General features: G+C 46.2%; 10 protein-coding genes across 15 annotated transcripts; 3 read left to right on the forward strand and 7 right to left on the reverse strand.

The window, feature by feature from the left end:
• Positions 1 to 554: 554 nt before the first annotated feature.
• On the reverse strand, positions 555 to 1420 carry LOC4340079 (early nodulin-93). Its single transcript, XM_026026011.2, has 3 exons — positions 1221 to 1420; positions 1050 to 1111; positions 555 to 948 (listed from the first exon to the last, which is right to left on the reverse strand). Exons 1-3 carry the CDS (start codon positions 1282 to 1284, stop codon positions 727 to 729), a joined length of 348 nt encoding a protein of 115 aa, XP_025881796.1. The 5' UTR covers positions 1285 to 1420; the 3' UTR covers positions 555 to 726.
• Positions 1421 to 8663: 7243 nt separating this feature from the next.
• Positions 8664 to 15042, forward strand: LOC4340081 (uncharacterized). Its single transcript, XM_015787710.3, is given in 18 exon segments — positions 8664 to 8818; positions 10208 to 10303; positions 10402 to 10503; positions 10596 to 10720; positions 10801 to 11067; positions 11220 to 11392; positions 11544 to 11587; positions 11929 to 12009; positions 12093 to 12221; positions 12304 to 12428; positions 12502 to 12762; positions 13062 to 13195; positions 13279 to 13359; positions 13441 to 13622; positions 13946 to 14060; positions 14187 to 14370; positions 14458 to 14568; positions 14681 to 15042. Coding segments are annotated over 17 exon segments (2325 nt in total). The 5' UTR covers positions 8664 to 8818; positions 10208 to 10218; the 3' UTR covers positions 14807 to 15042.
• Positions 15043 to 15426: 384 nt separating this feature from the next.
• LOC4340082 (uncharacterized) lies at positions 15427 to 18743 on the forward strand. 2 transcript variants are annotated; one of them, XM_066311648.1, is made up of 6 exons: positions 15427 to 15513; positions 15601 to 15728; positions 16542 to 16642; positions 17132 to 17971; positions 18057 to 18203; positions 18299 to 18743. In XM_066311648.1, the coding sequence occupies exons 2-6, from the start codon at positions 15659 to 15661 to the stop codon at positions 18677 to 18679; spliced, it is 1539 nt and encodes a 512-aa protein (XP_066167745.1). In that variant the 5' UTR covers positions 15427 to 15513; positions 15601 to 15658; the 3' UTR covers positions 18680 to 18743. The 2 variants fall into 2 exon arrangements, with proteins under 2 accessions (XP_066167745.1, XP_015643201.1); XM_015787715.3 differs by having other exon boundaries at positions 15479 to 15728.
• A 922-nt stretch (positions 18744 to 19665) lies between these two features.
• LOC4340083 (early nodulin-93) lies at positions 19666 to 20772 on the reverse strand. The gene is made up of 3 exons (XM_015787717.3): positions 20545 to 20772; positions 20360 to 20421; positions 19666 to 20185 (listed from the first exon to the last, which is right to left on the reverse strand). Exons 1-3 carry the CDS (start codon positions 20606 to 20608, stop codon positions 19964 to 19966), a joined length of 348 nt encoding a protein of 115 aa, XP_015643203.1. The 5' UTR covers positions 20609 to 20772; the 3' UTR covers positions 19666 to 19963.
• A 5386-nt stretch (positions 20773 to 26158) lies between these two features.
• LOC4340084 (early nodulin-93) lies at positions 26159 to 26955 on the reverse strand. Its single transcript, XM_015787718.3, has 3 exons — positions 26779 to 26955; positions 26631 to 26692; positions 26159 to 26536 (listed from the first exon to the last, which is right to left on the reverse strand). The coding sequence occupies exons 1-3, from the start codon at positions 26840 to 26842 to the stop codon at positions 26315 to 26317; spliced, it is 348 nt and encodes a 115-aa protein (XP_015643204.1). The 5' UTR covers positions 26843 to 26955; the 3' UTR covers positions 26159 to 26314.
• A 2218-nt stretch (positions 26956 to 29173) lies between these two features.
• LOC9271477 (early nodulin-93) lies at positions 29174 to 30007 on the reverse strand. Its single transcript, XM_015787716.3, has 3 exons — positions 29826 to 30007; positions 29654 to 29715; positions 29174 to 29539 (listed from the first exon to the last, which is right to left on the reverse strand). Exons 1-3 carry the CDS (start codon positions 29890 to 29892, stop codon positions 29318 to 29320), a joined length of 351 nt encoding a protein of 116 aa, XP_015643202.1. The 5' UTR covers positions 29893 to 30007; the 3' UTR covers positions 29174 to 29317.
• Positions 30008 to 33078: 3071 nt separating this feature from the next.
• On the reverse strand, positions 33079 to 33928 carry LOC4340085 (early nodulin-93). The gene is made up of 3 exons (XM_015787720.2): positions 33753 to 33928; positions 33586 to 33647; positions 33079 to 33458 (listed from the first exon to the last, which is right to left on the reverse strand). Exons 1-3 carry the CDS (start codon positions 33814 to 33816, stop codon positions 33237 to 33239), a joined length of 348 nt encoding a protein of 115 aa, XP_015643206.1. The 5' UTR covers positions 33817 to 33928; the 3' UTR covers positions 33079 to 33236.
• A 2342-nt stretch (positions 33929 to 36270) lies between these two features.
• Positions 36271 to 54160, forward strand: LOC4340086 (wall-associated receptor kinase 5). 2 transcript variants are annotated; one of them, XM_015789051.3, is made up of 5 exons: positions 36271 to 36412; positions 50471 to 50714; positions 50902 to 51599; positions 51846 to 51998; positions 52269 to 54160. In XM_015789051.3, the coding sequence occupies exons 1-5, from the start codon at positions 36391 to 36393 to the stop codon at positions 53444 to 53446; spliced, it is 2295 nt and encodes a 764-aa protein (XP_015644537.1). In that variant the 5' UTR covers positions 36271 to 36390; the 3' UTR covers positions 53447 to 54160. The 2 variants fall into 2 exon arrangements, with proteins under 2 accessions (XP_015644537.1, XP_015644538.1); XM_015789052.3 differs by lacking the exon at positions 36271 to 36412 and adding an exon at positions 50049 to 50175.
• LOC136356953 (uncharacterized) lies at positions 41640 to 54177 on the reverse strand. Of its 4 annotated transcripts, none has more exons than XM_066311652.1 (3): positions 54022 to 54177; positions 52805 to 52984; positions 41640 to 52720 (listed from the first exon to the last, which is right to left on the reverse strand). In XM_066311652.1, the coding sequence occupies exon 3, from the start codon at positions 45596 to 45598 to the stop codon at positions 42707 to 42709; it is 2892 nt and encodes a 963-aa protein (XP_066167749.1). In that variant the 5' UTR covers positions 45599 to 52720; positions 52805 to 52984; positions 54022 to 54177; the 3' UTR covers positions 41640 to 42706. The 4 variants fall into 4 exon arrangements, with proteins under 4 accessions (XP_066167749.1, XP_066167746.1, XP_066167747.1 ...); XM_066311649.1 differs by having other exon boundaries at positions 52805 to 53422; XM_066311650.1 differs by having other exon boundaries at positions 52805 to 53490.
• A 424-nt stretch (positions 54178 to 54601) lies between these two features.
• LOC4340087 (protein HEADING DATE 3B-like) lies at positions 54602 to 59586 on the reverse strand. Its single transcript, NM_001421069.1, has 4 exons — positions 59244 to 59586; positions 56860 to 57845; positions 56124 to 56175; positions 54602 to 56010 (listed from the first exon to the last, which is right to left on the reverse strand). Exons 1-4 carry the CDS (start codon positions 59502 to 59504, stop codon positions 55027 to 55029), a joined length of 2283 nt encoding a protein of 760 aa, NP_001407998.1. The 5' UTR covers positions 59505 to 59586; the 3' UTR covers positions 54602 to 55026.
• Between the last annotated feature and the right edge of the window lie 1565 nt (positions 59587 to 61151).

Consider the following 61151-nt stretch of genomic DNA (forward strand, 5'->3'; position numbering starts at 1 on the left):
CGGATGAAACGCTGGCTAAAATTAAGCTATAGATGTCTCATGAGAAACCAAACCAGCAGCAGTTAGCAGCTTGATTTGGGAAAACAGAACTTCCATTCGTACATCAATGATCAATCAATTTGTTCTCTTTTGGCCGTATTGAGCTGCGATGATAAGGCAATAAGCTGTACCGTCGAGGTGATGTGACGCGTATCATATTGTTATACCGTTTTTCTGTACGTAGATACTACTACCAGCACTACATTTTCTGAAGGTTCACATCACCTTTGCTCTGCATTAGTGCACAATTGCACATAATGCATAAGTATGTGCTGTATTTACAAATCTTTATAGCTTTGGCCTTCAAAGTTCACACCAACTAGCTAGGGGATGCATCATGCATGCATACAGTCATTAGTAATTTGTAATGCGCTAACACATGTTGTCAGCGTTCATACATAGCATTATGCTGTTTTTATCTTTTTCACTTTTTTCCCTTTGTCCCGGCAAGAAAATGTTCTGAATAAAGGGCAGACAAGACAGCAAGGAAATTTCAGAGGAAGTTCAGAACGGAGTGAAAAAAAAAACAAGGTACTAGTTCTCACTGATTTCATCATCATCATCTTCATCATCAAAACTAATTAATTACATTACAACTTATAGAACCATTACACAGCAAGCACAGCCATATTGTAGTAGTAGCGGTTTATCCAGGCTTCCATCAGTCACTGTGAAGTTCAGTGTTCCTCATGGCCTGAAGAAGGCAGGGTGAGGGTGGCCGGTGCCCTGGAAGGAGGTGTTCTTGAGGTGTTCAGGTGCGTTCTCGAAGGAGTGCCTCCTCGCCAGCGAGAGGATCTTCTTGTCGGCGGCGACGAAGTATGCCATCCCGGCCGCCGTGCAGATGATCAGCGCCTGTCCCGTCGGGTTGATGTTGGCCTTCGCCCACGGCAGCATCCTCACGCTCGCCAGCTGATCGATGAAACAACACACAGTTCATCGCAAGATCAGTTTGGTGAGATGCAATGTCAGGCGAAACTGCGAATGTTTCGTTGTCGGTTTAATTAGCTCACCGTCGGGACGGCGGATGCCACCGTCGCCACCGCCGCCGCCTTGGCTCCGGCGAGCGTCGCCTCTGCAACAATTTCAACCACCAATGTATGAGAACCAAGATACACTATACATTGATCAAACTGACAGTTAATTAGCATACTTAGCTCGCAACAAGGAGCAGGAATTCTCACCTCTGGAGCAGCGTTTTGCGAGGGCGAGCTTCTGGTCGAGGTAGGCACGAGTCACCGTCGACATCAGCTTCTTCTTCTACAACAACAACGACAAGCAGAGAGAGGATCTAGCTACCAACACTTGCAGTAGCAGTCTAGCAGAAACACCAGTCTGAATCTGTATCTGTTCTTGAGAGTGGGTTCAGTTGGCTTGCATCGCCGAGAGAGCAAGAAGCCGTGTATGATTTTATAGGCGTACGAGGAGAGGAGTGGATGAGATGAACCTGGTGGCGCACGGCCACGGTTTTGGGCAGAAACCCACGAGACGGGTAGGTTCAATGGACCTCTTCTTCCGGAGTTTTGGGTGTGTTTAATTCATACCAAAATTTAAAGTTTGGTTGAAATTGGAACGATGTGATGAAAAAGTTAAAAGTTTATGTTTAAGAAAGTTTTGATGTGATAGAAAAAGTAAAAGTTTGAAGAAAAATTTTTGAATCTAAACTCGACCTTTACTTCTTTTGGAAGTTGGTGGCCAACCTGCGCCCGCTTCACACTCCACTCATTCAGATGGTAGCACTGGAGTACGCTTTTACGGGACCAACGGGTTTGAGAGCCTGAAACTGTGGTGCCACCCACTGACCCATATGCCATGTCCTGTTTGGCTAATGGGATATGAAAATGATCTCCAACCCACCAAAAGACATCTTTAAATTCTAATCATTCATTCTTCCTCTCTCATTTAATCTTAATCTTTCATTTATTTCTCAATCATAATCCCATCCCTCATTTCCCATTATCCAAACACACCCACACAGGATTTGGGGATTCGATTTAACTGAATATTTTGGTTGGTTCCTTTTCTACCCAAATCCCATCTTCTTTATCAGGATGGGAGATCTGGTTAGGTAGAATAAGTCTATTTAACTGATCATCCACTATAATGTACTGAAAGAAAAATGCTACTAGTTAGTACTAAATTTTTCGTTGTTACGTAGCAACAGTATTATGAGAGGGATGAATAACTAATACTCGGTCATATGGTTGCCGGCAGTAGTAACTAATTCTTTTCTCGTAGGAAGAAGACACGGTAGTTGAGGATTGGTGAGTAATTTTTTAGTGGCCCCACGTTATACCCTACTCTTTCTATTTCATATTATAAATCGTTTGATTTTTCTTTTACTTAAACTTTATTATGTTTATTATGTTTGATTAAGTTTATAGGAAAGGAAAAAGTATGAATTACCCGATACCATCGATGCCCGCATGACTACTTGCAAAAAAAACCTTACCTGCTACTTCCTCCGTTTCAAAATATAAGTCATTCTAGCATTTTCCATATTCATATTGATGTTAATGAATCTAGACATATATATCTATTTAGATTTATTAACATCACTATGAATGTGAGAAATACTAAAATGACTTATATTATGAAACGGAGAAAGTAATAGCTAGTTTCTTCTGGTGTGGAGTTTAACTGTTTATAGAGTGTCCTCGACGTATTCTGATAGCTCCACCTGTCGGCTTGAAATTTCTTGAGGAAACTAGCTTAGGTGTCACCTGTTGCTGCTTCCTGCTAACATGAAGTCTCTAGACCAAAAGAAAAAACAAGGAAAAAGAGTGGAGTACTATACTAGTCAATTTGCTCTATCAATTCTACTAGTTACGTGATCACGTAGGCTCTCCACATAAACTAGCACGGTGATCCGTATAATTACGCGGCTAGTACTGAACTAAAGTTATATTACGATATAGAATTATCTACATTTATTCAATTTGAAATCTTTTTTAAGAAACAGAATAATCGACCCGCTAGATTTTACAACTTTTACAGGGTGGCCCGCGCAATTGCACGGCTAGCATTGAAATAAAATTATATTACGATGTAGAATTATCTATATTTGTTTAACTTGAAATCTTTTTTAAGAAACAGAATAATTGATCTGCTAGATTTTATAGCTTTCTTCACTTTGTTACAAACTCTTTTGTGCGCGCGAGTGTGTTTTGGCTGTGTGCATCCTAGTTATGCAGAGGACGGGAGCATTATTTTATAGCTTTCTTCACTTTGTTACAAACTCTTTTGCGTACGTGTGTGTGTTTTAGCTGTGTACATCGTAGTTATGTAGCAGCCAGGAGTATTCTTAGTATGGTTGTATCAATTTGATGTAATTGTCTGAGATTAATAAAAGCTTTCTTTATTTAAAGAATTGCACATATATAGGCATATCTATATGAGAGAGATATTATATTGCTTTAACCATATACTCTCTAAGGGAACTAATTAATAAAGTGACAATAACAATTTTCCTGCTTCAAGTTCAAAATATGATTGAGCATCTCCGATGTACTCCCTATCACGCGCCATTAAATTATATTTTTATAAAAAAAATGTTCCTTCATTTTTATAGTTTTTAGACCATACCAATTTTCCCTCTTTGACTTCAAAATATTATCATGTATCTCCGATAAACTCCCTATACTACACCATTAAATCTATGATTTATAAACAAATGTTTCTCTGCTACCATCCCTCTGCTCGTCTACATTATGTCCCTTCTTTTCATTTCTATTGCTTGTTGCTCTTCATATTGTCTTTTAGCACCCGCTGCCACTTCGCTACTCCGTTGTTGTCCCTCCAATCGACTCTTTGCCACTACTTTTCTTAATCAGGCACAATACAAAATTGAACCTCACCATTTTTTATAGTTTTTAATTAGAAGCTGTCACCACCAACTTACTCCTCCGCAGCTTCTCAAATTGCTCCCCTTGGCAAGTGATGCCTCCATACTCCTTTACGCCCCTCCGCACCTCTCTACATTAAGCACCTTACAAATCACGCTGAGGTTCTGTTTTTATAGTTTGTAGAAGTCACCGCCGACGCCACCCTCTTCATTTACCACCCTCTCAGCTTGCTCTCCATGGCAACCGCCATCTCGTTGCTTATTTTGCCGCACACTCACTTGTATGCCTATTCTGTCATCTTTCATCTTTGTTATCATCGATACTTTGTAAAATCGAACATCATTATCATTAGGGTTTATTTTTAGAAGCCGTCACTTCCACTTTACTAATTTATTGCCTCTTGGCTCGCTCTTCATTGGCAACCACCATCTCCCTGCTCTTTTGTCGCCTATCCACTCATTAGCCCACGTAGTCTCGCTTCCGTTTTGTCATCAATGCCTAGCGAAATCGAAATTTATTCGCCGCGATTATGTTATAAGTTTTTATTATATTTGTGATTGTAATTTTAATGATTTCATCTTTATCTGGAATTCATATGTAAATCCAGTTTTGAACTTATTTTATTTTTATTTCAAAAGTTAGTTAATCCTGTGTTGTGTACTATATGGACTGTTCTTTGATATTTCTTATTTTAATCGCAAATTTTAGTAATTTCAAAATTATTTTCCTACTTTATTCAGAATTTTCATGATCTTTTAAAGTTTATTTGGAATTAGTGTTGAAAAGCAATTTCAGAAATATTTTTTTTCTGAGTTTCAATTACTCTTACTTTTGTATATTTATAGAATGTGCTTTGCTAGGTTGTTCAACTTTTATTATTATTTTGAATTTTAATGACCTTTTTATGGAATTCGTATTAAAAATTCAATTTTAAAATTTATTTTATCTTTTACCCAAATTTTAAACAAAATCCGGCGGCTTGGCTCTGTTATTTTGTGATTGCCAGCCCTTGTGTGCAGTAGTACGTTGATTGCAAGTGGCTTGATTTATTGTTTGATTGCCCGTGCTATTGGTTTGCTTGGTATTTATTTGGATGTACTGAATCGTGACCAGCATAGGAATCGGTGAAAGCCTAAGTGGATAGGGCTATAGGAGCATGCAAAAGCTTCTACACTAGAAAAGCTATAGAAATCTAAAGGCATCTCTCTACCCCCATCCCCATGGGCTATTCCTTGCCTAACCGACACATAAAGGCATGAACGAATGGTGGCGACAGGTGATGGTGGCGGCAACGGTACCTCTCGCCACCACCTCGTCCCCATCCCCCGCCACTGCCACCTTCCTACCAACACCTTCAACCACCGCCACCGCCATTACTGTCCCTGTTGGCTGCTTGGCTCTGTCGATCTAGAGAAGGGAAGGGGTGAGGTGAGGAGAGGGAGCGGCAGCATGGTGGAGATGAAGAGTACGACGCCGGCCAGCGTCCTCATAGATGGTGGTGCGGCCAATGGCAATGACGGCTAGGGAAGGACGAAGAGGTGGTGGCAGCACATGAAGAGCAGCAGCAAAGGCGAAGGCGGAAGAGGATAGAGCAGTGGAAGATACGAGGCTCGGGGATCTCTCCGACGAAGGAATCCACTCCACCGGCAGCCGCGCCGATGAAATCGCCATCCGACCAAATCGCCTCCTCTCTCGTGCATCAGTGGAAATCACATGTATGACCGAGGAGCGCGCGCAACCTGAGCCTAGCGCCGGGATAGCCGGAACGATGACCACAGACAGATGGAGCTCGTCGCCGGCGAGCTCCTCCTTCACGCGCAGCGCGCTGGTGAACGCCACAATCAAGAGGGTGGTCGTCGTGGTGCCGTACAACATCTCTGTGCTCCAGATCAGCAACTTTGTCGTGCCATCGGGCGTCCTTACGAGGCCACAACCGCTGCTCCCGACCGCCGTCGCTGCCGCTCCCCAACCGCCACCGCCGCCACCGTTCCCCTCCGCCTCGTCCCCACCGCCACCGCCACCGTTCCTGAGAGAGAGAGATAAGGGAGAGAGGGGGAGGAAGAAGGGAGAGGGAGGATGACATGTGGGTCCCACAATACTTTTTTTATGAATGACATATGGGTCCCACATATTTGTTTTATTTTTGTTTTTATCCTAATGCCATGTATCTACATCAGAGATTAGCCTAGACAAACCCAATCCGGTACCTACGGAGGCCGGCAAGAGAGATCTAGTGCTATCTCTGATCTCATCGAGTTCATATTCGAGGAGAAAGGCTACCTCGTCGTCGAGTACGAGTTAGTGTTCATGCCGCCAAGTCGACGATGGCTAGATAGGTTATCCCAATCGTCTCAATTGTTGTATTCTGTGATTTTCTATATCAATTCCATATAAACAGGATGTAGGGTTATTGCCTGTCAGATAAGGGGCCTGAACCTATATAAAAGTCCTTGTCTTCATATCTTTTACCTCAATCTTGCATATACCCTTGTCGGTAATATGGGCCCGGGGGTACCCACACTAAGAGAGAAGGGTCCTTTCCTCTAGCCACGTGGCCGCGTAGCTTGTCCCCCCCATCGGGGGGGGGGGGGGGGGGGGGGGGCGCACGGGTAATGAGCAGCCAAGAGGCGCCCATAGCTGCATAGGGGCCTCGGGGTATCCTGTCGCGCCCCTCGGGCCTGAGGGGCTGCGTCGCCCCGAGGCCCTCACTCGGCTGCCACGTTGCTGCTGAGTGGGCAGAGAAAGAGGCGCTGCCAGGCGCATTGATGGGCGACGCCCCAACCACCACCGCCGCATTTAATGTGGCATGGCTAGTCGTGCGACGTTCGATTGATTGATGTGCGTCAATCGCCCTTGACCAGGCTGAGACTAGTCGCAGGCGGATGAGACGGGTGGCAGCGCACCCATGCTAGGGCTATCAACGAGCCGAGCTCGAGCGAGCTCGTCTGCCTAGGCTCGAGCTCGATATAAGCTCGAGCCGAGCCTATAAAATGTTCGAGCTTTTTGACAGGCTCGGCTCAAGCTCGATCCAGCTCGAGCTTGATTTTTAAGTAACACAATATATATTTCAAAGATAATCTTATAATTAATTTCTAGTTCATCGTATTAATAGAAGAGGAAAAAAGAACAAAATAAATATATGATGTCAATATAAGACATACAAATAACATATTTGATCTCCTAATTTATTAAATAACAACAAAAATCATATATTACTAGACTCGTTAGAAGCTCGAGCTCGGCTCGACAAAGCTCGCGAGCTTAGGGATAGGCTCGGGCTCGGCTCGTCTGGAGCTCGAGCCGAACTCGAATCGAGCCTAGGACGAGCCGAGCTCGAGTAGTTCGCGAGCCTCAAGCTTTTTTGACAACCCTAACCCATGCCCCACCCTGTGTCAGGTGGCGTGGGGGCAGGTATGCCCCGTCTCATCGACGCCCGGAGACCGATGTCCGACCGGTGCATCCCCTATGCATGAACCCACAAAGTCTCTAAGAATTTATGAGGGAATGACAGGGGATGTCCCCCCGTGTCAGACAAAAGACTGCGCTGGGGATCACCTGAGGACGGGTGGCCACCTTACTTCCGATCTAAGGCATGGGTGGCGGCTCGACCAGAGTTGATGTGGGCCCCCCTCCAATGACAAGATGTGTAGAGGCGGTGCATGTGGTAACCCCTTAAACTATAAAAGGAGGACCTTGCCTACCGAGTAAGGGGGATTCGGAAGATCTTGAACTCTGGGGGAACGCTTGCAGATTGCACTCCCGGATTCAAGATCCCTTGTAACAACCTAAACATAAACCCACACACAGGAGTAGGGTATTACGCTTCCAAGCGGCCCGAACCTAGATAATCTCTGGTCTCACTCCCCGTTCACCATCCACCTCGCTAGCCGAGTCCACGGCGATGACACACTCTTGATCATCGCGCCCTATCCCCTAGCCGAACTCACAAAGGGGGGGGGGGGGTCTCACGTCCTCCCGCTAGAGAGGTTTACACTTCGATAACCCTGGTACCGACGATACCCATACAATCTAAATATCCTAGTTGTGACTATCAAACGTCGACACTTCTTCTCTCCACAGAATCACCATGTTTGCATCGACCATCGTTGAAGGATCGACGCCTCAGAGTAGAATTCCAAGTGGTTCTTTATAGCATTGTCGGTTCTCCCATCCAAAAGCTTTGCAATACATGCCCGCTTGTTCCCATGGATAGCATGAGCGGCGATTATAATCCGGTCCTCCTCTTCTGCACCAAAGATCACATGTTTAACACGCAATGTAAAATATTCTTGCTAGACTGACACGTTGGTCCCACTTGCCAATCTTCTCTCCCTCATGCATAATCTCTCCGTCCCTAAATATTTGACACCGTTAATTTTTTGACACACGTTTAACCGTTCGTCTATTCAAAAGCTTTTTTGAAATATGTAAAACTCTACGAATGCATAAAAGTATATTTAACAATGAATCAAATGATAGAAAAATAATTAACATAAATTTTTTTTAATAGGTCAAACATGTGTAAAAAAAAATCAATAGTACGGAGGGACGCGGCCGCAAATAAGCACGTGTATGGGCTATTTCTTTGGTAAGCCGTACCTGTCTCGTGGGCTTCAAAATCGATGGGGGGCGATTTGGCCCGCGTAGCCGATTTCCACGCGGGCTTCCTGCACAGATCCTGTCCGTCCATCCAGTACTGATCCGGTGGCCGTGATTTGCTCATAGCATGGTAGGATTCCTGCCCTGCATCACCCTCCCCCATCCCTTCCCGGAGTCCCTCTCGTGGCATGCCTTGTAAAGATTCTTGCGGTACTGGTGTTTTTTTTTTTTTTTAATCTCTTCCCATCGCCATCGTTGTTCCAGTCCGTCCGAGGCAGCGGAGCGGCTACCCTCCGGTGCGGGCTCCGGCGAGCACGCTCCTCCTCCCTCGGTAACAGGTTAGCTCTTTTCTCCACCGCCACCGTGCCGGCGCCGAAAGGCGTCAACGTGCCGGCGCGGCCCCACCCCGCCGGCCTCCTCCCCCTCCCCTTTGCCTCGCTTTGCCCCCGCCACCATCACCGGCCCACCGCCCGCCCTCCCAGCGCCACCTTCCCCCACCCCACCCGGCAACCCTAACCCTAACCCTAGTTGTCGTGACGCGGTCGGAAAACGCGCGTGACTTCTTTTGCTAGCGCGTGCCCGCTAATTAGTATTCCTGGTTTTTTCTTGGTCCGATTACATGCGTCATCTTATTGGAACTTTACTTCAGCGGGTCGACTTCTTTCAACGAGATCGCTTGATTGGGTGGTACAATATTGCTGTTATATATATATATATAATTCAAAAGATCAATATCTTCAAGCATACAGTGTTTCTTTAGAAACCCCCTTAATGAATCTAGTACCAGAGTAACAGCAGCACATGGAATTCTGAAAAAAAATATCACCAACTTATCTTACATGGAATATTGTGCAGTTTCAGATTAGTTCCATAATGTTCCTTTTTTTAATTATGAAGAGCTTGACTGCTTCTTTGGTGCTTTTTGTATGCCCGGTCTTCACTAAGTGGTAGAAGAGAACATGTTACATACTCCCTCCGTTTCATATTATAAGACTTTCTAGCATTGCCCACATTCATACAGACGTTAATGAATTTAAACACATATATATGTCTAGATTCATTAACATATATATGAATGTGGATAATGCTAGAAAGTCTTATAATATGAAACCGAGGAAGTACCTTCCAATTGGAAGGTGAAGCTAGGTTTGATTAGTGACTACCTTAACCTGCACCCCGAAAAAAATACGGAGGCTTAAGTGAGCTCTTTTCTTTCTGTTGTGTTTGTGGGAACAGCCTTTGCTCCAAGATGATACCATAAATGTATGTTTGGGGAACATACTTGGCACTCGAAATACAGTTGGACACAACCTAAGGAATAGGCTTGTACATCAGGTGTGACGTTGCACTGTCCTTGTCACGTCAGCACTCCATGCTATAGCTGATAGTTGAACTAACAGTGGCAGAACTTCATGTCACGCATGGTTTTTGCAAACTCCGTAAGACATGTACAATAACAACTAGCTAATATTTACGAACAATCAATATATCTACTTGTTGGCCATGCACAATTTAGATGCAAGCTCTGCGACTGCCAAGAAATTATGCTTTTTGGCTACCTTCTTGGTGTTTCAGGCAACCAAGGAAGGATCAGCAACCCTGACATAATTTACATACTTCGCATTCCTGATTAGTTGCTCGGTTATAGTTTTATATTGTCGCTTCACTGCTTATGACCCCACATTTTGCCCCTTTGTTTTTATTTCTAAAAGAAAGTTCTGCTTCAGTCTTGAAAAATATGTGGAAAGCTAAGAGGGGCGGTGGTGATCTCCCTAGAAGCTTTCATAAGAATAGTAGAGCCTTCAAGAATGAGTGGATCTCAGGTCTGCTAGATCTTTTCCTCTTTTCTGCTACACCCCTGGCGTTTTCACAGTTTATGTGATTATTCACAGCTGCTTTATGTTTTATTTTCTTCAACTAGGTGACCTCCTTCGGAACTCTAAGCAAGATGTTTGGACTGGTCTCAGTGATGGGCTTAAATCATATTTGTCTAAAAGTGTCGCTTCTATTATTTTGTTCAATGGTGATTATATACGCTTAGTCTTCTCAGTTTTCTAACAAGTATATATTGAAATGCCACCAGTTATAAATGATTCAACTTGCGATCTTCTGTAGGAGACAAAATCTTATTTTCATGCTCAGGCATAGCTATAGAACACCAGTTTTTTACAAAGTTTTTGACTACTGCAACTCTGGTTAGAGCTCTTAATGCTACGACCAAACACCATGATGACTTAAAGGTTGGTGCTGACAGTCATCCTTTACTAATCTGTTTACTTCTGATCATTGTGTGCTCATTTCTCGCTTTTTCATTTTTTAGATTCAAGTGCGCCTTGACGGCACCAGACTGTATGATGGGTATATGGCTGAATATGATTTGGATAATGACTTTTCTGTTGTCGAAGTCTATAGTGTCCGTGATGTTCAGGTTGGACCTTTCCAAAGTGCACTTGAAAGTCTGCCCCATGGTGAGGTATTAGCTGTAGGGCATGACACCTCCGGCGAAATAATGGTCGAGACTGTGGAGTTGAATGGCGATTCAAAGGTATCCGAGGATGATAGAGATCTTCATTGTAAAATCTCAAAGGTACACTTGCATGATGATATGAGCATTTCATTTTTATTTCTGTTAGGCATGGAGGCAACAGAAATATTTGATTTCTTGTTTGTATTTAACTCTTGTTCTGTACAACTTTATTTTGTTCAAATGTAACCCGTGTTGCTTGTTTTATTTCTTAGCCTTGGGAAGGTGGGCCGCTTCTTTCTGTTGATGGGGATATGGTTGGCATGAACCTTTTTTTTACCAATAGAAGAGCCATTTTTCTACCATGGGGCACAACTCTCAATCATTACTTGACATTCGTGCAAAAGAAGACTGGCCTTGTACAATAAAAAAAAATGAAGGTTCACAGGTATGTCTATTTAATCCTCGCTTCTCTGTCTTGTTCCTTGCCTATGATTCTACCCACATAGTGTTTGGCACCATTTTTCGTATAAGTGCACTGGTTTGATCCATTTTACTTTTTGATTAGTAGTCAACTAGTCATTTTTTATGATCTGCAGGCCTGAAGCATCCATAGGTGAGAAATCTAACAGCCATCCAGAAGGTGAGCACACAGGCACTCCTCACAAGTGCTTAACATCATATTGTTATGCAAATTATTGAGTTCGTAATGGTACCTATTTAGAAGCTGTGCAAGCGTTTACATTTGTACATCAATTATTCCGGCCCTTTCAGTAGTACTCTTGTATTGTTGGATCTTATTAGTTAACATATGTACAATAGGTATGTTCATGCACGCTGACTTCTAATGCTAATTGTTGCTCAGGCTGTTATAATGATATAACTCATGTTACATGCTATGTATGCGCAGAGTTTATGTGAATTTACTTTTTGTGTATAGTATTAGTATATGTCAGTGCTGATCACTTCACCTTGTTGCACCAGTACATGGAGATTTTCTCAACCAGGAACAGTTAGATCTTGACTCCATGGGTTATCCTAAGTTACCATCCTCCATGTTAGGAGGTGAGTCAGTGCTTCTAAAATTTGCTGATCTTTTACAGCTCTCATGTACCACTAACAACTTATTCTACAATGTATTTATCCAGCTGGCATGATCTTGGTTAATTCTTTTGAAGACCCTTTTGGCGACATATATGGTGAAGGTGTCTGGAGAAAATTCAGCAGAAGAGCTTCTATCCTAAATCGCAATGTTGTCGCACTGGCTTCATTCAATGGTGAGTTTACAACGGTGTGACATTTACTATTTCATCTCTGTTTCGATTACAACTAGCTGGTAACCAGAATCATGGCATGCAGGAGAAAAAAGGTTTTTTGCATGCACAGGTTTTTTTATTGAATGGAGTGGATCTAAGATGATTTTGACATCAGCGAGCTTGGTTAGAGATTCTGGTGATGAGAACAAGATTGATGAAAACTTGAGGGTTGGTGTTCATTGTTTTGTGTCTGATGTTCTTCTAAGGTGCTGTTTAAATCTGATCACTGTATTATTTGCAGATTAAAGTGTTTCTTAACAACCAATGCAAAGAAGGGAAGTTAGAGCATTGCAATCTACATTACAACATTGCTCTAGTCAGTGTCAAGTACCGTGCTCTTCGTCCATTAAATACGAGCTTTGATTGCAAGTCTTCTAGAGTAGTGGCTGTAGGGCGTTGCTTCAATTCTGGCACGTTAATGGCTACTAGTGGTCGTCTAGTTCCTTGGACAGGCACACTTGACTGCCAGTTCCTCGCATGTTCCACATGTAAAATTACTAAGGTAATAACTCTCTTTTTTCTATTAGGTGTAATTTGACTGTCTAAAAGAGAGCTTTGACTGTAAATTCCTGTCATTAATTTGCTTACAGTTAAAATATGGTCATGGTAAAGTACTTTGGAATATGAATCGAACGGTATCTTTTGATGAAACCTAGATAATATTACAATTGTGAAAGCTTGACATTGGACAGACTCTGCTTTGTGTTTCTGACAAAGTATATAGTTGCATTGGAATGAATTAGCTAGCAATGTTTTCAATAGAAAACAGTAAATCACAACTTATTTATGTTAACTTGCTAGGCTGGGATTGGAAGCCCTCTTGTTAATCTTGATGGCAATGTTATTGGCATGAACTTCTATGACACAAGAATTGGAACTCCTTTCTTATTATGGGAAGAGATCTGCAAGATTCTAGCATCGTTTGAGACAAAAAGGTATTAGCATTGTTCATGTCAGTATTCTAGCATTGTTCTTTTTTGGAGCATTTTAAGAAGCTTGCTGAAGCATAATCTGACAGTGAATCTAGTGGTGATATTGGCAATGCCTCTGGTGCGTGTTTCTGGAAAATGCCAAGAGATGTCAAAAATAAGGTTAACAGGTTGGTATTCCGATCCATGTTGCTATTTATTAGGTTGAAGTTAAGTTTTGGATATATAAGTTATTTCGTTGAAATGAACAGGTGGTCTGTGCCCAAGCCACGCTGGTGCCGTCCTGAAGATGCTGAATCTGATGATGATGATAAGTTAGCTTTTGATGATACTGGCCAGCTTCAATACAGTTATATTTTGGGACGGAAAGTCAAGCTCCTTCGTCTCACAATCCCCATATCGGTTCCGATTGTTGAAGCTAAATCCACTGATGGTTAGTAATTTGTCTTCATGAACCTTTTGCCAACAATCCTGTTGACTGTTGTGCTGACTGGTCTCTCTCCCTGATACAGTATTGCAGCTCTCATATTCATCTGCTTTTGTTAGTCGACTCCGTCCAGCAAATTTTCCAGCATTTTTCATATGCAGTGCTTTACCCCCATTTATTTTTTTATATGCAGTCATTTCATAGTTTAGGACCTAAATCTGACAAACATTTTCTTACTATTAATGATTCTTTTTCTAGATGTGCATGTATCCTAAACCTGGTTGGTCAACCTGATATACCCTTTTAATCGACAATTTCATTTGTTACAGAGCCTGGAGTTGATCCTTTCGCACAAAGGAAGCAAAAGAAGAAGCGGGTAGAAAAGCAAGGAAAAAACAGACTAGAGAACTTAAAGAAAGCTGCAAAAGTTGGTGCTTTGCCAAGGTTGTAATCCTTTACTCACCTACTGCTTACCCCTCCCTCCTATGAATTCCTTTTCGTACCAGTAAGGAACATTGAGAATTATGCAGTATAGTCATCTAACAGCTCTCCAATATATTTTGTGTGCAGTCATATACAACTTGCTGCAACGTCCTTGCCCATCACAGGAACTAAAGCTGATCTTCCGAAAAAATCTAGAAAAGAGGATCTTGAGAATGTTGCTGGCATGGGATCTGCAACAGCAAGTGGTGGGAAGTTTGATGAGAAGTTGCCTGGCGAGAAACCTCCAAAGCATCCTGGCAAACATAAAAAGGTTTTTATATCTTAATGGCTTTGATTTATGAGTCTGCCTTTGTAGGCTGAATTTGTGAACTATAGCTGAATCATGTTGTTTCTGCAGTTTATCCCAGTTGCTGAAGGGGAGGGAATGGGCAACCTGGGGAAACAGCAGAATGACAAAATTCTGATGTCTCTACTTGCCAGAAACTCTGAACAGCTTGATGTTTGCAAGGCAAGTTCCAGGATTCAATGGAGTATATTAAATTGTGTTTTGCCCACCATCATTGGCACTGCTTGTTCTGTTTGAATGAACTAACCGCATCTGTAAACATTTTTGTAAGCAGGCAAACACAATGTACAAGGTGAAGAAGGAAAAGCGAAGAAGGAAAGACAGAGAGATGTCCTCGAGATCTGATAAGCTCAAGCCCCAGAAGAAACCTTTCAAGAAATCATCTAAGAAAAAAGCTTAGGTCAACATCTTTCTTGTGACTTGTTTTTGGAGGTGACCATAGTTTTGAATGCTCAAGGAGACCTGTTGCATCTTCCTATGTTTGAATCTATGGGAGAATTACTGTTGTTCCTTTATAACTGGTTAAGAGTTATGACATAGGCCTGAATGATGATATAACAAGATCACAAATCTCTGTTATGCCCTGCTATGTGCGTATTATATTTTCAAATTTTGTTTGATGTGGTTTGCAAGTCATCTGTATTGATTCCTGAAACCCATTCCAAAGGATGTCCTGACAAACTGGTTTGTGTGATTGGTTATCCAGTGACAATCTGATGCTTGGTTCTCAAGTGCCAATCTGAATCATTGGATAACCTGATATCCATGCATGTGTCATCGTTTGCAGTTGTATTGATATGGTTTGCTTACCCAGCAGCATTAGTGTTGTTGAAATTCGAATGCCTTGGCAAATGGCAACCATATATATCAGCCTCTACGTGAACTGTCTGAAGTGGATCAATCTATGATCTCTAATTTTGGTAGCCTGGCTTGGATCTAACCGACCAGGCTAGGCCAATCTTAGCTTATATGGTGTGATGATGTTGTCATTGCTCCGGTGCGCTCTTTGTGTGTGATCTCTTTGGTCGCCGGCGGTCCAGAAAACCGCATGCCGTCGACGACCACTGCCGGTGTAGATGTGGATGCCTCGGACGCGTCGCTTGCAATGTCTTCTCTTTCCTTCCTAAAAGGAAAATCTCTCGTTTAATTTGCCTCTCCAATCCCCCTAATTTCAGTGCGATTCTCTCACCACAGTGGCCATCGCCGGAGAGAGATCCCCTGAGACAGATAGGAGTCATCCACCACCATCTCCATGGGGATGCTGAATCTGATGCGCCTCATGTCCGTCAAGCGCCGCCGCCGCCAAGTCCAAGTTCCCCATGGTAAAAGAACACCATCTCCTTCCTTATTTTTTCGATTATTTGAATCTGTATATATCTATAGTATGTACACAAACAAACAGAACCAAAAAACAAAAGATTTTACTGTTGTTAAGTGGTACCAATTTTTTTTTAACTACCTTCATCCCAAAAATATAAAAAATTAGTAATGGATGAGACACATTTTTTTTTCCAGATTAATACGTTTTTATATTTTGGGACAGATAGAATAGTACAAATTTTCATACCTCAGAGTATCAGATATACCATCTTATTAAAAACTTGAGCATCATAAAAAGACATGTTTTTATTGAGTGCAAGGTAGGAGATCAAAAGAGGTGGTTTATCTATGATCACAATGGCTGGTGGCCTCCACCTTCTTGTTCCTTTTGCTATTTAACTAGATTGACCCGACGTACATGGGTAGAGACCATACTATTTATTATGCTATGTAAAATATGAAAAAAAAAACTATATACATGCTGAACTTCAGGTTTTCCCCTTAAGTTGATAACAAGTTGGTTTCTTTTACAAAACTGTTAGTATTGTTGCACAAAAGGGGACAACAGAAGAAAACAAAGATAACGGATTGCCATGTGTGCGATGGTGTGCTTGCTTGAGTTTTCTGTTTTATTACTCAAATGTATGTAAACCAATGTTTTCAAAATCGCTAATGTGGCATAATCAGATGCTTATATGGTATAATCGGCCACTTATATGACTTGAGTAGTATAAGGTTGGCGCATCCGTTCCTTGTACACGGCCTTGTAAAGCTTTTTTAAAACACTGATGTAAACCATGCATCTTGTGCTGCAGATGGATTGATTGCCTTACGGGCTAAAAGAAAGTGTTCACCCTGCCAACAAGATGGCGATTCTCAGGGCGCTGCTGACATAGAGATACCAGACCTTCCAGAGGTACACCATAAATAAAATGTTGATGATGAAACATCTTACTAGTAGTAGTGTAGTGCAAGTAAATTATGACGATTACTGCTTCAATTGCACAAATTGGTCCACCAACGCTATTAAAGTTTATGAACGGAGCACTTTGATGCTGTAACCTCCTACAGCCCTGCTGCATTGGAATCTTCTTTGTTTTGCTGCCATTGAATAGCAACATGCTATTAGACAATTAAACATCATTCCATCCATTCTTTCTGGCACAAATGCAAAGAAACAAATATGTGCTGAGCACTTAACACCTCATTTGGGTAAAGACCATATTTGCCTAGAAGAATTCAACTATACAATTCATAGTACAATAGTACATAATCAGGCAGGTAGCATTGGACCGGTTAAGGTGTTACTCCATAAGTTATCCTTTCTTTCTTCCATCTAATTCAACCATTTGTCTTCACAATTAGTACAATGTTTAACTTCTCTCCCATATGCTTGTGCAAGCAGGACATCTGGCGTCTTATACATTCCTTGATGCCAATGCGAGCTGCTGCCCGAGCTGCCTGTGTGTCTCGTTCCTTTCTAAGTTCCTGGAGATGCCATCCCAACCTCAATTTCAGTAGTGAAGCATTTGGGTTGAATAGAAATGCATGTGGAAAGGAAGAATTGGCTGGACTTTTCTACAGCAAAGTCGACCACATTCTCAAAAGGCACTCAGGCATCGGCGTGAAAAAACTTACGATTAAGGTATATTCAGATTATAGTGGGAAGGGCTCTTCATATCTCAACAATTGGCTTCAGATTGGTGTTAAACCAGGGATTGAAGAACTCATAATTTCACTGACCCAGTTCCAGGCAAAGTACAATTTCCCATGCTCTCTTCTGTCGAATGGGAGTGGAGACTCAATCCAATATCTTCACCTTTCTAACTGTTCCTTCCACCCAACAGTCACACTTGGTGGCTTAAGAAGTCTGACGAGATTGTATCTCTGTTGTGTGCGTATTACGGAGAACGAGTTAAGCTGCTTTCTTTCCCATTCTCTTGCATTGGAGCAGTTGGAAATCAGGTACTGCGATAGGATTGTTTGCCTGAAGGTACCTTGCCTACTGCAGCGGCTCATCTCCCTGAAGGTGTTTGGGTGCGACAATCTGAAACTGATAGAAAATGAAGCTCCTAATGTCTCCATTTTTGCATTTCAAGGGGACAAAACGCAACTGAAACTTGGAGAAACTTTGCAAATGAAGAGCCTATGCATGGTTCGCTCTGGTTATGTTTATCATGCTCGTGCTGAACTTCCATCCATCATGCCAAATCTTGAATCTCTTGCCATGAAGTCATTCAAAGAGGTATGAGAAATTTTGCCTGACACATGAATGAGACTAGATTCTGTCTTATGGGTTGTAGCATAATTAATTTGACCTCTTTATGCAGACGGCCTTTGCACCGAAGCTGTGTAGCAAATTCCTCTGCCTCAGGCACTTGAGCATTGCCCTTATTGGATATTTCCCAGCCTATGACTATTTGTCCCTGGCTTCTTATATTCATGCTGCACCTTCTCTGGAGACTTTCTACCTGACTGTGAGTTGCCATTCATATATTATTACTGCTATGAATGAAAATTAGTAGTTGTGTGGTGGAAATGTCACTTAAAATTTCTCCCTTTCACATCCTAGGTAATGCAGCGGTACGTGCAGAATGTTTCAATTTTTGCACATCCTGCAGATCTGAGATCAATACGAGAAGAGCAGCATCACAGCCTTAAGAGTGTGAGGGTCACATCATTCATCTCTGTAAAGAGCTTGGTTGAGCTGACATGCCATATCCTTGAGAGTACAACTTCCCTTGAGTGCTTGACATTGGATGCTTCTCAGACTGGTTTTAGGTGTGATACTCCTGGCAGCAAAATTGGCAAATGCCCCCCACTAGATAGGGACATTATCATGGAAGGTCACAGAGGGGTCTTGGCTATCAGAAGATACATCCAGCCTAGGGTACCTTCCACAGTGAAGCTGAATGTTTTGGAGCCCTGCAGCTGCCATTGTACTGAACTTTAGATGTCATGTAAAATTACCCTTATCTTAATTATTCGATGTTTAATCGTGCTGCTGTTGATGATGATTCAGCTGAATGTTTAGATGGGTCATGGTTTCTATAGTTTGCTATTAATGAGTAATTGATATCATCACCAAATGCACACGATATCCACCAGTAACTCCAGTTTCCACCTAGCAGCAGTGGTGTATGCACATTAAAAAGTTCTTACTAGCAAATGTTCTCGAACGTCTGATTTACCTAGTTCAGGGTGGTTATAAAAAGCTAAACAACTAGAGTTTGTAACAAATTTTAGTGTGTAGACTTTAATTTGAAAATTTCACCTATATATGCATGGTTTTCTTAATCTTTTAATTCATCTATGTACGTATACATAACATCAGGGCTAAACCTTTCGGTTTAGCTACCAAAATTTACGAAAAAGTTTAAAATTTTTGGCCGAAATAATATCGTATCGGAGGGGGTCCGAAATAACCGAAATTTCGTTCCGGAATTTCCAACCCTGCATAACATACGTACGCGAATGGTAGGGCAACTTTTTGCATGCATGAATGCCACAGTTGGAATTAAGAATGCCCGTAATCGTTTTCATGCATGATTGATGGAATAAGAATCAAACAAAAACATACAGTATTCAATTGTTCATCTGTTGAAGAAAAAGCAACAGACAATATACATATAAAACTATAGCCTGTCAAAACCGTCAGCAAGTGCAGACTAAACCGCCACCTTTTTTTTAATCTTGATTGTTCAGTTTGAGACTTTTTTAGAGACCTGTCCATATAGGAGGATCGATATATTTGAACCAAGTTAAAAAAAAATGACCCATCATCTGCAGAAAGGTGGTACACAGAACACAGTGCTCATGTTGCTGAAGCTACAAGCCTCATATATATAAACCCATTTTATCTCCAGTTATTTAACCACTGCAGTAATCAACTTGATTAGTATTTCGCACAAACCTCTCTGTTTACCGACAATCAATACATAGTGGTCGGAATATATAGTAGTACCACTTGTGATTTCTGAACATTATGAGGAGTGCATGCACTCTGCAGTAGTGTTACATGCAGTGAGCCCCAGTGCAAGATAGCAGTACATGTATTTAATTAGGTGGCTAATGGCAGATACGACAGAGATGAGTACTAACACCACTGCTCTACAGAAGCAGCTCTAAATGGTTCTGCAGGGGCGTACATCGATTATTATATGACACAGGGATCGATCGAGAGCTAGATACTGTGATCAAGTTTCAGATTCATGCATGCATATGCTGTTCTAATTGTTCAGGGCCTGAAGAAGGCAGGGTGAGGGCGGCCGGTGCCCTGGAAGGAGGTGTTCTTGAGGTGTTCAGGTGCGTTCTCGAAGGAGTGCCTCCTCGCCAGCGAGAGGATCTTCTTGTCGGCGGCGACGAAGTATGCCATCCCGGCCGCCGTGCAGATGATCAGCGCCTGCCCCGTCGGGTTGATGTTGGCCTTCGCCCATGGCAGCATCCTCACGCTCGCCAGCTGAAATAAACCACACACATATGCAGATAATAAGTTAGTACATGTACCTGATGAGCTCTGCTGATGAATGAAGACTGAAGAAATCACACAAAAGCTAGCAGCAAGAACTGAAGAAGACGCATTTGTGTGTGTGTGTGAGAGAGAGATATATATATATAAAGAGAGTTTACTCACGGTGGGAACTGCAGAAGCGATGGTCGCAACGGCAGCCGCCTTAACCCCTGCAATGTTTGCCTCTGCAGATTCACAAAGCACGCACGTATATATGCATCAGTCGATATATATTCAGTTAATAAGTGCCATGGAATTCAATTAACGCAAAGACGAAGAACATTGTAGTTCATGACTACTACACGTACCACGCGAGCAGCGCTTGGCGAGGGCGAGCCTCTGCTCCAGGTGTGCACGGGTCACCGTTGCCATGTAAATTAGTTTCAGTCACTTAGTTTTTGCTGAACTGCACTAGAGCAGTTTGAGAGAGCTAGGCAAGCCAATCGACTAGCGAGAGAGAGAGAGAGAGATCAGAGGAGTGTGTGAGAGAGTAGATCGAGTGTAGCGGCAAGCAAGGGAGATGGATGGATTGGATTGGGGAGAGGCATGGGGGCCTGCGAATTTATAGGCAGGCAAGCCAAGACCCAAGAGATCGATGTAGCGGAATGAAGAAGGAATCAGTGGACGATGGAGGCAGATAGCGGCGGGCGGGGGACGTGGTTTTGGGGCGAAACCATGTGTGCGCGTGTGGCCGTTGCCGGCAACCGCCTCCGGCCTCGATCTGCTTCACGATGATACCATATATTCCGCCACGCACGTACACTACCTCGCCTCGCCTCGCTCGATCTGTTCCTATCCGTCCACGCGTCCAGCCATGGTTTGCTGATGCAACTACAGGTCGGTGCCTGGGGCTCTGCCAAAGCTGGATTAGTTTTTTCTTTTTCTTTTTTGAAGCCCCCAAAGCTGGATTACTTAAGAGTATGGACCCTCTGAATTGTAGGTTTGCAAAAAAAAAAAGAAGATAAATACGAGAAAAACATGTTTCTGACATGAATACGAGCGTAAAATAATGATTGCAAAACACATGAATGGCTGATTGATTATACTGCATGAAAAAAGCAGAAATTAGAGATAGGCTTTAAAGAAAATTTTTCGATAGGTTGGAGCTCTTACTAAGTTCATTCCAAAATCTACATGCAATGAGTCATTATATAGAAATTTCATAGGATTCGGAAACTTCATCCCTTTGAATCAAATGATCATAGAAAAAATTCCTATAGGATTTGAATCCTATACGAGCTCCTTCGACTTGTAGGAAAATAATTAAATTTTGAAGGATTTCAGTTCTATGAGAAAATATTTTCTAAAGATTTTTAAAATAAAATATTGAATAATATCCTATCTTTTAAAATTCCTATGGAATGATAAATCCAGTAGAGATTTTGAAGATAATTTAGCAAGAGCTCTAACCGCCTCTTGGAAAATTTTCCTTTGAGTTTATCTTTCTTATTTAATTCCTACGTTTTTCCTACGATCCAATCAAACGATCATTCCTGTGTTTTTTTTACGTTTTATAGTTCTCTGTTTTGCACTTATATTCTTATCAAAATTCTACATGTTTTTTTTTTCATTTTTCTCCGTTTTTCCATTCATGCTATTCAAAGCGGTCCTAAAATTCATAAATGAATCATTTGATTCAAAGGGTTCTTAAGTTAATAGTATAGCCAATTTATAAAGCTAATCTAACATTATATTCATAAAATAGTTACATGTAAATATATATATATATATATATATATATATATATATATATATATATATATATATATATATATATATATATATATATATATATATATATATATATATATATATATATATATATATATATATATATATATATATATATATATATATATATATATATATATATATATATATATATATATATATATATATATATATATATATATATATATATATATATATATGACACTCATATGGGGCACCATGGTGCCCGGGCACCATGGTATCTAATGCACAAAATTACTCAAATTTTTCAAAATTTTCAAATTGTGAGTATATACCTAGTTATAATAATTTGATTCATACCTATACTTATCAACAAAACAACTCAAATTTAACTTTATTTCACAATCCATGATTACATACCTAACTAATTATATGTATGGATGCTATATACCTAGAATCAAAATCTAACAAAAATAAGTTCAAATTCAGTTCAAACTTGCTTTAAACTAGTTAGTAAAGTTTGTGATATATATATATATATCACACCATTAATATCTGGTCTCACCTCTCATACATAGCGTCTAAAAGTTCGTGCTAGAGCTACTTGAAAAATCTGCACTTCACTTTTTTTACTTTATAGTTGGTTTATAGTCTATTATTGCAATTGCTCTTGGGCCATCCCCAACCCAGAAACTATGCAGTAGTTTCCATACTTACCATGTCATATAGACATCATGTGTAAAAACCATATATCCAATATGGTTGGTGTCTTTAAATTAAATTCTCATGCAATAATCTCTTCTCTCTCTCCTTTTATCTATCTATCCCATTGTTTTTATTCATGGTACTTGTGTAGATATGGTTTCTTGCATGAGAAATAGCTTCTTCATCTTTTTATCCATCTCCTCATTAACTCTCTTGCCACATCATATTTGCCACATTATATTTTTGTTTATGTGACAATATATTTAATGCTATGTACACTAGATACATGGAGTGATGGAGGGTTGGGGATGGCCTTATTTTAATCCACTGCTACTAATATTCACTATTGATTCATGGAATCCATAACATCTCACTAGATGTAGACATGAACCAAGATCGATGTAATTTTGAGCTCTCTTTGGGGACTAATTAATCCTATAACTACTGCGTGCACATAGATTCCCGACTAATGCAGTTAGTGGGGGCGTGTGGTGAGCAGTTAATTAATTAGGAGTGAGCATTTTGTTAATACTACCTCTCCTATCTACGAACTGCCCTGTTTACTGGTTAGTCAAACTGGCTGAACCTAATCATGTGGGCGGTCAGGTTCAACGTTCCTGTGGTAGATGCTGCTACCAAATGGCCACAGAGACGCATGTCAACAAGTCAAGCCTCACTCTGTTGCCGCTTCTTCCAGAATGCATGTGCAACGGACACACAAGTCATCTTCTTCAACTCTTAAACACTTGCAAATGACATATAGTAAGTACTGTAAATACTAGTGCTGTTAATGACTAGCATCAATTAATAATTTAGCAGTTAACCCATGTGGAGATCGAGGGCAATTAGCAACTAGCCTTTTTTTTTTACTTTTTTCCTCTGATGAAACTGAAATGCACCGTGATCTGTGATGATCGATCCATGGTTGGTGGCCGGCCATGGCGAATCTGCCGTCAGTTTTGGGCATTTTTTGTGGGGCGGCGGAAAACTGTGTGGCGCTCCCAGTTTTCGGCTGGTTTTTAGCCTCGCCGACGTCACTCATGCTCATGCCTGTCTTGCACTCTCACTCTGTGGGCTACCACCCGGCCTTGTCTGCTCACTAGCAATGCATTGCTGCCCCACTCAAAGTACGGATCGCTTATCCATTTCTGATGCGATCTGCTCCATTTCAGTCTCTCCCATCTCACCTTATCATCTCCTGCTAGATCCAACCAACTTTGCTTTACTGCTATTCTACTGAAAAATACTCCATCCGCTCTATTTATAAGTGCAATTGTTATAACGCAGTTGTGGTTGTTTGTGTCTAATGTTTTACCGTTTATCTTATTTTTAAAAAATATAAAAAATAATCGCATAAAGTACTATTTATTTTTTATGTAATAACAATAAAAATACTAATCATAAAACATTTAAATAAGATGGACAATCAAATTTTGAGCACAGAAACCTACAACTTTAATTAAATGTTTAGAATCGTTATATTAGAATGTGTCATTTAATTTAATTTGGTTTTTTTTAACGGAAAGTGAGTAGTATGAAGGGTTCGGTACTGTGCGTTAGTTGTCCATCCAGTTGGGTTTGTGGTGATCATCAGCAGGCAACTGGTTGATTAGATCAATCAATCACTGCCCACGGTATAGATCAGATCACCATCCTCCTCCATGTTTTTCACTGTATCCGTGGCCGCTGCCGTTAAACTTTTTCGAACGGTCGCTGCCGTTAAACTTGAACAGTTGATATGCATTTACTCTCTCCTCTCTCTCTCTCTCTCTGCATATATTTATAGACGGCAAAATGAAAGGGGACTAAGGCCGTCTTTAGTTCTTCCAAAAAAATTTTATGTATACAGACGCATATTTAAAATATTAAACATAGATTAATAACAAAACAAATTACAGATTCCGCCTGTAAATCGTAAGACGAATTTATTAAGTCTAATTAATCCATCATTAGCAAATGTTTACTGTAGCTCCACATTATCATATCAAGGCGTAATTAGGCTCAAGAGATCCGTCTCGCAATTTACATGCAAACTGTGTAATTGATTTTTTTCGTCCACATTTAATGCTCCATGCATATGTGTCAGGGTTATAGATACCACATATTTAATAGTAGTTGACTAAATCTCGGCAGGACCCACCACATACTATGTCTTATATGGAAATATCCTTCAGATATAAGAGGAGTTCCGCGTAAGGAAGGAAGAATAGAGTTTTATATGGAAACGACAAAAACTACTCGAATTGTATCCATATTGGTTTCCCTAGTTCTACATGAAAAATGGAACACCTATGGATATAAATACAAGACACCTTAGGAGGAGAGGGGAGAGGGAACAACAGATCAAGATACATATCAACATACAAGCCAATATACGCCAAGACGTGCCGCCGGATATCGACATCAGAGATATGCCTGGACTGACCCTATCCGGTACCTACAGAGGCCGGTTGTAGAGATCTAGCGATGCCTCTGATCTCGCCGAGCACGGATTCGAGGAGAAAAACTACCCTGTTGTCGATACTTCAATCCACTATGTCGACAACAGTTAGATAAGTTACCCCAAATATTGTACTGGTGTGATCATAGTGAATAAGAGCAACGACCGGCTTCAGCCAACAGGAGTAGGGTTATTATCTGATAATTCAGGGGCCCGAAACTGTATAAAAATCCTCCTCTCCGTCTCTTTTACCTAAGTCTCGCATATATCCTAGTACCAACGATCCCCATACTATGCAAATACCGGAATCGCGACATCAAACGTTGACAATATGTCCAAATATTTTATGTGACGAAATTTTTAAAAGTTTGAATGGAACTAAACACAAACACAGCCTAACTTTTAGGAAATGCACTTGGTAGCGTTAATTGTAAGGGATATGCCAATTTAATTTCAACTCTAAGATACTATTTTCAATTCCTAAACAATTTTTTTAAGAAAAGCATCTGGAGAAACATTTCTTTCTACAAATCTCTTTTTTTTCGAAGTTAAGCTATAAAAGAATTCATTCTCTATAAAACCAGCAGCAGTTTAGCTGGTTGATTTGGGAAAACAGAACTTCGTTCGTACATCAATCTTGGTTACTTTGGCCATATATTGAGCTGGCGATATGCTATACCGGCGAGGTGACGTGGCGTCGTCATGTATCCGTACCAGTCTACCAGATCACTGTACCGTTGCTCTGTTACTGTATATACTAGCAGTACTACATTTTCTGAAGGTTCACATCACCTTTGCTTTGCATTAGTGCACTCTGAAAAACTTGACACTGCTTATCCAATATCCACTACATTATTCAATACTAGTATAAAAGTACTCCCTTGTGAAAAAGAAAAGATTCATGTATGAAAGTTGTCTCTTTTTTTTTTGACTATCGGAGAGTATGTGCTATCTGAAAATCTTTTTAATTATAGCTTTTGGCTTCAAATTTCACACCAACTAACTAGCTAGGGGATAAGTGTTCATCAACTGTTTTGAAGAAGGTGAAGACATCAACGAGTTTTCAGATGAAGTTCAGAACAGGGTAAAAAAACAAAGTACTAGTTCTCATTGATTTCATTTTCATCATCAACAACAACAAAACTAATTACATCACAACTTATAGAACCATTACGCATGAACTCAGCAGCAGTAGCAGTTTATCCAGGCTTCCATCAGTCACTGTGAAAGTTCAGTGTTCCTCATGGCCTGAAGAAGGCTGGGTGAGGGCGGCCGGTGCCCTGGAAGGAGGTGTTCTTGAGGTGCTCCGGTGCGCCCTCGAACGAGTGCTTCCTCGCCAGCGAGAGGATCTTCTTGTCGGCGGCGACGAAGTATGCCATCCCAGCCGCCGTGCAGATGATCAGCGCCTGACCCGTCGGGTTGATGTTGGCCTTCGCCCATGGCAGCATCCTCACGCTCGCCAACTGAATTTTTTTACAGCAGCAGATTTCATCGCAAGATCAGTACACAAGGAAAAAACTCTGAAAATCTGAATGTTTCGTTGTCAGTTTAGCTCACCGTTGGGACGGCGGATGCCACCGTCGCCACCGCCGCAGCCTTGGCTCCGGCGAGCGTCGCCTCTGCAACAATTCAACCACCAATGTAAGAACCAAGCTACAGTGACTGACCGTCAGGTAAATCACTTATAAGCAGCATAAATGTTCACCTCTGGAGCAGCGCTTGGCGAGTGCGAGCTTCTGATCCAAGTAGGCACGAGTCACCGTCGACATCTTCTTCTTCTTCTTCTTCTACAACAACAACCAACCAAGAACAACGAGAAGCAGAGAGGAATCAGCTACAATTGTTTGAATCTGTTCTTGAGTTCGTTCAGTTGGCTTGCATTGCCAAGAGAGCAAGAAGCCGTATGATTTTATAGGCGTACGAGGAGATCGAGGAGTGGATGGGATGAACTTGGTGGCGCGCGGCCACGGTTTTGTGCAGAAACCCACGAGCCGGGTAGGTTCAATGGACCTCTGCTTCCGGAGTTTTACTCGTTTGGAAGTTGGTGGCCAACCTGCACACTGCATAGTGCACTCCACTCATTCAGAAAGCAGCAGCTAGCACTGTACATTTGTACAACGCTTTACAGGGACCAACGGATTTGAGCCTGAAACTGTGGTGCACCCACAGGGTTTGGGGATTCGATTTAACTAAATATTTTGGTTGCTTGGTTCCTTTTCTACCCAAAATCTTGAATTTTTCTTCAGGATGATATGGTCTGAGAGATCTGGTTAGGTAGAAGAATAACTCTAGTTAATTAGCTACTCCTACTTGTAGTAGTCTAGGTAGAACGTAGCTAGCATGGATGCATGATATTCTGGAGAGAAATTATAATGTTCTCAAGCTTTGCCTAATGGAGTGCAAGAAACACAATTTGCAGGATTCAAAGCGCTGAAAAAATTATTCGATTGTGCTGAGATACTAGTGATGGAGTCAAAACGGTGACCGAATTGGGAGAATCGATTCAACACGCGAATACGGATGCATTAGGTTTGGAGTTTTTGACAAAACGAATTTTTTTGCTTGTGTTTACTCTATCTGGTTCATAGATTCTAAGGAGATTTGGAGAAACCGGCACGTTTGTTCTCTGAAGAAGAACAAGGTAGGTGAAGCCAGCCAGCCACAGTAAACAGCTGAATATTTTTAGCATTTGAACCCATCCGTGAACAACCATGATTTGCATACGAATGCGACGACCAGAGTGACGCGTTGTGTTGTGATTTTGCCATCAGTTTTGCTCTGAATCCGTGGATGTGTTGCCGGCAGTTTTTGCTCTGACGGATGACGCTCCTAGTTTTCGGGCGAAACCGGCTCAGTCAGCAGCAGTAGCAACGTCTCTCTCTCTCAAAGTTGCAAAGGCATAATTCTGTGAGCTGAAACGCGTGTGTGCATAGGCTGTTTGGTAATGCTTCCAATGAACTTCTAGACTTTTTGCAGGTTTGCTCTGGGCCCACCTGTCAGGCCGGCACCGTACGTACGCAGGAATACTCCATCCACTGTAGTATACGTTTTTCGAACCGTTAAATGATATTTTTAAGAAAAAAAGTTATATGTGAAAATTGTTTTATTTTAATTCATTTTCTTAAAAAAACTAATAATTAATTAATTATGTGCTAATGAATTGTTCTGTTTTACATGCGCACAAAGGATTAATTTCCAACAAAGACATCCGAATATAGCCTATATGTAGCTCTACTAGTGAAAATTACAGTTAGTCACTGTAGACTTCAAAACTGACGGAAAATTGATACTAGCACTAAATCTGCTTGATCAGAAAAAAATTACTGTAATTCTGGAGTCACTAAACAACGAACATGAGATTTGGCCTCTGCATTTTCTGAAAGAGCAAGATCGATCGCCGGCCGGTCTGAAAAACCGTAGGCCGCCGGTCGGCTGAACGTCATCGATGGCCGCTCCTGTTTTGTGGGCGTCGCCATCGGCACCCACCAGCAGCACCCCTTCCTGTCCATTTCTTACCATGTCTGCAGATGATCTCCATCTGTGTGGGCTCTCTCTGCATCTCTGTCGTTTTCTATAGCACACAAAATTAAAGCAGGATAAGAAAAAGCTGTTCGCTCTTTTGCGTTGCCTGATGGGGCCGACGTCGCATGATTGCAGTATGGCGCCGTCGTGCGCCGCAATTCGATTTTCTGATCCGCAGCTGATATTAATCGGTTGTTTTTCTGCTTCGATCGACCAAGCGTCGTCATCTTCATCTGATAGCTTTCTGTACGTTTTGGGACTGAATGCTACTGCTGCTAGCTACTCCAGGTGGGTGAGAATTGTCTGTAACTTGCTCGAATGTGCTAGCTAATTTACTCTCAAGTGCAGATATCTGAAAGGAGATTCAGATCAGTGGATTTGTCTTTCTTCAGTCTAGATACTCGTGTGACATTTTCTCTGAAGATCTGGAGCTTCCATTTCGCTTTCTTGTGCAGATACAAATGAGAGTTCTTTTTACTTTTAGACGTCTTATATACGAGTGTTCTAGGGGACGTTTACAAAATGTATAGGCAGTTCAAATTCGTTCGAGTTCAAGGAACAAGAAACATGTACTACAGTGCACATGAACCACCGCATCCATTCTTGAGTTCATCAAATTAAGATTGTTTATTAATACAAGCTGGAGCATACAGTATATTACATCCAAGTACACAACACTAGCTACTTTCTGCAGCAGATTGCAAGCAGCACTAGCTTGCTGATCATGGCCTGAAGAAGGCAGGGTGAGGGCGGCCGGTGCCCTGGAAGGAGGTGTTCTTGAGGTGTTCAGGTGCGTTCTCGAAGGAGTGCCTCCTGGCCAGCGAGAGGATCTTCTTGTCGGCGGCGACGAAGTATGCCATCCCGGCCGCCGTGCAGATGATCAGCGCCTGCCCCGTCGGGTTGATGTTGGCCTTCGCCCATGGCAGCATCCTCACGCTCGCCAGCTGATCGATGAAACAACACACATATGCAGCTAATAAGTTAGTACACCTACTCTCTGCTGAAGAATCAACACAAGGAGGAATTAGAAGAAGCTAGTAGCATCTGAGCACACTCACGGTTGGAACGGCAGAGGCGATGGTCGCGACAGCAGCCGCCTTAACCCCTGCAAGGTTCGCCTCTGCAGATCGACGAAGCATACATCAGTTTGTATATATTCAGTTATTAGCGCCATGGAATGCAAGACAAAGCGAGATTAAACATGGTGGTTTAGTGTGCGTGCGTACGTACCCCGGGAGCAGCGCTTGGCGAGGGCGAGCCTCTGCTCCAGGTGAGCACGGGTCACCGTCGTCGACATTGTCGAGCAAGATCGATGGAGCTGAGAAGAAACTAGTCCTGAAGTGAAGTAGCTGGGAGGTGGAGAGAATCGCCTACTGGTTGGATCAGTAGTGCTGAGCGAGATGAGATGAGATGAGATTGAAGAGGAGGGGGTCTGGATTTATAGGCGAGAGAATGCGATCATCGGATGATGCGAAGGCAGCAAGGTGGGGGAGCACGCACGCACCAAGGAGAGGAGACGACCATGGTTTTGAGGTGAAAACCACGAGTGGTTGCATATGCTGGAGTGGTCGGTGGCACTGTGCTCGATCTGCCCCCTGTTGAGGATGGATTCTAATCTAATCTCTCGGGTGGACGTTCACCCGTTTCTTACATGTCACCTAAATAATTATGAAAAAATTCTAAAAAAATTCACAAGATAGGTTAATATGTAATATATCTCTTCACAAACATGCAAGTTCAAATTCGACTTCTACAAGTTGTAACAAAAATAACAAATCAAACTCTAACTAGTATACGTATATTCACAGTCAAATTTGTTATTTTTGTTATAATTTTTAGAAGTCTTGTTATTTTTGTTATAATTTTTAGAAGTCGAATTTGAACTTACATATTTGTGAAGTGATATATTATATATTAACCTATCATGTCAATTTTTTTTAAAATTTTTCATAACTATTTAAATGACATGCAAGAAACGGATGTACGTTCACCCAAGTATTTAAAAGAGTTTCCCGCACCCTGTTTTCTCTGACGTACTTCTCCACTCCACGTACGTATGTATGTGCTCCGTACATGCCTTCTTTTCAGTAGATCCTGAACATTTTCAGAGTTAAAAAGAAAAGAGTATTATCGGTTTTACTGCCAAAAGAAAAACTTTTCAGAGTCGAAATGAATCTGAGCGGCACGTGGCAGGTGACATTGGCCGGTTTGTCAGCCTGCCTGATTATCTTTAAGAGCAAATTTAATGGTATAGCTAACTTATTATTTATTAGCTTATACTACTTGAGCTAATATGTATAATAAGTTAACCATGTCTAACTAACTTATTTGACAATGCAGTGCTAAAATAAATATTAAATTAAATATGTGTTAATTATAGATTAATTAGGATTAATAGATTTATCTCATAAATTAGCCTCTATCTGTGTAATTAGTCTATATTTAATACTTTAAATTAGTGTCTAAACATCCGATGTGATAGAGACTAAAGTTTAGTCTTTGTATTCAAACACCCCCTCAAGATGATGCATGCGTGTGCACTATGCTAGCGTGCCCTCGGTTTTGGGTCGATCGATGAGCTGCATTTTCCTTAAAAAAAAAAGCTATCCTATAAATATATCTAAAAAAATTATTATTCTTTTCGTGGCGCTAACATAATTGACATCATGATCCAACATGACGGTGGTCACGGCGCTAACAACATTGGCACTATCTCCCTTCACATTAGTGATTTAGATTTCACTGAGGGGCTATGGGGATAGCGTCAACGTCATTAACGTCTTCACGTTGGACCACGGCGCCAATAACATTGGCGCCACAAAAACAACCATTTTTAAAATAAGTTTTCTTAGGGGTATATTTGTAGAATAAGTTTTCTAAATGGTAGGAAGGTTTGATAATCAGCTTTCGAGAATTTACAGAAATTGGGTTTCCCAGCTTCTATTTCTAGTTTATTTTCTGAATTTTTTAACTACAGCTTTTGAGAATATGGATGAAAAGCTAACTATATATATGAGGGAGTTTTTGATTTTAGCAGAAGCTGGACTGTTTGTGCTGATATGCTAGTGATAGGAATTGGTGACGGAATTAGTCAAATCGATTCAACACTCGCATACGCATGCATTAGGGTTCGAGTTGGACACCGCCGAATTTTTACTCATGTTTTACTTGATCCGATTCATAGATTTTTCGGAGATATGGAGACCCGGCCGTCATGTGTACGTACTGAACCGGCACTTTTTGTTCTCTGAAGAAGAACAAGGTAGGGTGAAGCCAGCCAGCCACAGTAAACAGCTGAATTTTGTATAGTAGCATTTGAACGGCACCCGTGAACAACCATGCATGATTCATGCACACGAATGCGACGACCATCGTGACGCGTTGTGTTGTGATTTTGCCGTCAGTTTTGGTCTGAATCCGTGGATGTGTGCCGCTCGGTTGCCGGCAGTTTTCGCTCTGACGAACGCGACGCGACCGCGAAAACGCTCCTAGTTTTCGGGCGAAACCGGTTCAGTCAGCAGCAGCAGCAGCAGCAACGTCGATTCTGTGAGCTGCGTGTATGGCCACCAGCATATTTTATAGGCTGTCAGGTTGCCGTGGGCCCACCTGTCAGGCCGGCACTGTATGTATATACGTACATTGTGCAAGTACTATACGTAGCTCTAGTACACGTATTGCCAGTAGAGAAAACTACAGTTATACTCTCACCTTGCCTCAAAACTGACTGTAAAATTTCTTAACTTTTCTCCCCCAAAAAGATAACCGTAAATTAAATCTGAAGGGCAACTAAACATCTTGGCCCTTGTGTTTTCTGAAACAGGATAGATCGATCAGTCGATGGCATGAGCGCCGCCGGTTTGTGGGCGATCGGCACCATCACACCAGCAGCTAGCATTACCGTCCTGTCCACTTCTTGTATCATGTCTGAAGATAATCTCTCCATCTGTGTGGGGGCTCTCTGCATCTATCTGTGTCTTTTTTTAGCGCACAAAAGTCGAAAGCAGGATAAGAAAAGCTGTTCGCTCTCTGCGTTGCTTGATGGGGCCGACGTCGCATGATTGCAGTATGGCGTTGTGCGCCGCAATCTAAATTTCTCCGCAGCTGATATTAATCACCTGTTTGTGCTTCGACCAAGAGTCATCTTCATCTAATAGCTTTCTGTTCGGTAGATGGGTGAAGATTGTCTGTAATTAACTTGCTCAAATGTGCTGGCTAGCTAATTACTCTGAAATGCCCATGTAGGGCTAATTCCTATGATATTCTCTCTGTAACAAGTATCTGCAACTTCCATATCATTTTTCTTGTATAGATACATATGAGAGTTAGTAGTAGTTCTTTTTTTTTTACACAGTTACTTCTTATACTTGAGAGTAGTTCACAGGCTGACAGACAGTTTCTAATTTGTTGGCGTCGTTGGAAGAGCAAGAAACTTGTAGAATGCACATGAACCACAAAACCACCACATCAATGTAATTCGTTCTCAAGTTCAAAAGATTTGTTTATTAGTACTACAAACTGGAGATACAGACATACAGTATACTACATCGATCCAAGTACACAGCAAACACTTTCTGAAGCAGCAGCTAGCCTAGCAATGCAAGCAGCATTTTTTTTTTCTATAGCTAGTTGATTAGGAGAAATTCATGGCCTGAAGAAGGCAGGGTGAGGGCGGCCGGCGCCCTGGAAGGAGGTGTTCTTGAGGTGCTCCGGTGCGTTCTCGAAGGAGTGCCTCCTCGCCAGCGAGAGGATCTTCTTGTCGGCGGCCACGAAGTATGCCATCCCGGCCGCCGTGCAGATGATCAGCGCCTGCCCCGTCGGGTTGATGTTCGCCTTCGCCCATGGCAGCATCCTCACGCTCGCCAGCTGATCGATGAAACAACACATAAAATGTGCTCTAAGTTAGTACTCCTACTCTGCTAATGAAGAACTGACACGAGAAAAAGGGCTAATTAATCCTAGCGTAGCATGATCTGAGATAGTAGACACTTACGGTTGGAACGGCGGAGGCGATGGTCGCAACGGCAGCCGCCTTAACCCCTGCAATGTTCGCCTCTGCAGGTATTATGCATCAGTTTATATTCAGTTAGGTGCCATGGAATTCAATTAACGCAAAGACGAAGAACATTGTAGGAGTAGTTGATGACTTCGTATACGTACCACGCGAGCAGCGCTTGGCCAGGGCGAGCCTCTGCTCCAGGTGAGCACGGGTCACCGTTGCCATCGCGATCAAGACGATGATGGGATGGGAGCTGAAGAGAAAGTCTGAAGCGAAGGAGGTGATTAACCCAAGGAGATCGAGGAGTACTGGCTACTAGTTTGATCGAGAGTGAGTTGAGATGGTGCTTGAAGGGGAGCTCTGGATTTATAGGCAGCAGCAAGCAACGCAATGCAAGGGAGGAGGATGCGAAGGCAGCAAGGCGGGAAGCATGAAGGAGACCATGGTTTTGAGGTGAAACCACGAGTGGGAGTGGGAGGGACGAATCGGGAGGCGGTTGCATGCTGGATTGGTCGGTGGCACTATGCTCTCTCTGAAACCGGGGGCATTTAACTGTTCTCTCTCTGAAACCGGGGGCTTTTAACTGTTTGCCACTTGAAATAACTATTTGCCATCAATGACATGTGGCGCTTATTATACTCCCTTCGTTTTAAAATGTTTGACACCATTCGTCTTATTAAAAAAATTTATGAAATATGTAAAACTATATGTGTATATGAAAGTATATTTAACAATGAATCAAATAATATGAAAATAATAAATAATTACTTAAATTTGTTGAATAAGATAAATAGTCAAATACGTACTAAAAAGTCAACGGTGTCAAACATTTTGAAACGGATGGAGCATGTTGTACCCGACTCTTTTCAGTACATCTAGTCAATTTTCAGAGTTAAAAGGTACTGCGAAAAAGAATTTTGAGTTTTCAGAGGCGAGATGAATCTGACCGTCCAGAACAGAACGGCGACACGTGGGAGGTGACACGTACTGGCCGGTTTGTCAGTCTGCCTGGCTAATTTTTTTTTTTACATCTGATTAGTATAAGCAATTAAGCATACGCGGAAGTGAGAAAAAACGAGTTATAAACTTGTTCTACCAGCTGTGCTCCAAGATATGATGGGCCAAATATAATGATGTAGTGTATATTTACATGAAAAATATTTTTTATACGCTAGTAAATTGGCTATGGATGATATGACGATGTTTTAATTTTTAGAACTAGCATATGCTTACGCTATTAAATTTGCTCTGATGACTTTAAGTAATCCATAGTACTCTATCCGTACTCGCAAAGGAAGTCGTTTAGGATCAAACCCTTGGGAATATAAATCATGAATAACTCTTAATTTGTTGAGTTTGAAAATATAAAAATTATATGAATAGATTTGTTTTAAAAATACTTTTATAAAAGTATACATATATCACTTTTCAATAAATATTTTTATAGAAACAATAAGTCAAAGTTGTGTTTTGGAGACCGTTTCGCTGTCCAAAACATCTTTCTTTACGAGTACGAGAAGAGAATATAATCGAATGCATGAATGAGCAGTGGATAAGATTGTCTACTACTGCAATGGACGGAAGCTGCATGGATAGCTGGAGAAGATGAAGCATATGTGTGTGCACTGTGAAGCGTGCCCTCCAGCCCTCGGTTTTGGGGGCAGCCGTCGTCTCGTCTCGTCTCCCACGAAACAAGGAAATCCGCCGCGGTTTCAGCTTGGCCGTTGCAGACTGGCGGTTTGCCGACCCAACCGACCATCTGTGACTGACACGTGGGCCCCACATGTCAGCTGCCGTACTGCTGAACAGTCAGATAATACTGTACGATGGAGAAACTGTAGTACGGTTTGTTGGGCCAAAACTACGGCCAGTGTTCCTTCCCGTATATCGTGGTGAACATACGGCCCAAACAAAGTTGGGCCGTAAAGATTCCGAGGTTTAACGTGGGCCGTCGTTGTTGGGCCAATTTACTGCGGGCCTAATGGAAGCCCATATATCAGTTGGGCCTAGAACGGGGATCGCTGTTAGACGTGTGGCCCATGCTATTACTGTCAGATGTCTATTTCCTTGAGCCGTTCAAAGGCCGATAGACAGACAGCGATAGAAGCTACTCCGACAATCGGCCGGCTATCGGGCAGGCTGGCAAAGATGCCGGCCGTACTTGAGCCTTCAGCTTCAGCTCCAACTCGTGGTTGCAATTCAAGGCGTGTAAATAATCCGTGGTAATAATTCGACCAGTCAGTCACAAATATCTAGATTTTACCTCGTTTTCCCGTTAATACGTTTTTTAAACTAATAAACGGTGCGTTCCGTCGTCTGTGCGAAAACATTCTATATAAAAGTTGCTTTAAAATATCACATATATCCATTTGTCAAGTTTGTAATAATTATAATTTATTTAATCATACATATGCTAATAGCTTTCTTATTTCACATACTCTAACTTAATCTTTATTTTCATCAGTTTCAGACACCACCTACTTAGTGCTCTCTCTATTCTAAAATAAGTGCAGCCTTTAGTTTAAATTTGAATATCTGTATTTATTTTGAAAAGAATGTACGACTATAAAGCGATGTTTTTGTTCAGACTAATTATTACTCCAGTTCGATACAAAGACGATGACCCGCACTAGTCAAGTCTTTTCTGATGCAGAAACTTTCAGGACGATATTGTTGTTGCTTGGTGCAAACGAATAAAAAGGCAGCTTATCAGCATGTTCGATGTCTCTATGTATAGGAGGTATTCATCGTATGGTCACAGGAGTATCTGAGGGACAGGGAAAGTACGTAGCATAATACATGGCTTGCTCTTTACTTTCAGGTCAGAAGCTCTCATACCTTACTATACAGGCTCATAGTTAATTCTTGCATGCTCAAGTATTTTGTAAAGTTGAGATGTTTAGAGGTTCAAATATATAGGAATGTTACGTGCATATGGTAGAAGAATTAACTCAAAAAGTCTTTTTTTTGGACGTTGTATCCGTTCCTTTGACATGCAAATTTACTTTGCGAGGATAGTATATACTCCCTCTGACCATAAATATTTGACGCCGTTGACTTTTTAAAACATGTTTGACCGTTCATCTTATTCAAAAAATTTAAATAATTATTAATTTTTTTTCTATCATTTGATTCATTGTTGAATATACTTATATATATATATATATATATATATATAGTTTTATATATTTCACAAAAGTTTTTGAATAAAACGAACGGTCAAACATGTTTTAAAAAGTCAACGACGTTAAATATTTAGGGACGGAGGTAGTATGTTTTTGGTGTTTAACGAAGAACAAAGAGAATCCATAAAATTGAAGGTCCGGCCCTGGTGTATGATAATTTGCCGTTATTTTGGATTGGTGTTGTTTTATCTTGTCTGTCAACGAAATGAGGCAAATCTTTTGCCTTGGAACGATTTCAAGCATTATCGATAGAATATTGGTAATGAAGGGTTTTCCTTAAAGTTCTGGTAGGAGTTTATCGCTACCCGGCGATAACCACACGGTTACCAAGAAAAACACGAGGTTTCAGAAACTAATATTGACGGAGCGTGGGGCTCCTCACCGGGAGACCGCGCAGGCCCCCCTTTACCGGTTCGGCCGGGGACTCAGGGAGAGATTCTAAGCTCTCTGTATGTGGAAGGCTCGCGAGACAGGAAACACACAAGACACGGGCGATGTATACAGGTTCGGGCCGCTGAGAAGCGTAATACCCTACTCCTGTGTTTTGGGAGATCTGTGTATGAAGGAGCTACAAAGTATCAGCCAGCCTCTCCCTTGTTCTGGGTTTCTAATCTGGAAAAGTCCAGTCCCCCCTCTCAGTGGGCAAGGTCCTCCTTTTATATCTTAAGGGGATACCACATGCACCATTTCTCTCTTTTTTGTGGGGACTTACCCCCCCCCCCTTTTTCATAAATGGACGGAGATTTGTATAATTGCCGTCCGAGTCACCTTCTGATGAGACGGCCCACAACTACCTCCACTTTCGCCGGGAGCAGGTGCGACGTGGAATCGTGGCTGTCTACTGACGACATGACCGGTATCAGACCAGTCACGTCGGTCATTCTTGTCCACCACGTGTCAGCTTAGCAATCTACATGCTCGCCCTTCTTCACACAACATCTTGCCTGTAATGGTTAGGATGAAGCCTGGCATATATCTGACCAGGACTAACGTGCCATCTCTGGGAGGTAACACGCTAGCTCCAGCTGGGGATGAGCGCCTAGAAGCCCTCGTCCTGACGGGATGGGGCGATGCGTGCGTCAGATCGTCTGTCGCCACCTAACCCGCGATCTGACCGGTCTGTGACTGGTCACAGACCGGATAAACGAGTGCACTGCACTGCGTTACATGCGGCGTGACACGCTCAGCCAAACCGCAATAAATGTGGTTAGGTGAGTCCCACTGTGCTCACCTAACCCATACACGCGGAGCAAAAACCCACGAGGGGTCGGGGCGCCTCGGCCCTCGGGGCCGAGGGGGGTGCGGCCCGACCCCCTCGGGGGGACTAAGAGGAGGGCGAACGCATCACCCTCGGGCCCGACGTCCCTCGGGGGTACCAGGCCACGTGTGCGATTGTGTCTGCCTCAAACCTCTAGTCATGATACTCCTGATCCCATGTCACCGACAGTAGCCCTCGGCGTTATGCCAGGGCGATCGCCCTCTTTAAGGGAAACGGTCGGGCGTGACGCCACTCCTAAGACCTGGTGACAGGTGGGACCGGTCTCCACAATTGGGCAGAAACCCAACGGTCACAAACCACGCACATCGGCAATGGTAACTCGGCTGTCAACAATGAGCGGTCTCTTCAAGACTGCCACATTACTTGAGTAGCACACGAATCTGGACATGGCGATTCGTTTCGTCTGAAGATATGGTAACGTCGCTTCGGTCGGCGAGCGTAATTAACGCGCACACGATATGATCTACGCACGATATGATCTATCTCGACTGCCACAACCGCATACCCACCTCATGCGCCGCAAGCGGGCGAATGGGATTAGTGGAAGCGTGGGCGCGAGAAACGAGGGGGCGAAATAGTGGGCGCGAGAAGCGAGGAGCCGGGCACAGCGTTGGCAAGAGTATAAAGGCACTGAGGAAGGGATCTGTTTCCTTCCTTTCGCCATTATTCCCCTTGTCTTCGCCGCTTGCGCCCTAACTCCTTCTTTCATGTGCCCTACCTTCGCCACACACGCTCGCTCTTAATCTTCTCTTCCTCCGGCGCCATGGCACGGGGTTCCGCTCTGCTCGATGGTAGCGTGCTGCCGCCTTCCCGGATCGTGAGCGAGAGGCAGGCTGGGCTGTCGCGCCGCTTCATGCCGGAATCTGCCACCGGCCGGGAGATAGTCACGCTGGGCGAGGGACGCCCGGCGCCAGACTACCCGGGGCGGTCCGTCTTCTTTCTCCCCTATGCAATGGCAGGGCTGGTTCCACCATTTTCTTCTTTCTTCATGGATGTTCTGGAGTTCTACGATCTCCAGATGGCGCACCTCACCCCCAACGCGGTGATGACATTGGCCATCTTCGCGCATCTGTGCGAGATGTTCATTGGGGTGCGCCCATCTCTTCGGCTGTTCCGGTGGTTCTTCACCGTGCAGTCGGTGTCGCCGCCATCGGTAGTCGGTGGCTGCTACTTCCAGCCATGGGGGCCGGTGCTGAACCGCTACATCCCCTGCGCCCTCCGCAAGAAGTGGGACGACTGGAAGAGCGACTGGTTCTACACTCCCCTCGCCGACGAAGCGCGCCTCCGACTTCCGAGCCAGCCCCCGGCGCAGGCCTCCAGCTGGCGGGCGCCGGTAGATCTGGGGGATGGCTATGACGCCGTCCTCGACCGCCTGGCGGGCCTACGATCCCAGGGGCTCACAGGGGCCATGGTGTACGGCGACTACCTCCGTTGTCGGATTGCGCCGCTCCAGCGACGCGCTCGGGGCGCTTGGGAGTACACCGGGTCCGAAGACTTCACGAGGACCCACCAGGGAGTGAGATGGGACTGGGCTCCTGAGGACTTCAAGATATTGGTCCAACGGGTGCTGAATCTCAACTCCGTAGAGGCGGCCCTCATTCCCCAAGGAATCCTCCCCCTCTGCAGCGATCCAGACCGTGCCTCCATCCTGACCATTATGATGGCGGTCGGGGCCTCAGAGGAGCGAGCTCCAAAGGGCCACGACGGCGCAGGCGGGAGCCGCAGGGGGGAACAATCTACCCCGAGAGGGGGTCGTGCTTCTGGGTCCCGCGACAGGGGCCCGGGGAGCAGCCGCCCTGCCGACGCCCGGGGGAAGAGGAAGCAGGGAGGAACACCTCCCCCATCTCCTCCCCGAGGGGGCGGGGCGGCGCGTGCCAGTAACAGGCGCCCGGAGGGGGCCGCGCCAACATCGCAGCCCGAGGGGGAGCGCAAGAAGAAGCGGCCCCGTAAGATGGGGGAGACAGAACCATCTCGGGGAAACCTCATTTCCCCTCCAAAGTGGTCGTTTAACCGACCCCCTCGCAGGTTCGTCTCTCACCCATCGTGGCTGTATTCATTCTCTCAACGCGAGTTTTCACTCACCCATCTTGTTCGTCTTCTGGTTTTTTCTTTTGTTTCAGCGAGATCCCGTCGCGTCCCTCCCGCCATTCCAAGTCCGGCCAGTCTGAGGCCGAGGATCCGGCGGCCGCAGAGGCCCTCAGGCGGGAATCTGACCGGCGAGAGGCCGCGGATCGCCTACGGGAAGCCGAGGAGACCGCCCAGGAGGCCGCCCGGGCTCGCCAGGCCGAGGAAACCGCTCGGGAGGAGGCCGCCCGGGCCCGCCAGGCCGGGGAAGCCGCTCGGGAGGAGGCCGGATTTCGCCAGGACGAGGCGATGGCGACTTCCGAGGCAGCTCGCGACGAGGCCGCGGGCGCGTCGCTTGGGCCCACTCCCTCAGGCGACACTCAGGCGACAACTTCCGGGGCAGCTGGCGAAGAGGCCGCGGGCGCGTCGCTTGGGCCTACTCCCTCGGGCGACGCTCAGGACCAACCGGGTCCGGGGGACATCCCCGAGTCCGGCACTTCCATCGGCGGCCCGAGCCGCGTGGCATCCTCTCCAAGGCGGCTCTTCCCCACGCCTTCTATCGCCCTACTGAACGCAGAGCCCCTTCTGCAGGCCTTGGCCGCCGCAAACACCACGGTGTTGGATGGGTTAAGTGCCCAGGTGGAGGTCCTGCAGGCAGAGCGGGCGGAGCTCGACGCCGCGTGGGCGCGTGTCGAAGAGGGGCGACGCTCGGTGGAGGCCATGGTGGAGGTGGGCCGTAAGGCTCACCGCCGGCATGTCTCGGAGCTTGAAACTCGTAAGAAGGTGCTGGCGGAGATCGCCAAGGAAGTGGAGGAGGAGCGGGGGGCTGCCCTCATTGCCACCACCGTGATGAACGAGGCGCAGGACACCCTCCGCCTTCAATACGGGAGCTGGGAGGCGGAGCTAGGGAAGAAGCTCGACGCCACCCAGGGGGTGCTTGACGCTGCCGCTGCCCGAGAACAGCGGGCGGCGGAGACCGAAGCGGCGTCCCGGCGGCGCGAAGAGGCCCTTGAGGCGCGCGCCATGGCGCTGGAAGAGCGCGCCTGCGTCGTGGAGAGGGATCTGGCGGACCGCAAGGCCGCCGTCACCATCCGGGAAGCAACGCTGGCGGCGCACGAGGCTGCCTGCGCCGAAGAAGAGTTCACGCTCCGCCTCCGCGAGGACGCGCTCACCGAACGGGAGCGAGCTCTCGAGGGGGCCGAGGCCGCGGCGCAACAGCTGGCGGTCAACCTGTCCCTCCGCGAGGCAGCGCAGGAGGAGCAGGCGCGCCGCAATCTGGAAGGTGCCCGCGCCGAGAGGGCCGTACTGAACCAACGGGCCGCTGAGCTCGAGGCGCGGGCGAAGGAGCTGGACGCGAGGGCGCGCAGCGGCGGGGCGGCCACGGGCGAAAGCGACTTAGCCGCCCGCCTCGCAGCTGCCGAACGCACCATCGCCGATCTGCAGGGCGTGCTGGACTCGTCCGCCGGGGAGGTCGAAACCCTCCGCTTGGCAGGCGAGGTAGGGCCCGGCATGCTTTGGGACGCCGTCTCCCGCCTAGATTGCGCCGGTCGGCAAGTGGGCCTCTGGAGAGGGCGGACCGTAAAGTACGCCGCCAACCAGGGAGGCCTCGCCCAGCGCCTCTCGAAGATGGCCGGGGCTCTCCAACGGCTCCCCGAGGAGCTCGAGAAGACAATTAAGTCATCCTCGAGGGACCTCGCCCAAGGAGCGGTGGAGCTCGTCCTGGCGAGTTACCAGGCCAGGGACCCCAATTTCTCTCCATGGATGGCGCTGGATGAGTTCCCTCCTGGGACCGAGGACCGCGCGCGCGCGCAGGTCCGGGATGCCGCCGACCATATCGTCGACAGCTTCGAGGGCTCGGCCCCTCGGCTTGCGTTCGCCCCCAACTCCGACGAGGAGGGCAATGCCGGTGGTGCAGACGACAGTGACGTCGAGGCCGGCGATCCGGGCGCATCGGATTGAGTCCCCAGACCCCCGCCATTCTTCAGTTTTTTCTTCTTTTCTTTCTTCTAAGGCCTTCGGGCCTCTTTTTTGTATAGATCAACTTAATCTGTAATCAAAAATGAAGAAATTTTTGTGTTAATTTCATCTTGCTGTGAGTATGAGATGAGGATGATCTGTGCCGTGGTCCTTTTGTGTCTTAGCTTGAATAAGGGCTTGTGCCCAGGTTCTGGTCCTCAAAAGGCGCGGGTCGGGGCTAGTGCCTGGGGAGATCCACATGTCGAGACTGGCCAGGCCGGGAACGTGGTGACCGAGGGTTATGGGTGACCCGATTGTGGGTTTTTGCCGATTCCCCCCCGGAGTTCACCACGCCTCGGGGCACGGCTCGGTTCTGGGCCCCGTTTGGCGATTTTAGCCGACCCGAGCCCCCGAGGGCAGGATTGAGCACGAGTGACCTATTTCAAGTCAAGATTCTTCAAAAGGAAAAAACAGCACAGATACAGCCTTTAGGAAATTGAAACTGCTTTTATAGAAATTCAGATATAAGAGAAATAAGAATATGCATATGTTGTAGCCCCCGGCCAACCCTGCACGCCCGAGGGGGGTGCGGGGTTGGCCCGAGCCCGAAACCTGACACCCGACCCCCCCCTCAGGGGTAGAAGCGACGAAGGTGTTCGATGTTCCACGGGTTAGGCAGCTCAGTGCCGTCGCCCGTGGCTAGCCGTATGGAGCCCGGCCGGGGGACGCCGACCACTCGATACGGACCCTCCCACATTGGTGAAAGCTTGCTCAATCCAGCACGCGTTTGGACGCGGCGTAGGACGAGGTCGTCGACGCAGAGTGATCGGGCCCGGACGTGGCGCTGATGGTAGCGCCGCAGGCTCTGCTGGTAGCGCGCGGCTCGGAGGGCCGCGCGCCGCCTTCGCTCTTCCAAGTAGTCGAGGTCATCTCTGCGAAGCTGATTTTGATCAGCCTCGCAATACATGGTAGCCCGAGGAGACCTCAGGGTGAGCTCGGATGGGAGAACCGCTTCCGCGCCGTAGACGAGGAAGAAAGGCGTTTCCCCGGTTGCTCGGCTTGGTGTAGTTCGGTTTGCCCAGAGCACCGCTGGCAACTCCTCGATCCATGAATCGCCGTGCTTCTTGAGTATGTTGAAGGTCTTGGTTTTAAGGCCTTTGAGGATTTCCGCATTGGCGCGCTCCACTTGGCCATTGCTTCTGGGGTGGGCAGGTGAGGCGAAGCAGAGCTTGATGCCCATGTCTTCGCAGTAGTCGCCGAAGAGTTCACTAGTGAATTGGGTGCCATTATCCGTAATAATACGGTTAGGCACTCCAAACCGGGCCGTGATGCCCTTAATGAATTTAAGTGCGGAGTGCTTATCGATCTTGACGACCGGATAAGCCTCGGGCCACTTAGTGAACCTGTCGATCGCGACATACAGATACTCAAACCCGCCCGGGGCCCGCCTAAACAGTCCCAGGATATCGAGTCCCCAGACAGCAAATGGCCACGAAAGTGGTATGGTCTGCAGGGCCTGGGCCGGCTGATGGATTTGCTTGGCGTGGAATTGACACGCTCTACATCGCCGGACCAGGTCGACCGCATCATTAAGAGCTGTCGGCCAATAGAAACCCTGGCGAAAAGCTTTACCAACCAAGGTGCGCGAGGCGGAGTGGGCTCCGCATTCGCCTTCATGGATATCGGCAAGAAGCACAACGCCTTGTTCCCGAGGAATGCACTTCAGGAGGATTCCATTAGCCGCGCGCCGATAGAGGGTCCCTTCTACCAGCACGTAGCGTTTGGAGATGCGATGGACGCGTTCACTCCCTTCGCGGTCCTCGGGTAGAGTCTTATCTGTGAGGTATGCTTGGATCTCGGCGATCCAAGCAATCAATCTAAGGGAGTTGGGAGCACTCCCCTCGGGTCCCGAGGCCTGGACTCCGACAGGCCTCGGGGGCCGGTCAGGCGCATCCGTCTCCCCTAAGGGGTCGGGTCGCGCCGACGGCTGGGCAAGCCTTTCTTCAAAGGCGCCCGGTGGGGTCTGGGCTCGCGAGGACGCGAGCCGTGAGAGTTCGTCGGCAATCATGTTATCCCGTCTGGGCACATGCCGAAGCTCAATCCCGCCAAAATGGCGCTCCATACGCCGTACTTGGCGCACGTAGGCGTCCATCTGCGGGTCAGAGCACCGGTACTCCTTACAGACTTGGTTAACGACCAGCTGAGAGTCGCCTAACACCAGGAGGCGGCGGATCCCCAGTCCAGCTGCCACTCTTAGTCCGGCAAGGAGTCCCTCGTATTCTGCCATATTATTGGTCGCTCGAAAGTCGAGGCGGACCAAGTATCTGAGGACGTCTCCGCTCGGAGAGGTCAACGTGACCCCCGCACCGGCGCCCTGAAGAGACAGGGAGCCGTCGAACTGCATCACCCAGTGGGCGGTGTGAGGCAGCTGCGAGGGGTCCGTGCTGGCCTCGGGGATCGAGACGGGCTCGGGAGCCGGGGTCCACTCTGCCACAAAATCGGCGAGGGCCTGGCTCTTGATAGCGTGGCGTGGTTCAAAGTGCAAATCGAACTCAGAAAGTTCGATTGCCCATTTCACCACCCGTCCTGTACCCTCTCGATTATGCAAGATTTGACCGAGGGGGTAAGACGTAACTACTGTGACCCGATACGCCTGGAAATAATGGCGCAGTTTCCTCGAGGCCATCAGAATAGCGTAAAGCATCTTCTGGGCCTGAGGGTATCGGGTTTTGGCGTCCCGGAGGGCCTCACTAACAAAGTAGACGGGCCGCTGCACCTTTCGGTGGGGCCGATCCTCTTCGCTAGGGGCCGCATCCCTGGGGCACTCTTCGTCCAAGCAGCCTTGCGGGGCGCACTTATCTTCTGTGCTGATGACCTCAGGGTCGGAGGATAACAGGGGCGGCCTTCCCACAGTGGCTTCGGGGCCGTCCTGGGGGTCGGGGGCTCCTGGCGTCGTCGGAAAAGCGGGCAAAGGGCCAACTCCGGTCGTCAGGGGCCTTAGGCCTCCGTTCGGCTCGGGGGCCTCTTCTCCCTGCTCTTTCCCGGGTCGGGTCAGCACAGGGTTAGCCTCGGGGTCGAAGGGCGATAGGTGCGGCCTTCCCACAGTGGCCTCAGGGCCTTCCTGGGGGTCGGGGGCTCCTAGCACCGTCTGACAAGCGGGCAGAGGGCCAACTCCGGTCGTCGGGGGCCTTGGGCCACCGTTCGGCTCGGGAGCCTCTCCTCCCCGCTCTCTCCCGGGCCAAGTCGGCACAGGGTGGGGAAGCGTGAAATGAGAATTGTTCTCATCGCGCTCCACAACCAATGCCGCACTAACTACTTGCGGGGTCGCCGCTAAGTAGAGTAACAAGGGCTCGTCTGGCTCCGGGGCGACCAGAACTGGGGGAGAGCTTAGATACGCCTTCAACTGGGTGAGGGCATTTTCGGCTTCCTCCGTCCAGGTAAACGGTCCGGAGCGTTTGAGAAGCTTAAATAAGGGTAACGCCTTCTCTCCCAGCCTCGATATGAACCGACTTAGGGCGGCCATGCAACCGGTGACGCATTGCACATCCCTAAGTTTGCTGGGGGGCGCATCCGCTCTATAGCCCGTATCTTCTCAGGGTTGGCCTCAATGCCTCGGGCAGAGACCAAGAACCCTAGAAGCTTGCCCGCAGGTACACCGAACACACACTTATCGGGGTTTAGTTTTATGCGGGCGGAGCGGAGACTCTCAAAAGTTTCCGCTAGATCTGAGAGTAACATTTCCTGGTTGCGCGTCTTTACAACCAAGTCATCGACATAAGCCTCAACATTACGTCCTAATTGGTTACCCAAAGAAATTCGAGTAGTACGTTGAAAAGTAGGACCTGCATTCTTTAACCCGAAGGGCATTGTCGTATAACAATAGGTTCCTATGGGGGTAATGAACGCAGTTTTTTCCTCATCCTCCCTAGCCATGCGAATCTGATGGTAACCAGAGTATGCATCTAGAAAACACAAAAGGTCGCACCCCGCAGTGGAGTCGACAATCTGATCTATGCGAGGCAGGGGGTAAGGATCCTTAGGACATGCCTTGTTAAGGTCGGTGTAGTCGATGCACATCCGAAGCTTGCCGTTCGCCTTGGGAACGACCACCGGGTTCGCCAGCCACTCCGGATGGATGACCTCACGGATGAATCCGGCTTCCAGAAGTCGCGCCACCTCCTCGCGGATGAAGGCTTGACGTTTCGGGGCCTGCCGCCGCACTTTCTGCCGGACCGGCCTTGCGCCCGGCCGCACGGCGAGACGGTGCTCAATCACCTCCCTAGGGACCCCGGGCATATCCGCCGGTCTCCATGCGAAGACGTCAGCGTTTGCCCGCAGGAAGGAGACGAGCGCGTCTTCCTATTTGCCATCCAGAAGACCACCGATCCGTGTGGTCTTGGACGGGCCGTCGCCCAGGGCAACCTCCTTGACCGGGACCTCATCGCCTGTGATCATCCGTTGCCTCGGGGTGGCGGGGGCGGAAGCGCCAAGCCTCTCGTCGCCACCCTCGGGCTTGGATGCAGCGGCGAGGTGGTCCGCGCGCTGCTCCAGACAAGCGAGCGTGACTTTGAGGTCGCCATGGACAGAGATGGGGCCACCGGGGCCCGGCATCTTCATCTGTAGGTAGGCGTAGTGGACCGCCGCCATGAACTTCACCAACGCGGGCCTCCCCAGGACCGCGTTGTAGGGCAGACTGAGGTCCGCCACATCGAAGTTCACCCGCTCCGTGCGGAAGTTGGCGGATCCACCGAAGGTGACCGGTAGGTCGATGTGACCTAACGGTCACGTGTGCCCCGGCGTCACACCGATAATTGGCTGGGACGGCCGGAGCACCATCCCCGGGGCCTTGATGGCGTCAAAGGCCGCAGGGGAAAGGATGTTGAGGGCCGCTCCCCCATCAATGAGGACACGCCCCAACTTCACGTTGCAAACGGTGGGAGAAACCACCATCGCAATCTGCCCTCCCCGGGCAACGCACGGTGGGTGGTCGGTCTGGTCGAAGGTGAGGGCAACCTCCGACCACCGCGCCCGACACGTCGCCTCATGAGTAGGGGCCGCGGCCAGAAGCTCTCGCTTCATGGCCTTGAAGCTCCGGCGAGAAACGTGAGCACACGCTCCCCCATCGACGGTGGCAATGGTGGCCCCAGGCTCTTGGAAACCTAGGTCATCATCGCCGTCATCGATGTCCTCGGCGGAGGCCTTCTGCTTGGCCTCACTTCGCCGATTACCGGAAGGAACCGCCGGGGATTTGCCCTCTCGGCGCTCCTGCCTCCTCTCCTCCTCCCACTTCCTCGTCCGTTCAGCCAAACTTTTGACTGCACGGCAGTCCGCGAGATCGTGAAGGGAAGTGTTGTGGACGGTGCACCACTTGCCGGTTGGGCGCTCCCTGTTGGGAGCGCCGGCCTCGTTCTTTTTGCCTCCCGCAGGCCTCCCCTTTCGGGTGGCCCGCGAAGCGCCCTCGACGGCGAGGACATGACCCTCGTCATCGGTATGGGCTGACCTCTTCTTCCTCCTCCTGTCACGCCGCCCTATCTGAGCGGCGGATCCGGGGGCGGCCGAAGCTGCCACACCGGAACCGGAGGGGTTCTAAGTCCATGCCTCCTCCTTATGAGCCACTCGGTCCGCGAGCTGAAAAAGCTCCGCGGTAGTCTGGGGCTCCTTGGAGGCGATCTTTTCAAGCATGCGGTTGTGCCGCACACCCCCCCTGAACGCGTAAATCACCGCGTGCGCAGGGATGCATGGTATGGTGTTGCGGACTTGACAGAACCGCTGAATGTACGAGCGAAGTGACTCATCATCCCTTCGCTGTACTGCGTGCAAGTCCGCTTCCTCACCTGGGCGCGGATATGTGCCTTGGAAGTTCATGGTGAACTGTTGGCACAAATCCTCCCAAGAGTGGACAGACGCGGGTGGCAAGTTCATTAGCCAACCCCGCGCTTGTCCTTTCAGGGCCATGGGAAAGAAATTCGCCATGACCCTGTCGTCACCCCCGGCGGCCTCGATCCCGGTCGTGTAGACCTGGAGAAACTCGGCGGGGTTGACGCTCCCGTCATATTTTTCGGCGATGGTGGGCCGGAACCTTGGGGGCCAACGGACATTCCGAAGGCTCGCCACAAAGGCTCTACAGCCGACACCACCAACCGGGGGCACGGAGGGCTGATCCCCGCGTCCGTGGTGAGGTGACACTCCGGACGAGGAGGCGCCCTCCGTTGCGTGGGGAGCACGTCGGCCATTACGCCGGCGCTCGATACTGATGCGAGCATCCGGTTCCCCACGCAGATCTTCCTGGGTCGGAGGCGTTGACGAAGGAGTGGCGGCCGAATGGCGAACAGCGGCTGCCGCTCGCCGCGCCCTCCGTCTTGACGATGCGGAGCCGGTGGTAGCAGCACCAGAGGCCTTGGTGGCGGAGGACCGCCCACCAGCATCTAGGCGCTGCCGTGCAGTCATGACCAATTTGGCCACATCGTCCAGCCAACGTTGGGCTGGAGACTCCGGGTCATGGGCGACGGGCGGGTGACGTAGGAGCGCGCCCGCAGCTTGGAGCGCGCCCTGGGGCGTGCTGCCGTCGCCGTAGACGAGGAGGCGACGCTCCCCATCTCGCCGCCCTTCTCCACCTCCTGTGGGTGTCGAAGTCGCGGATCCTTCGGCCCTCTCGAGCGCCTTCTCCCGCCTAGGACTTTGGCGTGGAGGGGGCGGTGGAGTACGAGCTCGACGGCGTGGGTTTGGCTCCCCGTCGTCACCGCTCATACTCGGGGAGAGGTCGTGCGCCTTTGCTGGCTCGGCCATTGGGCTGAACAGGAAAAGCTTGGCGCACACGAAAGAGTGCGAGAGCTCAAAAAATCCCTCGCAGAGCCCCCTACCTGGCGCGCCAGATGACGGAGCGTGGGGCTCCTCACCGGGAGACCGCGCAGGCCCCCCTTTGCCGGTTCGGCCGGGGACTCAGGGAGAGATTCTAAGCTCTCTATATGTGGAAGGCTCGCGAGACAGGAAACACACAAGACACGGGTGATGTATACAGGTTCGGGCCGCTGAGAAGCGTAATACCCTACTCCTGTGTTTTGGGAGATCTGTGTATGAAGGAGCTACAAAGTATCAGCCAGCCTCTCCCTTGTTCTGGGTTTCTAATCTGGAAAAGTCTAGTCCCCCCTCTCAGTGGACAAGGTCCTCCTTTTATATCTTAAGGGGATACCACATGCACCATTTCTCTCTTTTTTTGTGGGGACTTACCCCCCCCCCTTTTTCATAAATGGACGGAGATTTGTATAGTTGCCGTCCGAGTCACCTTCTGATGAGACGGCCCACAACTACCTCCACTTTCGCCGGGAGCAGGTGCGACGTGGAATCGTGGCTGTCTACTAACGACATGACCGGTATCAGACCAGTCACGTCGGTCATTCTTGTCCACCACGTGTCAGCTTAGCAATCTACATGCTCGCCCTTCTTCACACAACATCTTGCCTGTAATGGTTAGGATGAAGCCTGGCATATATCTGACCAGGACTAACGTGCCATCTCTAGGAGGTAACACGCTAGCTCCAGCTGGGGACGAGCGCCTAGAAGCCCTCGTCCTGACGGGATGGGGCGAGGCGTGCGTCAGATCGCCTGTCGCCACCTAACCCGCGATCTGACCGGTCTGTGACTGGTCACAGACCGGATAAACGAGTGCACTGCACTGCGTTACATGCGGCGTGACACGCTCAGCCAAACCGCAATAAATGTGGTTAGGTGAGCCCCACTGTGCTCACCTAACCCATACACGCGGAGCAAAAACCCACGAGGGGTCGGGGCGCCTCGGCCCTCGGGGCCGAGGGGGGTGCGGCCCGACCCCCTCGGGGGGACTAAGAGGAGGGCGAACGCATCACCCTCGGGCCCGACGTCCCTCGGGGGTACCAGGCTACGTGTGCGATTGTGTCTGCCTCAAACCTCTAGTCATGATACTCCTGATCCCATGTCACCGACAAATATGGTTACGACGGTATTGTAAGAGCAGGCACAATAGCATACTATAAACCAACTATAAACACACATCGAGAAGAACAAATTTGTAGCCAGCTGCAGCACAAATACAAGACACAATGTTTGTCTGATAAGTGGGACCAGGTATTACTAGTGTGGTACATATTTATAAACAACTATTGTATAAATTGACTGTTAAATTAACTATAGATGATTTGAATCTAGTACTATTAAACTTGCTCTAAACCTCTTTGCTCATTACCTGGGTAAGAAGTTAGGTCCCCATCGTTTGGTTTTTTATGGAATAAAAATAAATTTATAGGTAAAACTTTTATATAGATGTTCTTGGTGGCTTAAAAATCAATGTTGAAAAAGAAACTATATTGAAAATATCACAAAATCAAAAATTTAAATTTTGGCTTTTTCTTTTACTGATTAGGCCATCCGATGGGAGCCTTAGTACTTGTGGCAACCAGCCTGATGCTGCTGATACTACAGCATAGTGGTGCATCTGACGGGGCTAGGGCTGGGTCTGGAAGTATCTGGCAGCCCCAGCCCGATTGTCCAGCTCCAGCGAAGTGCGGCAACGTCAACATTCCCTACCCGTTTGGCATAAGAGAAGGTTGCTTCCGACCGAAGGGCGGCTTTAATATCTCATGCAAGCAAGAACAAGCTTATATTGGGTCAGATTTTCTGATTAAAATAAATATTTTATCTTGATTTCTGTTAGCACGTTCTTTCAAATTGTTAAACGGTGAATTTCATGCGGAAACTAAAAATTACTTTAAAATATCAGATAAATTCATTTTCAAGTTTAAAATAATTAACTACTCCTGTACTAACGGTTTTCCTGTACTATACCTTTATCAGACCGGACATTAGGGTCACGAATTTTGATGTAGTCCAGAGTGAGGCTCGCATCCTGACCGATATACCATCAGGGACGGTAGCATGGAAGTACAACAATGAATTTGATCCAATTGCATGGACGTCCAGAGGAGGATTACGACTTGGTAATCACCATATGGTTTCCAGCGCCAAGAACAGATTCACAGCAATCGGGTGTTCAACTGTTGCATTCATCTACGGCAGAGACAAAAATGGTAGCAATGGACAGTTTGATCAGTTCACCAGCTTATGTGGATCGTTCTGCTTCGACGAGGGTAGCATCGAAGACGGCCCAGAGTGCTCCGGCATGGGTTGTTGCCAAGTCCCCATTTCAACCAACCTTAGGAGGTTCAGTTTAGGATTCTATAATTATAACACAACCAAAAAAGTTCTTAATTTTAGTTCACGCAGCTATGCGTTCGTGGTCGAGAAGGATCAATTCAAGTTCAAGAGTTCCTATGCCAAAGCAGACAATTTCATGGAGGAGCTCGCTCGTGGGATTCCTATAATTCTCCAGTGGATTGCTGGTAATGAAACCTGCAAGGAAGCAGCCCTGAAGGAGTCGTATGCTTGCGTTGCCAATAACAGCAAATGCATCGATGTGATAGAGGCGCCCGGGTACAGATGCAACTGCACCCAAGGTTACGAGGGAAATCCCTACCTCAAAGACGGCTGCCGAGGTCAGAATTAATTCATACGCATGTGTTCAGGTTCATGGTTAGAATTGGGTCTTTTTATGAGATGGAGGGGATAAATTTGTTCAAAAGGACTCCAACAAATAAATTTGATCACTCTCTCTCAAACACACACAGAGCAAGCTAAATTAATTATATATGCACCCTATATATGCGAGTTGCTGTTCTCCATGGATTCATATGAAGTTATTATTATTGATTCCTCACTTTGTTCAGTTGTTAATATTGCAGACATCAATGAGTGCAACGCCACAAGATTCCCGAATTCTTGCAAGGGCATCTGCACTAACACCGATGGGAGCTACGACTGTAAGTGCCCACTAGGAACTCACAGCGATGATCCAAAGAACAAGGAATGCGTCCCACAAGTGAAGCTGGTCATTGGTAATATGTTTTTCACGCTACATTTTTCAGCTGCCAAAACTTTTTCTCTAACTGTTCATATTTACAGCGAATTGAGATGCAAACCATACAGTTTTTTTTTCGACTATATATGTTGTTTTCTTAGCAAAAAATAACAGGTTGTTTTGTTTCTGAAATTTTCTACTTATCCGTTTCTATTCAACCTAACCAATTCCATTCCAACAAACGGAAACAACAAGTCTGTCATAATGGGGCTAGTCGAGCTTATGATAGGTAATCATCCATTTCCAGGTATTTGCATCAGCATCATCTTCCTCATCATCTGTATCTCCACTCTGCTGATCAAGATTCAGAGAATGAAGCTGGAAAAAGAGAAGCAGAGGTTCTACGATCAGAACGGTGGCCACATATTATACCAGAAAATTATCTCAGGGCAAGTCAATACAGTGGAAATATTCACAGAAGAGGTACTAAAGAATGCGACCAACAACTTCGACAGCGGACAAAAGCTTGGCGCCGGTGGTCATGGCATTGTCTACAAGGGCATTCTCAGGGACAACAATGTCGTCGCCGTGAAGCGCTCCAACTTCCTCCACGTGACAGACGCCGAGGAATTCGTGCAGGAGATCATCATGCTCTCGCAGATCAACCACCGGAACGTGGTCAGGCTCATCGGCTGCTGCCTGGAAGTTGAAGTGCCCATACTGGTCTACGAGTTCATCTCCAATGGCACTCTCTCCTACCTGATCCATGGCGATAGCAGGCGGTATGCTTCACTGAAACTTCGTCTTAGGATTGCTCAAGAATCAGCTGAAGCATTGGCATACCTGCACCTGTCGACGAACCGGCCTATCATCCATGGCGACGTGGAGTCTCTGAACATTATGCTCGATGATAGCTACACGGTGAAGGTGACCGACTTCGGGGCATCACGGTGGCTGTCCAATGAAGCTGTCGAGCAAATTGCGATGGTGCAGGGAACCCGAGGGTACCTGGATCCGGAGTACCTGCAGGAGAGGAAGCTGACGGAGAAGAGCGACGTGTACAGCTTCGGCGTCGTGCTGCTGGAGCTGATCACTGGGAAGAAGGCGATCTACCGCCACGATGGCGATGGCGACTTCGAGAGCCTCGCAGGATCGTTCCTGCGGGCGATGGAGGAGAGGGTGGAGAACATCTTGGACACAAGCTTGGCTGGTGCCAGCATGGAGGCGCTGCCCCTGCTCCAGGAGGTCGCCAAGGTGGGGAGTATGTGTCTGAGCGCCAAGGGGAAGGAGAGGCCATCCATGGCGGAGGTGACCGACATGTTGAAAGCTGTAAGAATTGCGTGGAGGGATCTTCTGGTTTCATCGGAGTACAACGTGACGGAGGTTTTCGTCGACAGTTCAGAAGCTCCTCCATCTGGCAACCCATCTTCCGCTGTGTTCTGGACGCCGGACATGCAGTCTCTAGAAGTTGAAACTTTGAGGTGATGTTTACAGTCTAGACTGTTTGCAGATATTCAGAGTTGCATTGTCTGCAGACGAGTTGCAAAGGTGTTTGTTCTTGTTATAAACTATTCCTATGTGGTTTTCGTGACTGTTCTAGCTGTCAATTCTCAGGTTTGCTATCTCAAAATGGCTATTACTTAGCTTTGCCAGCAATGATTTTAGTAGTCTCAAGTGTAACAGTAGAGTAAAGCATACATTGATATCTTTCAAACAGGTTTCAGATGGCATAAAGTATTCAGAATATGATATAGTAATTAAGTTGCCTGGGGGGGTCTATAGTCTTGTTGTAAATTATTCCGTTTTGACAACTCTAATTTTTTTTTCTCTGTAAATTCTCAATTCTAAACTCTATTATCTTCTGTGTCGCCCTTCATCCTAGAACTTGCGCGTCATATCATAGATCGCTGCAGCGGAATCGACATCGCGCACGCCAAATTTGGAGGCCAAAATCCTTGGGGTCTCGTGGGGGGGGGGGGATTTGGCGGCCCGGCGGCGGCGTCGTGACTCGTGTGAGCAAAGAGTAGAGTTCGAGGAGAGGCCGGCGGAGGTGGACGTACCTGGATGCGGCGGTGGAGGCGGGGCCAGATCTGGCGGCGCAGAGGTCGTGGGGGCGCGGAGGGAGGCGCTTCGCCGCCGGTCGCCGCCCCTCGCGCGCGCCGGCGCCGGCGCCGCCTACCCTAATTGGCTACGGAATCAGAAGATAATCAAATCATAAGTACACCCATCGAGCTCCAGTATTCGATTTCTTGACCGCACGATCTCCATCCGACGGTTCACATGAACCTAAATGGGGTTCGGGGAATTTTTCTCCGACCCCCCACGCGACCACCATTCGCATCGATCGCCTTCAACCACTCCTCGTACATCTCGTCCGCACGTGCTTCATCCAACGGTTCACGTGAACCAACAGGGGTTCGGACTATTTTTCAAATTTGGGCGGTTCGAATTTTTTTGCATTTGCCGCTCGATCATATATAGATTATCTCCATCTGTAAAGAAATTTTCTCCTATAGATCTCACACAAATCCTTACGGCATGTTCAGAACTCAACTCACAACTGAAAACGTGCTACTCCATTTCAGGGTCAATTCATTCATAGATGGTTTCATCAGTAAAATACTGGCACACATTACATATATCCAAAAATCATATATCTCCATTCTGTTTGCAATATAGATCACACACTTATAAGAGCAAATCCCCACAAATGGCGCGGGGCCTTAACTCGTAATCAGGGTTCACAAAAGAAAGAGATAAAAAGAGCGGGGTCTTTTCCCCAGCTCATTAGCTTTAGTATTATTCTGCTTAACTGACCAGCAATGGCTTTACATAGCGTTAAAGTTAAACAGATACTGTCCTGTCCTACTGTACAAAATACATTACAAATTGACGAAGGGGCGACATCACCCTGACGGAGCCCGCCCTTGAGAATATACAGTATCATCATCTGTCTATAAACGGTCAGGATAAATATAGGGGTCACCATAATCTGGCAAACCTCTTCTCTACATTTACCAAGTCATCAAATGCATCCAGCATAAAATTGCCAGTTCTCATGGCTATCAATCATCTCGTTGCCGTTCCATTTGTATTGACCGGAAAATCCGTGCTGCTGACTCTGAAGCAGTTCGTGAATTATGTGGAACAACCTTGATAACATTGGTCTGGTTGTCCCGGCTGCTATATGAGGGCTGAGGCTGGTTGTTCTGAGCTGATACTGTGGGGAAGGCGGATACAGGACCACTTCCACTGCATTGGAACCTGTCAAAAGGACTGCTAGCGCTGCTGGCCTGTGCCTCGCTATCTCTTGAGGCATGAAATCTCCAAATGCCACTTGGATGTGACATGTTACATGAGATCCACGACTGCTGCTCAAAGTTCCCATAAGGCTGTGGCATCGAAGGATGTCTCCCTTGTTCGACTACAGGTGCCGGTGCAGTTGGGTTCATCACTGGTATGCTGAAAGGCGGGAAGTAGTTCATAGGCATGGAAGGAGGGCCAGGAGCACCCATATGTTGTGGCTGATGAGGCATAGGAACACCGTATGCCGAGTTCATGAAATCTCCAGCTGTTGATGGAAGACTCAAAGGAGTACAGTTGGCATAAAACGGGGCCAATATGCTACCAGCTGGAGGGCACGGACCAGAATAAGGCTTATAGACAAGGCCTTCCAAAGGAGACATGACAGGGACAAGCCATTGATTTTGAGGTGGTTGAAGTTGAACGCCCCAGTTATTTTGTTTGTTATCAGAAGCAACAGGTGTAGCTCGACGATTGCTTTTAGAGACGCCATTTGTTGCAGCTTGATCACGTTGACCACTGCCAAGCCCAGTATCATGAGGGGAGGGTGGGCTGTCTTCAGTGTTTTCTTTTGATACCTCCGGTTGCTGTAGACTTGGCTCCACGTCATCGATGGTTGCGACTAAAAGAGGTTGTGCTTTCAGGTTTTCTTCCACCAGCTTGTTCTTGCTACCCAACAAGGCATTGCCAAGGCAAGGATCACTTTCAATAAGTACATGTGGCGATGCTGCAATCAACTTCTGCACCTGATTGTAAGTCAAATACAAGTGTGGGTTATAAACAGATTATGGACAAAATCCTATCCACGAATTAACCTGCTTAAGAGTGGCTAGAAGGAAGAGAAATTTGCTAGACTCACTTTTACCAACTTATGCAGCTCAAAAACCTGGACAGCAAACACCCTCTGTTGACTGCATAGAGTTTAAAGAAGATTAGAGTGTAAAACAATAAAGGGAATCATACAGTAGCTTGGTAAAGCAATACCTACAATATCACTTTAACAGGGACACTTTTACAATCTTTTTAAATGAGATTATGCCATTCTTCTTGACTAAAATGAAAATAAAATTGAAACCACTATAGATTAAAATTTTCATTGACATCTCCAAAAGAGAACATTTCAGTAGTACAGGTGTAGGTGGACAAGAACAACAGACAACAACAAAACTGATTGACCTAGTTGAAAGGAAAATAAAACATGCCGGCATTCTGCAGACAACTAATCCAATTACAAATCAGCAAATGTTGAACTAGATATATATTAATTCTGCCAAAGAAATTTGTAGACATGCTGACTTGTAAGCCCAAAATTTGGCATAAGTATGCACAGTTTCCATGCATGAGGTATTTGAAATATCATCTGGAGCTGACATCTATTGGCATTCAAATATGAAATAAACCAAAAACAAACGAGATAGTCATCATGTTTTTCTGTCTAAGATGATTAAGATCAACCGCAAATTAAGAGCAAATAACAGTAAAGCAAGGGAAACAAAACAAATTTTATTCATCAAAGCTACCTATACGTAATTAGAGCTGCAAACAAGTCTAGTTTGAGTGGGCCAAACTAAGCTCAAAAGGATAGTTTTACTTACTTCATAATAGCACGTCTTGCTTTCCAGAAATGCTTTGTACCAATGGCTCCAACAATTTTATCTGGAGAAATCTCCCAACCAGTTATACACTCCACCGAGGAATCAGACACATCATCAATGTTCTCTGCATCGTGTTGTTCTAGCAACCTTGACACATCATCACTTTTCTCTGCATCGTGTTGTTCTAGCAACCTTTTTCTCTTTGTACCTGTTTCCTCTATGCCTCCTTGCGGTAAATTATAATGCCTATCAGTATTTTCAGAAGATGGATTAGAGGAAATTTCATTTCTTCTCATTGGAGGGTTCTGAAATTTCATGGAACCTCCATTTCTGCTTGTCGCTTGATGCCCACTATTTCCACCATGTGGCTCATCAGAATCATTTATAATGCCCGTCTTATCCATCTTAGGATATACTTTAGCATGCCTGCTTTCAAACATATCTTTGGAAGCATGAAAGGATGAACTTTTTTCAACTTCCACGTTTTTGGATGTCTGTGCTGCTTCCATCTCCTTGTCTTTCAAAGGGGTCCTTGATTTCACATCAGAAACATGGATTCTCTCCAATTTCTTGCTAACAGTGTTATAACACTTTGTGGATGATTTGGACACTGTTGAAGGGCTTTTGTGTGGATTTGCAGCAACAAGGGGTGTTGATTGGTCTTGAACCCCTGCATTCTCTTGAGTACTATATTGAGGAAATCTGGAATTGAAGACAGAAGGAACCATAAATTCATCATCATCGGCCAATCTCTTTCCCGAAGAACTCTTTATTGTATTTTCTGCTCTTCTTTGTGGTGCCTCAGCAGTTGATCTTGAAGCATAAATATCCATGCCCTTAGTCTGAGAGGATAACATCCCCAGTTCTTTTCTTGAACCACTAATCTTCTTGTTGATCTTATCTGAATTGATCTTTTCAGTAGAATGGCCAGGTCGATTGGAAGGCACATTGAACGGCTGGAACAGAGAACTGTCACGTCCATAAACCTGGAAGAAAATAAAATCCATTTCAGTACTACTAGATTTAGTGAAAAATTGCGAGGATTCCACGCTAATTGGTAGGAAGCGTATTTAAACTATCCAAGAACTTCCATGTTGAATTAGAAAAAGTGGTGGGAGATTAAGTATCTCATGGTAAGATCTCGATTTTTTATTTTATTTTCGACCCAAAGAAGGGCAAAAGAGACATAATACTGCAAATGGACTTCTTTCTTTCTTATTTTGTTCACATTTCTTCATTTGGAAATCTATGACTTGGACTTTTGCCATTCGCACTTCATGTCTATAACTATCCCATTATCAAAAGGTAGTTGGATGTGTTGTGGGAGGCTATTGCAGATTTGTTCTAAAGAATATTTTCCACTCCTAAATCCTTGCTGAAAACAGTATTAGAAAACCGTTGATATTTATCACATACAGGTTGAACGTGTGCCTGACAATCAAAGCATATCAACCACCATTTTTATCATTCCCTTTCACGTGGACCTTTTTTTTTCGGCAGGCAAAAATGCAAGACACTAAGGAGGAACCTAGTGTCAATGATTTAAGGAAGGTGAGCACGTCAGGGAGAATAGAACACAGTACGTTGAGCAGCACTACGGCTACTCTTTGCCACCTGCGCTACATGCAGTTTCACATGTGGACCTTTTTGTTTGTATATTACAAACACCAGACCTCAGCAAACACAATCATAGCATATCTGGCCATATACAATTTGCAATAAGCTATAATATCCGATATTGTTTGCAAGGAACTTATGCCCCGTCTCCAAAACTTTACCGGAAGAGCTGATGTAAACTGCATATAATGGTTTTGTTCTGCTCTTTCGCCTTCAACACAAGTGAGTTATCAGCACGGAGAAAGATCAATAATGACACTATGACAACGTGCAAGCATGTTACTCCTACCACAATTGTATGACTATATTTGCAAGTAATTGAATCACATGTCGACGGCATGATAGATTAATCAGCACAAAAGGAACATGGCATTTGTGCCTCAAACTGGGCTTCTCGGCCTTAATCTTATCCAATTTTTCCATGTGTTTAGCTCCGTTGCACTAAATTCGCCCATCAATTCATCTATCCCAACCGAGATAACTACAAAGGGTAAGGCGTGAAACGCCCCCTCTGACCTAGCTCGTCGACGTCGAGGGCACCATTTGTGCCTCGAAATTATCTTCCCAGCTTTTAGTTCTATTCGATTTGCAAGGAAGTTTAGCTCCATTGCACAGAATTATTGCCTACCAATTTAGGCTTCTAATTCGATTCGATTTGCAAGGCGTTTAGCTCCATTTGCACAGAATTGTCGCCTACTAGTACCAATTTAGCAGTCGCACACACTACCCCCAATCGAATCGATCATACGGGCAGGACGTCGAGTCACCTGGCTCTGGCTCTGGCTCTGGCTCGCCGCCGACGTCGAGTGCGCGGGGCTGCCTCCTACTCCGCCGCCGCCTCCTCCGCCGCTGAAGCGATGCGAGGGCACGGTGAACTGCTCGTAGAGCGCCATCTTGTTCCGGGGCGGCGCCCGCGGGCCTCCGCCCTTGGCCGCGTCGTTGACGTGGAGCCGCGGGAACAGCGGGCCCATCACCTTCCCCTTCGCCTCCTTCCCTCCTCCTCCTCCGCCTCCTCCCCTCGTCGCCATCGCCTCCCGCCGCAGCAGCTTCTCGGGGGCGTCAGGCCATGGCGGGGTGGAGGAGGTCGCCGGTTTTTGTGGCCATGGAAATGGAAGCTACGGGATTGTTTTGCTTTTTTTTTTTTTCTCTTGGATCTGGATGCCATGCTCATCCATACGCCCATTGGAGGAGTGAAAGGTGGGCCCACCGTGAGTGAGACATTGGGAAAAAAGAACCGGTCACTGAGCCGGTTTATAGGCTTTATGATCACCGATTCAGTAGTGTGACAACCGGTTTAAACCGTGATCATGAAGCACATTTTTCTGACTGAGCATGTATAATCAGTGGCAGGTCTAGAAAATCAATTCATTGGTGTCATAACATATATATCGGTGTCATAGTATGCTAGTTATGCTTAGATCATGATGTTATAATATATGGATAAGCAGTTTTGCTATAGCTTTTGTCAAAAGTCGTCGGTGTCGTCTGGCACCGGCCCATATACTGTAGATCCGCCCCTGTGTATAATAGTATGCTATAAACCAGCTATAACTTTATAAGAATATGTGAAAAAGGTAAGAGAAGAGAGTGAAGAAAAGTGAGATTTCTAGCCAGCTATAGCATGGATTTTAAGATGTTGTCTGTGTATGAGAGGGTAGGATCAGTCATTAATGGTATAATATATATTTATAGATAACTATTGTATGAATAAATTATTAGATTGGATATAAATGATTTGGAGCTAGTAGTTAGCTATGCTATTAAACTTGCTCTTAGGCTTCATTAGATTTGTCTCTTTTGGATTAGCTACTTCTTTTATCGCTCTCCATGAGCATACTATTTTGAATTGTTGAATGGTATCTTTTTTTAAAATATATATTATATGGAAATTTGTACCGCACCATAATCAACTGTTCCCGCTATCGACACCCAACCCCTATTTTACCGGATCAAGGAGACAGAGTGCGACGGTGATGGAACTGCTCCTGGCGGCAGGAAGAGAAGGTATTGGTCTCCTTCTACTCATGCATCCGGTTGATGGGAGAGATAGGCGATGCCCAAGATGCCAACAACATGATGAGAGAGAGGTCTCGCTCAGATCCTGATCCTACCAAATCGCTTCCAGCGACACTATTGTCCCCTGGGATGGGAGGTGCTCATGACGACGGTTGGACGGGCGTAGATGAGGTCAAAGAGAAGGCCATCATCTTCATTGTAGAAAGAGCCCAACGTTGTTGCCCGTGCCAAATCGAACACCATGAAAACCTGTTCCACGCACTCATTGCCGTGGACGCCAGCCTAGAGCGGTAAAGGAACTGTGGTGGTGGTCGACATGGCTGAAATGTGACCAGGCTTCAAATCAGTCAAGGGGGGAGCTGTCGTCGTCATCGGTAAGCCGAAGGGGTTTGTTTCCTCCTTTGTTACACGGAGTCTAAGCCCCACCGTCAGCGACTGCGATGGGTTGAGTAAGTGAATCTAGGGCTGCTACTGTTACCTTCATCATTTTTTAATCCACTCGAAAATATAAGACAATTTTGAAATGACTACCTTCACCCAAAAATATAAAAGTTTATTTTAGGACGAAGGTTTTTCAATAGTCGCAGGTCTGACAGAAGAGTACAAACATACAGAGGTTTCAAAGAGATTTCGAATTACAAAAAGAAAAAAAAATGAAG

This window comes from Oryza sativa, chromosome 6, assembly GCF_034140825.1.
Source record: "Oryza sativa Japonica Group chromosome 6, ASM3414082v1".
NCBI classification, from domain to species: domain Eukaryota; kingdom Viridiplantae; phylum Streptophyta; class Magnoliopsida; order Poales; family Poaceae; genus Oryza; species Oryza sativa.

Coding starts and splice junctions, on each gene's coding strand:
- LOC4340083 (XM_015787717.3), bottom strand. CDS start 20,608: ATGGCAACGGTGACCCGTGCACACCTGGAGCAGAGGCTCGCCCTCGCC. Junction 20,422..20,544: donor CGCCAAGCGCTGCTCGCGTG/GTACGTGTAGTA, acceptor GTGAATCTGCAG/AGGCAAACATTGCAGGGGTT. Junction 20,186..20,359: donor TCGCTTCTGCAGTTCCCACC/GTGAGTAAACTC, acceptor GGTTTATTTCAG/CTGGCGAGCGTGAGGATGCT.
- LOC4340085 (XM_015787720.2), bottom strand. CDS start 33,816: ATGGCAACGGTGACCCGTGCTCACCTGGAGCAGAGGCTCGCCCTGGCC. Junction 33,648..33,752: donor GGCCAAGCGCTGCTCGCGTG/GTACGTATACGA, acceptor TAATACCTGCAG/AGGCGAACATTGCAGGGGTT. Junction 33,459..33,585: donor TCGCCTCCGCCGTTCCAACC/GTAAGTGTCTAC, acceptor TTCATCGATCAG/CTGGCGAGCGTGAGGATGCT.
- LOC4340082 (XM_066311648.1), top strand. CDS start 15,659: ATGGGGATGCTGAATCTGATGCGCCTCATGTCCGTCAAGCGCCGCCGC. Junction 15,729..16,541: donor CCAAGTCCAAGTTCCCCATG/GTAAAAGAACAC, acceptor CTTGTGCTGCAG/ATGGATTGATTGCCTTACGG. Junction 16,643..17,131: donor AGATACCAGACCTTCCAGAG/GTACACCATAAA, acceptor TTGTGCAAGCAG/GACATCTGGCGTCTTATACA.
- LOC4340087 (NM_001421069.1), bottom strand. CDS start 59,504: ATGGCGACGAGGGGAGGAGGCGGAGGAGGAGGAGGGAAGGAGGCGAAG. Junction 57,846..59,243: donor AGAGCCAGAGCCAGAGCCAG/GTGACTCGACGT, acceptor ATTTTCTTCCAG/GTTTATGGACGTGACAGTTC. Junction 56,011..56,123: donor AGCTGCATAAGTTGGTAAAA/GTGAGTCTAGCA, acceptor ACTTACAATCAG/GTGCAGAAGTTGATTGCAGC.
- LOC4340079 (XM_026026011.2), bottom strand. CDS start 1,284: ATGTCGACGGTGACTCGTGCCTACCTCGACCAGAAGCTCGCCCTCGCA. Junction 1,112..1,220: donor CGCAAAACGCTGCTCCAGAG/GTGAGAATTCCT, acceptor AAATTGTTGCAG/AGGCGACGCTCGCCGGAGCC. Junction 949..1,049: donor TGGCATCCGCCGTCCCGACG/GTGAGCTAATTA, acceptor TTCATCGATCAG/CTGGCGAGCGTGAGGATGCT.
- LOC4340084 (XM_015787718.3), bottom strand. CDS start 26,842: ATGTCGACGGTGACTCGTGCCTACTTGGATCAGAAGCTCGCACTCGCC. Junction 26,693..26,778: donor CGCCAAGCGCTGCTCCAGAG/GTGAACATTTAT, acceptor GAATTGTTGCAG/AGGCGACGCTCGCCGGAGCC. Junction 26,537..26,630: donor TGGCATCCGCCGTCCCAACG/GTGAGCTAAACT, acceptor AAAAAAATTCAG/TTGGCGAGCGTGAGGATGCT.
- LOC136356953 (XM_066311651.1), bottom strand. CDS start 45,598: ATGGCCGCCCTAAGTCGGTTCATATCGAGGCTGGGAGAGAAGGCGTTA.
- LOC4340086 (XM_015789051.3), top strand. CDS start 36,391: ATGGCTTGCTCTTTACTTTCAG. Junction 36,413..50,470: donor GGCTTGCTCTTTACTTTCAG/GTCAGAAGCTCT, acceptor TTTACTGATTAG/GCCATCCGATGGGAGCCTTA. Junction 50,715..50,901: donor CAAGAACAAGCTTATATTGG/GTCAGATTTTCT, acceptor TACCTTTATCAG/ACCGGACATTAGGGTCACGA.
- LOC9271477 (XM_015787716.3), bottom strand. CDS start 29,892: ATGTCGACGACGGTGACCCGTGCTCACCTGGAGCAGAGGCTCGCCCTC. Junction 29,716..29,825: donor CGCCAAGCGCTGCTCCCGGG/GTACGTACGCAC, acceptor GTCGATCTGCAG/AGGCGAACCTTGCAGGGGTT. Junction 29,540..29,653: donor TCGCCTCTGCCGTTCCAACC/GTGAGTGTGCTC, acceptor TTCATCGATCAG/CTGGCGAGCGTGAGGATGCT.